This window comes from Eublepharis macularius, chromosome 1, assembly GCF_028583425.1.
Source record: "Eublepharis macularius isolate TG4126 chromosome 1, MPM_Emac_v1.0, whole genome shotgun sequence".
Classification (NCBI taxonomy): Eukaryota; Metazoa; Chordata; class Lepidosauria; order Squamata; family Eublepharidae; genus Eublepharis; species Eublepharis macularius.
Genome location: NC_072790.1, coordinates 78,355,864 through 78,427,952, shown reverse-complemented (window position 1 = coordinate 78,427,952; position 72,089 = coordinate 78,355,864).

Here is a 72,089-nt window from a genome sequence, read left to right as displayed (position 1 = left end):
AAAGAGAGACTAGAGGACCCCTCCTTTAGGCCGTAGGAATACACTGTCATAAAATGTAGCTGCCTGGCCAATGGGACCGAAATGTCACTCTTCCACATCGTGCTTTCCACTGAGAAAGTCAAGTGTTACTCTTGTGCCTCCTACTGGCTTGGGAGTAAACCTGCTCCCTGCTCTCAGGATCTCATTTTCAGGTGACAATGATATACTATAACTTGACAATGAGATCTGTATGCAGATATGGAGAGGGAAAGCGGCATACAGCTTGATCTCGTCATCAGACCTCAGCAACTAAGCACGGTTGGTACTTGAATGGGGGACCAGTATGGAAGACTCTGCAGATGAAGGCAATGGAAAACCACCTCTGCTTTTTGCTTGAAAGTCCCTTGATAGGGTCACCAAAAGTTAGTTGCAACTTGACAGCACATACGTACGTATGTACAAAGGTATGCATAGAAGGAATCGTTTCCATGGGATAGGGCATGAACATAAATCCCAAACAAAGCTGATCTCCAGAACTTTTCATTTAGAAATCAAACTGTATCACATGGCATAAGCAATTAGACTTCTGCATTTTTAGAGGAACACCTATAAACCTATCGCCAAGGATCTAAACAACAAATACATTAGTGTTTTTAAAGGTAAGTGTCATGTATGCCATGCATCCATGCCATTGTTGTGTTATATGCCATCACTGTGTTCTGACTTTTATACTGAGAATGATGTAGACAATTCTACCATTGTGGTCTACTGCATTTTACACTGCATTTTATATTATAATACTGTATCTTATGTATTTTATGAGAAGACTCCTGAAGGTGTCCAGACTGCTAATATTAATTGCCAAAGGAGCTGGCAAGCTCTCCCTTATCTCTAAGAAATGTGCGCTTTCATTTTTGTGTGGCCTTGGCTAAGAGCTTGCAGCTGGATACCAACATGTATCTGTTTCACAGGAGAGAAGACTCCACTGTGTACCTTATCTCAGACTAAACTGCTTTTTGTTCCCATGTAACTTTTTAGGCTTCTGCCAACTTTTCCCTATGAGTAAACGCCTGAACTGAAAGGATCTCTGAATAAAGTTCTTCAACCAATGCATTTGTTTGCTTGCTGTGAGGGACTTGGGGATCTTACTGCCAGGAACTGACAACCTAGGACTGACAGTAAGAGAACCTTTCTACTAGCTTGCAGTCCACTGTTTAAATACCACTCAGGCACTCACTCAACCAACCAACCAATTGTCCTTCTAAAATTGTAAGAATTAATTATGTCAGCCACATGGACAAAGATAAGGATTTAAGCAGAGCCTGGGCTCACCATAGCTTAATGCTAGAAGTGATTATCAGTGCCATGGCTTGGTCCTGGAAAGGTTGATTGGTGGGTGGGGTACAAATTTTCTCCTTGATGTATTAGTTATCTAATTGTAGATGTTTTAAAGGGAGCATTCCAAAATGTGGTTTTCCCACCTGAAATTATACAGCTCATTCTTCCATTTTAAACGATAATCGGTCCCTCTGCTTTGAGAATATAGACCGTGACTGAGTTTGAGTTGTAATATTTGCTGTCACCAAAACTTTGGAACTCTCTCCCTAGGAAGATTTGTCTGTCCCCTTATCTTGCCATCTTCTGTCAATGGATGAAGACTTTTTTTTTGTTTTCTTTCGCATCCCCTTTGTGACCCCTTTCTTCTTTCCCAAATGTTTTAATTGTTGTTTGGAGTTTGCGTTAATAGCAAAACTTACTGCATTAATTAGAGAAAGGACATTAGTTAACTTCTTGACTGAATGGAAACCGTTAATACTTTTTGCATGAAATGGATAACAAGGATTTGATGACATCTGGATTTATGGATTAAGAAACAGGAACAATAGAAAAAAGAGGGGGGTTGTGATTAACTTAGAATAAGTGGGACTCTAGAAATAATATATACTTGTGGTGGAGAAAATCGGAACTCAACTTGTAGTGTAGGTGTTTTTTTATTTTTTTTTCTTTTCATCTCAATCTTATAGATATATGTATTGTTAGTGTGTTATGTTTAGAAATGTGTGCTTTTTCTTGTTTTCTAGGTTTGTTGTTTACTGTCTTATGGTGTGTAGTTTATAGTTTAAATAAAGAAAAATTTTACATTAAAAAGAATGTTTTGTGGGTATTTTAATTCTAGTTTTAATTGCTTTAATTATGTGAGCAGTTTGGTTGGTTTCAACAGTTTTTAAGATGTAATTTTATGATGCATAGTTTAAGTTGCTAGCTGCCCTGGTACCCTTTTGAAGGCAGAAAAGAAGGGTTTAAATTTTGTAAAATAAATAAATAAATTATTTGGACTAGTCTGAGTCTGGTTAGATTCTTGGACTTTGCTCCTCTGTTCTGTATTACGTACCTGAGTAGCCACCTGGATAAAATGAGTTGATTTTCCTGTGAGAATGCCTAGCTTTCAATTCACGATGCTATTCACAGGGGTGGGATTTCCAGCTTGCATTATTAAATGCTCATTTGGAGCTGGGAAAAGTAATTATTACCTGATTTTAGGTTTAAAAAAATTAAAAAGTGGTAAGGCAAGGAAGTTGTTAAACTTTCCTTGGCTTTGCTGTTTCCACACAAGTTTAAGCTCTGACAAGCTTTGCCATTAATGAAATTGTGCATGCCATTTTTGGTGTTCAACCTAGATTATTTTTTTACAACTAATTATCCTGGAATAGTTCTTCAGATTCTCTTCATGGTTTTATCTTGAGTTCACTGAAGTAAATCATTTTTAAATTAATGATATCTTTCTGGTATTTATTTATTTATTTATTTATTTATTTATTTATTTATTTATTTATTTATTTATTTATTTATTTATTTATTTATTTATTTATAGTCTGCCTTTCTCACTGAGACTCAAGGCAGGTTACACAGTATGAGATTAGTACAATCAGTATCAAGTACATTTCAATACAGTATCAAGGACATTTCATAAACAATACCATAGGGTAAATAGATACAAGTTTAAAAGACATAGTATTAGCAAGAATCCAATACAGAGTAAAACAAAATACTGAAGCAGAACATAATCAATTATTTGTATCTTCTGTATGTGCCCTCATATGGACTACTGTAGAGGACCTTTTAAAACAAAGTTTAACAAGTGGCCTTTTTATCTCAAACATAGTGTGTGTGTGTTTGTGTGTTGTGTAACAATAGTAATGCAAAGTTGATTTAAGGGGCAGTAGTCTTTCAAATCCATGGCTCTTCAAGAGTCACTAAAGCGCTGCTTAGTTTTGCTTGCTGTTGCTTATTAGAAGAAGGAAGGTAACAAGTGGATAGCCAGAACTGACATCCGTCTGGCCTCAACCAGGGCCAGGGCTTTTTCTGCCCTGGCCCCAGCCTGGTGGAACGCTCTCCCGCTGGAGATCCGGGCCCTGCAGGGCCTGTTACAGTTTCACAGGGCCTGTAAAACGGAGATGTTCCACCAGGCCTTTGGCTGAGTGCCAGCGGGTGTCCTCCTTCCATCTAAGACCACCACTACTTCTGGGGCTGCCCTTGGCCATCTGCTATGCCCGTATACAGACTCCCAATATTTGTTTAAATAGCCTGCTCCTGGACTATTTTAATGACTTTTTAAAAATTATTATTGATGTTATGTTTTTGTGACTTTTAATGTATTTTTGAATGTTGTTAGCTACCCTGAGCCCATCTGTGGGGAGGGCGGGGTATAAATCAAACAAACAAACAAACAAACAAACAAACAAACAAACAAACAAACAAACAAACAAACAAACAAACAAACAAACAAACAAACAAACAAACAAACAAACAAATAAATAAACTGCTTACCAGCATCTCTGTAGCCTGTTAAATGACCATATTCTGTGCAATGCTTTTCTTTATGATAAGCACAGGAAGTTATAAGGAGAAACACGGATATCACACAGCTGCCTGAACAACACATGGAATGCAGAACAAGGTTTTCTTGTTCTCTATTGATGTCCATCAAGCCATTTCAGAGGGATGGGGCACATAGGATCTGTTTATTTAGTAATGAAACAATTTTTTGCAGCTATTATATATAGGGATGAAAGCCACAAATGAAAAATAGGCTACTGCTGCTTTATAACTGCGGGTGTGGGCTGCCTTCAGAGTCCAAAGGGAAAAAATAATGCTTTTCAAAGGACATCCATGGGTATGCTGAAAAGAAAACCCTATCAGAAATCACATTCCTAGCAAATAGTGTTATTCTAAGTGTCAGGCCATTTCCACATGCCCTTAAAGGGAAGGCCCATTCACAGAACGCTGGTGGCTTTCCCCCAGGAATCCAGATGTCTCAATTTGCAAAATGGTTGTGGACCATTTGGCTTCCATTTTTTTCAGTGCCTTTTCTGGGAACACACTTTCTGAGGTCACAGAAAAGGTGCTGAAAAAACAGAAGCCAAACTGCCCACAGTTGTTATACAAATGACGATGTTGCCAGCGTTCCGTGAGTGGGCTGTTCCTTTAAGGGCATGTGGAAACAGCCTAGATTTCCATAGTGTATGTATAGGAGGTGAGGGAGGGGACCCTCATGTGAACACACAGGAAGCTGCCTTATACTGATTCAGACCATCATTTCTCAAGGTCAGTGTTGTCTACTCAGACTGGCAGTGGCTCTCCAGAGACTTAGGTAGAAATCCTTCACGTCACCTCCTACTTGGTCCTTTTAATTAGATAGCACACAGATTGTCCCTGGGAACTTCTCTTCTACTGAGCCACAGCTCCTCAGAGTATCACAGAAGGTGTACATTTTCTGAACAGACTATGCAGTGATTGCCTTCCCATATGTGCAGTAGAAAGGACCAGTGCACCAATGTGCAATATGAGCACATGATAGTCCCATTCATGCCCCTCTTACTTCTCAGGAAATTGATCCTGACCACTGAAATACCAAACCAGGAATGAAAAAAAGTCTGTTCAGATGTGCCCTGATGCTTGAACAGAACTCCCACCAATGTAATCGCTTCAATTTTTGTCTCATATTGAAACAAATGATGAGCCTCTCAACATTCTGAAGCCAAATTCTGTGTGCTGAATGAAGGGCTGTCCTTGCTTATAAGGAGTTAGTTACATTTATCTATAGCTCAAGAACAGCTGAAGGTAAAGGAAGAAATTGAGAGTTTATCACTGGTGTATTTATAATGTTTCAAGGTGCAATCTACATCTCCATGACATCAGTAAAGTGTATATGTACGGAAAATGTCCGTTTCATTTCAGGTATATTTTAAAGTAATAATTTTAATGCACAATTACAGAAATCAAGTGATTGGTTGTGTTAAACCCTCATTAATGAAATACTTTCCTCAGTAGTGAACTTTGAGGAGAACCATCTTTAAACTATGGAGCTGTTTCATAAGGACTGGACGAAAATGGAAATGACAGCAAGACCTCTAAGTAGATTTTAATTGCGCTGGCATAGTATCAACAGAAGAAAAGGTCAGCCCATTATTTTCAATGATCTGAGTTGTACTTCTGTTAAAACAAAAGGAAAGAGACTGGACTTAGGAGTCTATTCACATTCTTCTGTTCATGTCCACTTAGCAATCCTAAACAGATCTACTCCGAATCCTACTGAAGGCTGCTCAATGGGCCTTAGTCCCTGGGAAATGTTCTTAGGATTGCGTGTATGTTTCCCATGTCAAGATTTATATATGACGAAAAAGTACAGGACTGCCAGTAAAACTGGAACAGGATTCTCCCTTCTAATATCACTCTTACCAGAGTAGGATATGTAGCAGGGAGGCATATAGTGTCAGGACACAGAACAAGTTTTTACTCCAAATATGGAAGGGAACATGAAAATTTGATGCATTTAGCACACAGAGAGCTGTAGGAAAGTGTGCAATTGAATGTGATGACTTATTTTATTTATTTTACAAAATTTATACCCCATCTTTCTGTCCTTATAAGGGCCACCAAGGTGGCTAACATAATAAAACTACACATAAAGCCAAACTTTGAAAATAATTTCTCTCCATTGTATCACTTCCTCCTTCAAATTATGCATGTAAATAAAAATAATTGTTCTTGATAATTTAATTTTGGAAAGCCTAACCTACCTGAAAGAGTTGTTGTAAATAGCCAGTTTGGTGTCGTGGTTAAGAGCGCAGGACTCTAATCTGGAGAGCTGGGTTTGAGTCCCTACTCCTCCACTTGAAGCCAGCTGGGTGACCTTGGGCTAGTCACAGTTCTCTGGAGCTCTCTCAGCCCCACCCACCTCACAGGATGTTTTGTTGTGGGGATAATAATGACATACTTTGTAAACCGCTCTGAGTGGGCATTTTGTCCTGAAGGGTGGTATATAAATCAAATGTTATTATAAATCGAATGTTATAAGATAAATTGGAAGAGAGGAGAACAGTGTAAGCTGCTTGTGATCCTTGGTCACACTGCTATCCACTATAAACCTCCCTGCACAGGTTTGGGGCTTCACAGGGCAGTCAATACACTACCTGTCTAGTCCTTAATTATCAGGCAGAGAACCGTATTCCATATCCAAACAGGCTCCCCTCTCTCCTCTTCCCAGGGAGTTCACCATATGGCAGCCCATTTCCTTAGTTCATCACCCTTCATCCAGCTGTTTGTCCAGGACTATAGGAGTCAGGGAACTCAGTATTTATCTTCTTTATATTATTTATTTATTTATTTTCTTCAAATTATAGTCCACCCTCCCCACACAAGTGGGCTCAGCCACCATTTAGATTAGACATATTGGCCATGGCCAAAATGGTTGGTGTGTGTATCTTTGCGTTTTACTTCCCCTGAGACACAAGACATCTAGTTTTTAAACAGAAAAAAGGAGTTAAATTTTATACAACCACAACAACTTTTTGATAACTCATATTAGAGATACATTGATTATAATATTTAAACTTTCAATTGCATTTCATTCCAGTAGTCAATATAACCAAAGTATCAGTTCTCAGAAGTAAGCTCTGTTCAGGCTGTTCCCTTCACAAACTCAGATAATCCTTCTGCTTCACTCCCTAACTCCCTAATGGATTTCAATGGTCACCAGCCCTAGCATTCTGCCAGCTCTCATTACCTGTTCCCTGCAATGGGTGGAGCTGGAACTGGTCCTATCTGTAACACTGCTTGGGGTACCCATTGGGGAGAAAGGTGGGGTGTAAATGAAGTAAATAAACAAACAAAGTCCTGAGGTCATTAGTTTCTAGAAGATTGGTGCATTGAGCACTGGGATTGGAAGAGGGGTATTTCATACAGTTGATAGAGGCCTTATAGGCTATGCATCCAACTGTTGTTCAATATAGGAAATCCAATGCTTGAACATCCCCAAGAGATAGTTTCTAGTTTCTGCTTCCCATGTTCATAGATCCAGAAGAGTTAGCCATGTTAGTCTGCAGTAGCAAAATAGCCAAGAGTCCAGTAGCACCTTTAAGACTGATGACGAGAGCTGTGCATCTGACAAAGACAGCCGTGGCTCTCGAAAGCTTATGCTACATTAAGTTGGTTAGTCTTAAAGGTGCTACCGGACTCTGCTATTTAGCCTCTGCTTGAAGACCTCCAGCAAGAGACAGCCCACTGTTCCTCTAGGCATAATGTTCAACTAAAAGCTACTTCCTGTAACTTAAGCCTATTAAGATCTAATTTGTCCCTGGAGAGCAGCTTTCAGCTGTGTAACAAAACTTCAGCTGTTTGAAGAGTGCAATCATGTCCCCTCTGTAGGCTAAACGTACTCAGTTCCTTCAATCTTTCCTTATAGGACTTGTCCTCCAGGTCCTTGACTATCTTCATTGACTTTCTCTGAACCAGGAGTAACTGGATACAGAAGTCCTCCTGAGGTTTGTCTACCAAGAAGTAGAATATAGCACATGTGCTCTGCTCGGTAATATATTGCTGGATTCTCAGCCAAATGTGTGAACTCTTTCAACTATAAATTCCTGTGTTTCAGCTGATGCTGACTTGGAGATGGGTAACTTTAATCTCTGATGATTTATTCACAGATGTGCTTCAGCATTTGATGCTACTTTCTATGGGTGAAGAGAGACATGTGCAAAATAGCCTTCACTTGCAGCAAATAGTGGGGCAAGGTGGTTCACCACAGTATTCTCACTTCTTGATGCTTTTTGAAAATTATAAACTTAAGACGTTACATGCCAAGAAAGTTATTTTGGAAGAGTGCAGAAAAGGAACTGTGGGCAGGGACAGACTACATGCTGGATTTGTTTTGCATTTTTGTGGCTTTGTGGGTGGTAGGCATATGGGCATGTGTGAGTGAGGAAAGGGGGGCAGGAGGAAATAACAACAACCCAAAAAACTCTTCCTCCTCCCTGTGAAAAGTTCAAAAATATCTCTGCATGCAATACAAGTGGGTTGTTTCTAGACACCAGACTCTTGGAGCTTCAGCTGGTTCTATTTAATGACCATTGACTTTATTCCTAAAAAGTCAGTGCACGTTTTATATTTTCATTCTCTATCAATGAGTCACTGAAATGTTTTTAGGCCTTTGGTGAAGCAAACAACAATGTACAACAGTCTGGAAGTTCTTTAGAAAAGCCGTAGGCTCAACTTGTCTGCCTGGGACTAAAGATTCTGCTGGTTTTCCACAAAAACATACACAAGTTTCTGGAAATAGTTTGATTTAAATCCTGCAAAATAATGCAGCTCTTTGTTTCTTTTATCAATATGCTTGCATCTTTCCCTTCCAATTCCCACCATTTTTTAATGACAGACTCCAGCTGAGATGTAGGCTGCTTCCACAGGGGGACTTTTCCCTGCATGGAGTGCAGGAAGCTCCCAGATTTAAGGGGAACAGTATCCACATGACGATGTGTTGTTGACTCCAAGCACATGATGTTCCTGAGATTGTGCCCTTTAATCTGGAGAAAAATAAAACCCAATATTCTCTAGTTTAACGAGGAAACCCTGGGGTGGCTGCAGGTCCAACATCTGTCTGCTCCACCCATATGCCACCATAGGGAAGGGGGAGGAGTTATGCTCATCTCAGTCCTCCCTCCCTCTTTTTAGCCCTTTGAGGGGCTTCTCCCCCTTTCCCTGTCAAGCCATGCAGCACTGCTGGTCAGCAGGCAAAGAAAAAGTGAAAGAAAAGGAAGGGTTTCTGGTTCATGGTGGAAGGAGAGAAATGCCTGACTGAGAGCCAAGCTACAAGTGACACCTGACACAGGTTGGACACTTGTCAGCTTCCCTCAAGTTTTGATGGGGAATGTAGGAGTCCTAGTTTTACAGCCTGGCTCTCCTTTACAGCTGCAAGACCAGGATGCCTACACTATGAGCTTGGCTCATAGTGACAGTTGCATCTGCATTTGAGTGGAAGGGGATGGGGGTTGAGGGACAGCAGCAGCAGCAACTGATTTGAGACCATGGGTGCATAAACACAATTCCTGCCCATTCCTTGGCCAGCTTGCTGCAGCTGTCATGTTGGGGAAGCATTTTCTCACCCAAGCCTGGAATCATCCTGAGTTTATTTCCCATAAGAAAAAGATGTGCCCAGAGAATCAACAGCCTTTCTCCAAAGATCAGCACCTCTATAAAACCCCTTTATGGACATCAAAATCCAGTCAACCATCAAGCCTGTGTCAGATTCCACAAGGCTTAAATCAGGCACAGTTCCTTTCCTACATGGACAAGCCTGAGAAAGACAAAGAAGGAGAAAGAGAGAGCAACCAGAGATGGACATATATGGCAAAAAATTAAATTAGGTCCTATGTTGCAGGCTGGAGTTCTCTTGGTCTGAAAAATGTCAAAAACTATTGTCTAAACTTTCACTCTGAGTTGCCTCTTGTTCTCCCTCTTCAGACTCAGGGACTGATAGTAAGCAACAGAAGGAAAGAATTGGACCTAAACTTAGTCATAGCCACTCTCTCTCCCCCATCTAACCTGCTCATATGGGGTGGTTATGAGGGAAAGACAGAAGATGAGAGAAACACATCCTGCCATCTAAACTCCTTGGAGGAAAGGCAGGATAAAAAGTGGTTAGGCATAATCTGAAGGGTAGGTGAAGCAGTAGAGACACCTATCCCTTTCATGTTCTGTTTTCCAGAAGTATCTGGTTAGTCCCTACTGGAAACAAGAATGCAGAGAAAAGTGGACTTTCTTCTATCTAAAAGGCCTTTATTGTATTCTAATTTTTCTGCCCTATCTAGACGGTGGACTGGTGAAACTGAGATGTAAATAAAGGGGGCTTACAAAGAAGTAGCCACCATTATACACCTTGCCCCTTCTAAAACATCTAATATAAAAATATTATGCATTGCACATAAAGATCAATGAGAACAGTGAGAAGCAGATAAGTTTAGTTTTTTCTTTAAAAAGTAATTACTATCCGAACTTGAGAAATTGGCTGTTTTGCTTAGTTAACCACCTAATTCCAAGTTTATAACATGTTTCACTTTGAGTGCAATGATTTTTGCAGTAATGAGCGTGCTCCCACTCTTGCTCGTTTGATGCTAAAGTCCTTAACAGGTCTCATAGATTATGTAATCCTTCCAACAGACTACCTCCTGAAAGCATTATAGAATGTATGCGAATTCAGGTCCAGAATGACAGGCAGATGTCTTTTTCTTAATCCTCAGTATCTGGGAGAAGTCGGCTGGCACATTTTCAGTTGAAAGTGAATTGAAATTCTCCTGCTGTGAGATTTGTATCCCCTGATTAAATGGATAAGTGCCTAAGTGTCTCTGTGAAGGACACCTTATATTTCTGATTCATGAAAAATCACTTGAATGTCATCCTACTATCCTCCCCCCCCCCACCCTTGGAATGACAAGTTTTGGCAGTTCATCTCTCAGCTAGTGAGGGTATTAATGGGCTCTCAGGGAGTTAGAAAACATCATCAGGTTTCTTGGCCACTGGCACAGTATAGAAGACGTCTTTTGTGTGCAGGGAATTGCTTGCAGCCACTTTATTGTAGTCGGTTTCCTCCAGACTGCTGTCTGGCATGTATGCGTTGGATGTTTGCACTGGTAGGAAGCCCATTTTTTTGTCTGGTGATAAAAACTAGTTTTGACTGTGATCTCTTGGATGGCTCCCAATCTCCACAGTAAGATAATAAATGCCACAGCAGATGAAAGCAAGCAAGGATTTCACCAGAAGATGTTCCTGCAATTTTATTTTATAAAAATACAACAGCATTTTGATATAATTATTTTGAGAAAGTACCATGTAATAAATAAAAGCACAAGAATGACAGTCCAACTCTTAAAGGTTTACATATGCATATATATATATATATATTTTAAAAGATAGGGAATGCCTAAATCAGAGCAGTGTTCTCACTGAATTTTCATGATGTTTTCCTTTCCAGCTTTACCTCATGAAGAGACTGATTGTGTTTAGTTCTGATGAAAAGGGGGATTCACATTGTCCTCCAAGTCTTCTCTAACAGAGGCTCAGAAGAACTGCACAATAGAATTTCTCACAGCAAAGGATATTTACTGGATAACACTTCTTGGCCATAAACAATAAGCCCAGAGAACTGTAGCTTTCCCAATGTGGTGTCCCAGGAACACATGATTTGGGAACTCTGCAAATACATCCATCTAGAGACTGAATGACCTTGAAGAGTGAAATGCAAAGGATGGCAAGGAAAGGGCAGTGATTCCGGGATTAGCGGATCTTCATTCATACCCCCTCTCTATAGGTTATCTCTTACAGCACTGTTTTTCTCATGGTGAGAAATCTTGGCACACATGATTGAGCAGCATCAGTAGCTTCTCACAGGATTGCTGTTCCCTGCTTCATTTGCTAGGGAGCAGAGTTGATCTTACTCACTATATGAAATTGAGCATGTGGCTCCAAAGGGCAGGGTGTAGCTTAATGATTTGTGTGGCCCAGCCAATAGCCCAAGGCAAAGGAATGACTATTTAAGTCAGCTCCAAATCTGGTGGTCATGCTTGTTTGCAACTACTTCCCTGCCTACCTACCTAAATTTTATAATGCAGGATTTGTTGGGAACTAGCAGGATTTTCAAAAAATCTCCTCAAAATGGAACAGGGTGGGATTTTTTAACAGCCTGTTTTTTATTAATTGTGTGGAGATGGGCCAAAATAAATAGGCCTGATCTGTTGGCTGGTTAGGTTCTACCTTGGTGGTCAGGAACAGTGCAGAATTACTACCATATAGGTAGGAAAAATTGCAAGCACCCCAAGGATTCTAAAAGTTAAGGGTGCTATTTTTCAAATCAGCCAGTCATTGGTTGTGCGGTTGGTTTGTTGGGGAGTGCTCTGTTGGTATGATCCAAAACCGTAGCTGCTTCATGGCATGTATGGAGACAAGATGAGACTTGGCACCTCTCAATACAGTCTTCTATGCTGGCTAGGTGAAATCAATGGTGAGTGAATTTTTACTTCATTTCACTCAGACTTTCACACCAATGGAGATCCAAAGCAACTGTGGCAGAATGCGCTTTAAATAAGGTTTCCTAACTGCAGCACTCAGAGAGCTGGAAGGGAAGGAGTTAACAATTGCCTGGAATGAGAAGATTGACAGGCTTCTCCCTTGTCTCTGACTGGACAGTTAGAACCAGCCTTCAGGATGACAGTTGGTTGCTGACAAGATTTTGAGTCAAGTTAAGAATGTGTGTGTGGCAGGGAAGGTCAGACAGGTTGCCCTCTGGAGTGATAGAATAAATCATTTGCCCTATCTGTAATATCATTGTCTTGAGGAAGAATTCTAGTTAAGAATTCCAGGTATAAAAGCCAGCACAAGCTGAAACCCTTTTACACAGCCATGATAGAACTGGGGGTGTGCTTTTGACAGAGTGATTAGGTAGTAAATAAATGGAGACTCCTATTCAAGCCAAGTCAAGAAGAGTTACATCTTTTTAGGTGAAGATTAAGTCCTGCCCAGTGTCTAAAAGGGGTTTGGTTCTGAGGAGGATCCAGGGTCTGTTGTGAAGGGGAAACAATTTTGAACTAACATCAGGAATCCTGAGTTGTAAAAGGGGACTCTGTGAAGAAACATTGTTGCTGTAAGCAAGCTATTAAACAAAACACCTCTCACTGTCAAGAACTAAGAATAAGAAACTAAGCTTAAAGGAAACTATTTTGCCTGTAACTTAAAGACTATTCTGTTCTATCAACAAATTTTACCTCAGCTCTTTCATTTGCTAACTGCCCTTATTCCATTCTTGCCTGTTCCATAAAGTTGTTTTTTCTTTTGAATGTTTCAAACACCCTGCTTATCAGGGTGGGACACAAAACAAACTTTAAAATCACAAATAGAGACATTACTTGGGGCTGCTGAGCCAAAGCAGGCAAACTTGATTTTGGCTGGAAAATCTGCCTCAGACTGGGGTAGTGAAGGGGAGTCTGTCATAGCAGCTTACATCATTCTTGCCTCCTTCATTATGTCCTCAGAACAACCTGTGAGGTAGGTTAGGCCGAGAATGTGGCCAAGTTCACCCAGCAAACTTCCATAGCAGAGGGGGTATTCAAATCTGGATCCTAGCCAAACACTGAAACCACAAGAATGCTTCCAAGAATGCTGGCAGCGGTGACCTTTGCAGTAACTGACAGTAAAAATTAAAAACTTAATAATATGCCAAGAAATATGCCTAGTTTACCTATTATATAATTAATCTAGTTCAACCCTTAGTTTGGTGCCTTCCACATGGATCTTTTTCTCCACCCTTTCCTCTCAAACTGCAGTGAGGGTTGTTGTTTTTTAATTCCATACAATGCTGTACGTATTCTGAACACAAAAATCATCCCCTTTGCTCCGGCTTGAAGTGGGAAACAGCAAGGTGGCTATGGTCAAACATCCAGGTGGATGCTGGATCCATAGTTAATCTGGGGAGAGAGGTGAAGCTAAGCTCCACTTTCAAAGTGGCAGAATTAAGCTCCACTCCCTCCCCATTTTAGGGTTTGAAAAAAAACTTTAACAGCTGAATGGGTTCATTATAAAACCATTTTGACCCCAGACTGAAAGCAGGTGGCCTGCAATGGTCATTGTTTATACTTCTACCCAATTCTCACTTCAAAGTAGTATTAAATAAGCAAATTCCTTCAAACTCTGACCCCCAAGAGATCAAGGATCTCTGTTTTAGGGAATATGATGTGACACCAAAATAACTGGAATCAGGGCAAATTCCTTGATGGGAGAAAGTAAAGTTCTCCCCACCACCCCCACCCAGTTAATCACAGGGCAATTTTGCACACTATTTGAAATGCCAACAGACAATACATAACTGTTTTGCTGGATTAACCAGATTAATACACAAAAGAAAATTCCCCCCTACTGAGTATAATCAATCTCTTTGCTCTTCCAAAGAGCTCAAGCATATACAAAGTTCTCTCCTAGATCTTCTCTTCCCTTTTAGATTGGGAGGCCCAAATCATCCAATGATCTTTAAGGCTAAATGAAGTTTTGAACCCAGATCTCCATCTAAAATCTATTCCACATTAGTTCTTAGTATGTAAGAAGAAGAATGTGAGATCAAGTTGCAACCCACTTATGATGACCCCATCCATGGGACACTCCAGGCAAGAGAAGAACAGAGGTGGTTTGCCATTGCCTTCCTCCACATGGCAACCCTAGTCTTCCTTGCTGGTCTCCCATCCAAATACTGACTGTAGCAAGAAGTGTATTTATATCTGTGTAAATAGCGTATCCTCTCTTTTGTATCAATTTCCCCTTTGCAAGTTAGCCTGAACACATGAAACAGGCAATATGTACGTCATTTGGATGTCCTCAGCGTGTGCTGCAGTGTAACATGTAGAGCCTGAATGTCCAGCCCTACTATAAGTCCAGCCATACCATAAAGCTGGAGAGCTTTAAGTAGAAACTCAGAATGTTAGATGGTTTGGGTTGTTTCATCAAGGGGTATGAGCATAGAGTTCTCCTGAGTAGACATGGGCACGAACCAAAAAAATTTATCGAACCAGCAGATCGTGGTTCGGTGTGGACCACGATCCCGAATTCCCGAACAGCAACGACCATCTCCTATCCCCAAACCGAACACGGACCGTGGATCATGGAAAATGCAGCAGGGCGCGCCGCTGTTCCCAGCCCATGGCTATTTATAAGCATGGGTCCCATTCAGCAACACAGGAGGTCTGTGTTTGGCCATCAGAGCTGCCTATCAGGGTTTGCAGGGATGAGATTGGGGTGCCCATGGCAACAGAACACCCCCTCCCCCCTCCCTCCCCTGGGTGTCTTCTCCCAACTTGTAATTGCTTTGCAGCTCCGTGGTTGGAAGGAAGCCCTGCTGATCAAGGAAAGCTGAGCTTCCATTTGGGTTTCCAGGGCGACCGAAGGAGGGCAGGCAGAGCTCAGGCATTCCCCTGGCTCCGTTGCCAGGGGAATAGATCGCTGGCGCCTGAGTGTTTGGATTCCTGAACCGAGCCCGAATGCCATGATCCAGGCCTCTCCCGACCGCTGGATTGTTGGCCGTGGATGATCACGATCCGCTGGGTCACGATCGCGCGATCGCCATTTTCGTGGGGTTTTGATGCTCGTAATGCGGTTCGTGCCCATCTCTACTCCTGAGCTTCAGTTTTACTCTGAACAAGAATAATATGAGAATATGAATAGGCCTACATTACAGTATATTTCAAAATTCATGTGAGAGAGGAATGAATTGGCTTCTCCACTCCCACTGAGCCTGCAGTGGATGTTCTGTGATATTATTCCCAAGAACAGCCTCTGTCCGACCCTATTCCAAGTTTAGGTATACAAGCACAACAATTTCTCTCAATTTGTAAGAATGCTGGCAAAATCATAAAGGGGATTAATGGCAGTCTTGTGTTTATCTATAGCATGTACTACTACTAACAGGAATAGCATTTAAAAAATGAAAACGGGTGAATTAAACAGAGATGGGCAGAAGAATGGGTCACCGCTGTAGCACAATGTAGTATAATGAATTTACAGAAAGCTTTTTTTTTTAAACGAAATGTTGGTGTGTGGTAGGCAACTGGATTCACCTGTTATTTTGAAAGTAACAATTTGTGTTTGGGGTTATCATCTGTTTTCCTAAATCCTTAATTGTATTTTACTGTGTAGTTTATGTGTGCCACTACAGGATTTGAACGAATTTAATTTTTGTGTTTAATTATCATCCATCTTTTGGCGTATGAAAGACTCCCTTTCTTTATGCCTTAGGCTAAAGAGACACAAGGCCCTGGCATTGTATTCTGAATTCTCCCCAAAGATTAAATAAAAGCAGCACTGGAAGCAGAAAGATGGAGAAGGTTGTTGTGGCTTTAGAAGGCTTGCAGTATAGTCCACTCCTAACCAGAGTAACACCTTCTATGTTTATTGAACACAATGAGTTTATTTTTTTTATTTTTTTTTTAATAAAGATTTTTATTGAGTAGGTTGACATACAAATTCCATACTACATAATATAACTGTAATTACCCCTTTATATATATATATATATATATATATATATATATATATATATATATATATATATATATATATATATATATATATATATATGTCCTCCCCCCTTCCCCCTCCCCCTTTTCTTTTTAGACCCCCAACAGCACTATAACCTCTTTATTTCTTATCATTGTCTCTATTTTAATATTTTTCCCTAATATTAAAGGTAAAGTTCATACATATCTCTATAAATTTTAGTAGTTATCCAAAGACCACAGTTGTCCTCTCACATTCCAGTTATTTTCCAAATAGTCCTTAAACTTTCCCCAATCCTTCAAAAATTCACTTGGATTTTGCTCTTTCAACTTTCTTGTCATTTTATCCATCTCCGCCATGTACAACAGTTTTTGAATCCAATCTTCAATTTCTGGTATCTCTTCTTGCTTCCAATAGTGCATATAATAATCTTGCTGCCACCGTCATATAGAATAGCAGTTTCCTGTCCTTTACATTGACCTTTTCCATATTCAGTCCTAACAGTAGCAGTTCAGGGCTCTTCAACAGTGTACTTTTCATAATGACATTTCTGCATAAATCCTAGACCAAAAAAGTTTGGCTTTTTCACACGTCCACCACATATGGTAAAAAGAACCTTCATGTTTTTTACATTTCCAGCATTTGTTTGACATGGCATTACTTACATTTGCTAATTTTTTCGGTGTTAAATACCACCTATACATCATCTTATACCCATTCTCTCTTAGATTTACACATGTAGATATTTTCAATGTATTTTTCCACAAATATTCCCATGCTTCCATTGTAATTTCTTTATTAAAGTTGACTGCCCATTTCACCATTTGAGTTTTAACCATATCCTCTGTATACCATTTCAATAGGAGTTTGTACATCTTAGAAATCATTTTAATTCCCCCTCCAAATAAAAGCTCTTCCAGTTCTGAGTTTTTACTTCTAAAACCTACTTTTCTTTTATCAAATTCAAATAAGTCTTTGATTTGTCGGTATTGTAACCATCCATACCTAAATGGTAACTCCTCGATATTGCAGCCATATTCAAATGATAATTCCTCATTTTTCTTTATTTTAAAAGAATCTCTGTCCATCCACAATAGTTCTTTGTATGTTATCCAATCTTCTCCCTTGTACTCAGAATGTGGATTTACAACTTCAGCCAGAACAATCCACATGGGTCTTTTCTCCCCTATAAACTTCTTGTACTTTTGCCAAACCATAAAAACATTTCTTCTCACAAAATGATGCTGAAACATACCGTCCATTTTATGCTTATCATACCATAAATATGCATGCCAGCCAAACAAATTGTTATGACCCTCCAGAGTTAACAGTTTATGATTAGATAATTTTGCCCAGTCTCTCAACCATGTTAAACATATCGCCTCATGGTACAATCTCAAATTTGGTAATTACAACCCACCCCTTTCTTTTGCATCACACAACACCTTCATCTTGACTCTCGGTTTTTTCCCCGCCCACACAAATTCTGATATTTTCCTTTGCCATTTATCAAAATGTTTTCTGTCTTTTACAATTGGGATAGTTTGCAACAAGAACATCACTCTAGGTGACACATTCATTTTAACGACTGAAATACGCCCCAACAGTGACAAATTCAGTTTATTCCACTTCAACATATCTCTTTCTAACTGTGACCACAGCTTTTCATAGTTGTTCTTAAATAAATCTATATTCTTCATTGTTAGCTCTATTCCCAGGTATTTTGTCTTTTGAGCCACTTCACAATTTGTAACATTCCTTAACTCCACCTGTTTCTTTTTCGTCATATTTTTACAGAGCAGTTTAGATTTTGTTTTGTTAATAAAGAACCGTGCCGGATCTCCAAATTCTTTTATTTTATCTAACAATAGCGGTAGTGTCTAGACTGGTTCTTCCACTATAAACATCACGTCATCTGCAAAAGCTCTGAACTTGTAGGAAAAACCTCTAAGTCTTACGCCTTTGATACTGTCGTTGAAGACAATGAGTTTAGAAGGGTGCAACTCTGTTAAGGATTGCACTCTTAGTGACTGCAATTAGGAGTTTACAAGCAGGGGACCCACAAGAATTTGCAGGGTAATCTCATTTAACTCTCCCCCACTATTTCCTATTTCCCTTCCCTGGCAGTCCCAATAGCCTCATCCCTTTTCCTGCTTCCTTCTCTTCTTCCCACCCATCAGACAACTTACATTTATCTGCACCTGCTTTCAGCTTTTCCTCCTTCCCTACCCCTGGCCTACCTGGGGAAAGTATGGTCCACTTGAGTGATGGCAGATTCTGGGCCCAGTTGTGTAGTGGGGAATCCACAAAGAATTGCAGGGGGAATCTCACATTCCCATGTATCCCCCTCCCCATACTATTTCCTCTTTCCCTTCTTTGGAAGCCCGATAGCCTCTCTGCTTTTCCTGCTTCCTTCTCTCCTTCCCACCCACCCACCTTTTATCTGCCACCCCATCTTTGTTTATATTGAAATTTATTTACTCTGACCATAATGGTGATGCAAAATAGCTGACATCATTCTCCTCTTCTCCATTTTATTCTCAATATAACTCAATTGTGTGCAAAACAAAACAAATGAGCTGGAAATACCTCTGGAATTCATTTTTCATTTCATTAAAGCAGCTTCCAGAATGGTGAACTAAATCCAGGAAACTATGTTTCTTCATAGATTTTCTGTGACAGTTCAGGTTTTCTGGAGTTAGTTTAAAAATGTTTTCCCTTCACAACATACCCTGGGTCCTCCTCAGAGCCAAACCCTCTGGTGACACTTATACTAAGAATTCTTAAATGGAATTCTTCTTCAGGATAGCAATGTTATAGTTAAAGCAAAAGTTTCCTCTTCCCTCACCCCAGAGGGGAACCTGTCTGACCTTCCTTGTCAGACTCATTCACAAACTCTCTGAACAATCCTGTCAGAAACCAACTGTCAGCCCTTCAGCCAGATTCTAACTGACCAATCAGAGAGGAGAGAGCAGCCTGTCACTCAAGCTCTCCATTCCAAGCAAGAGTTAACTCTTTACTTCCCAGTTCTCTGATTGCTGCACTTACAAAAACTGCTTTTAAGTGCAGTCCGTCACAGTGGCCTAGAGTGCCTTCTCTACCAGCTACTTCAGGTTCAGCAACTCTCCTTATATTCAGGTGATTTGACCTTACTGATCCATGCTTCTGGATGGATTATTGTAATGCACACTATATTGGGCTGCACTTGAAGCAACTTGGAAACTACAGCTGATTTGGAACGTAGCAGCCTGATAATTGTCAGGAGCTAGCTGATAAAAACATATCTTGCCCATCTTAAAACAACTACATTGGATCCCAGTTTGTTTCCAAGTCCAATTCAAGGTGCTTGTTGTGACCTATAAAGCCCTTCACGCCCTATACTAGGACCTACATAAAGGATCCATCTTCTCCCATATGTCCCTGTGTGCCAACTACAGTCTTCAGGCTGCCACATACTGGCTCTTCCTTCACCCAAAGTAGCCCACTTGGCATCAACCAGAGACCATTCCTTTTCTGTTGTAGCTTCAACTCTGTGGAATGGGATCCTTGAAGAGGAAGTGTCATCATAAGAAATCTTCAAGAAGTTACAGGAGGAGCCAGTGTCAGAGTAGGATCCAGGACACCCAGGTTCAAATGCCTACTCTGCTGTGGAAATTTGCTGGGTGACTTTAGGTCAGTCACACATTCTTAACCTAATTCACAGGGCTGTTGTGAGGATAAAAAGGAGAAGAACAATGTAAGCTACGTTGGGTCTTCATTGGAAAGAAAGACAGGGTATGAATAAAGTAAGCAAATATAAAAATAAATTAATTTTATTCACCAGGGCTTTCAATGGGGTAAAAGTTGCATGCACTGGGGGGAGTGGGAGATCTGGGGTTATTCTATTGGTTTTAAAATTTGATGTTTTGATTAACGTGTAAGACACCTTCAGCCTCAGGTGAGATATAAATATTTTAATTGATAAATAAAGGCTCTTGCCTTGGGTGCTGAGATGCCCAGTAGAAAGGAGGGTATATAAATATTTTAAATACATTTTAAATAAATAAATTTATGTTTGTAGAGTTTATGTGCGTGCTAGCAGACTCTACCCATACTTGAAAAACTGGAGCAGCATTTACTAACTACTTTTTGCTCTCAGCTCACAGACACAACAAAGAACTGAATTTTATCTTATGTTCTAATTTGGGAATTGGAAAAACCAACTTCATGTTCCCAGTTTTTCCCTCAGCATTTCCAAATAACATTAAGAGAGTGTTTAGCTGTCACTGATAAAACACCAAGGGCACTGAGCCATGTTGAAAAGTAACTATCAGGATTACTCTACTACACTAAAAAAAAAGAAGCTAACTATCAGGATTACTCTACTACACTAAAAAGTTAAACAATGTATTTATCTTGCAAGTATTTCCTGTTCTCGCCTACCATTGAACTGCCTAATTCTTCTTTAAATTTATTCAACTTACTCAGTAAATTATCTAGCATAGACAGAGATTTGAAAGTGAAATATAGGCTTTTCCATTCTATTCCCTTTTAGCCCTTAGAAATACATGGGCCTGTTTTGCATGGCTCTCCTTTAATTCATGCAGAACATGCCTTGGAAGCTTCAGACTTCTGTCCACAGAACTGTGATTCTGTGCCAGAGGAAGCCTCTGGCCATTCCCAGACGTTGTTTATGAGACCAGAGTTCAAAAGGAACTCAGCCAGTTGTCTTAGCTGTTTGTACCATTTATCTCCCTTGCCCCCTTTTGATTTTCCACTCCTTTGCGAAACACATCCTTAAGGCATCCCACAATACAAACTCAGTTTCCTGGGCTGCATCCACACACTGTTGGCTATCGTGCTAGCCTTGCACGATAATAATCAATTATAACTAGATTTTCTTGCACGGACAATCCAGATCTGGTTGCAAATGACTGCAATTGGGTAACAATATTCAACAGTGTGTGAATGAACCTCTGCTGAGCATTCTATCTCCAACCCCAATGTTACTCAAAGAATAGGTCTCCTTGCAAGTTGGGGGGAATTAGCAGTAAGGAGAAGGCAGAGAGAGGCAGGTAATTTAGGGATCTTTTGCTCCTATGTGTATGAGGATCCCTTCCTCTAGAGAACTCCTTCAATAAGCAGGCATATTTTCAATCAAAAAGGAATTTTTATTTAAAATACTACAGATCAATTGCACACAAAACGCACAGCATACATACAGAGCTAACTAGAAAAAGGAGGAAAGTTGGAAAAAGTTGCAGAGTTGGGCTTATAGTTACCAAGTCCAGAAGATAGAGGGTGTCCGAGGGACAGCATCTTCAGTGACCAGCACTTCGTAGCAAGAAGAGGGAGAAGGGGCTCAGACGTGCCATCTGAGCGGGTGCGGAAGGTCCAGAGCACACCCAAACTTCAGCACTTGGCAGGACAGTCAGATATACTGCAAAATATGCCCTAAGGCAGGATTGCAACTTTTGCTCAAAAACAATGGTTATTCCCAGGGTGGGACAAAGGATTGGGAAGCTGTCTCCAAGGTGGGACAATGAATTAGGAAGCACAAGGTAACCTATAGAACAGATCAAGACTTTATTGGTATGTGACTGTTGACCAAGGTTTTGAGATTTTCTTCCCTTTTGGTATTTCTACTTTTCTTGTACGGTTCAGAATTTTATGGCATCATAAATCTGTCTCAAATCATTTCTGGTCCCAGGCACTTGGTTAGGCATTATCTGGGTCTGGTGTTCTCTTCTGGGCAGGCAGACGGTAATCTGGTATTTAAAAGGAATATTACTACTTGGCAGGATTTAACTGGGATTCTGAATCACTACAAGAATGAACTGACTAAAATCTCCAACCTCTTTTTTCTGATGGCATAGCAGACAGTTCTGCTGAAGCCCCAGTCAAATTCTTCAGTGCCTTAGTTGCTCTGGTTTGGACAGATGGACAGGAGTGTTGGTTTATCTGCTGGATCGTCTGGATCTGATTGATGGACAAGATTGCACTGAGGCACCCATGTCCTGCTCAGTACAGCCCAGTCCTAGGTGAGGAAAATGTTTTTCACCATATTACGGCCATTTCCACGTTGAATAATGCACTTTCAATGCACTTTCGCAATCCTTTTGAAGTGGATTTTTTGTTCCACACATGGAAAATCACTTTCAAATGTTCAATAAAGAGTATTGAAAGTGGATTATCCAATGTGTGTGGAAGCAGCCTACAACTGCTCAAAGCCACCATGAAGTTTTTCTCTGTGTTGCAGGACTTATATTGCAATCCTAAGTAGAGTTTCTCCAGTCTAAGCCCATTGAAAGAAATGGGCTTAGACTGAAATAACTCTTCTTAGGATTTCACTGTTAGTATACCTAAGCTGCAGTGGGCACTAAAGGAGACTTCCACAACACTTTGGTATCCATTTTCCAAGCATTTTTCAGATAAAATCAATCATATTCACTGTAAGGTGAAGGCCACTTTATTTAATACATAGAGATTGGACCGTCACCCAGGTTCCTGCTTGTCTGATTTTATTACATTATTTTCAGTTTGTTCAATCTAAGCATATGGACACAATCCTTGGAGAGATAGGAATGATCACTGCCCTTCCTTGACCTTCACCCTTAAAACAGGGCAAGGTGAACCTGGTTTATCCCCTTAGACATGAACTTGGTTTAGAAGAAGGGGATTAGGCAAGGTTATAAATGCATCTCTTATGACAGGATCCTCAGCTGGTTGAATGTGACTATGGTGACACCATTCCTGAAGAAATCTGTCCCATATTCCATTCCTGAGAATAATGACCAAATGTGTGTACCTTAATAGCTTCAGACATTCCTGAACGATGATGATTCTTTCCGATCTGTTTTCCACTTGGGCTTTCTTAAGTGTTTTGTTGCACTGGTGGAGAATCTATGCTGGGAGATGGACATACGCAATGCACCCCTGTTGATTCCTCTGGATATAATTGATTGTAATATATATCTGCAATATAATTGATCGTAGATACTTTCTGATTCACCTGCCACTGGGTATTATTAGCATTGTTTTGGGGTGGATTTATTACATTCCAGAGGGTATATCTCAGAAGATGATACTGAGGCTTTACTCTTCTACCCCATGACTTTTACATGTGGGTTGCCACAGGGTTCTGTCTTGTTCCCCTACTTCATTTAAATATCACCATGCAACCACTGGAAGAAATCATGCAGAGATTTCAGCTTTATTATTGTCAGCATGTTCATCAAAGCCTGAGGAGGCAATGGAATGAAGTCCATAAGGGTACAATCATGAGCTATTAATATTGATGCTACCTAATTTAGTGGAAGAAGTATTGCATCCATATATTACCTAGCCCATTCTAATAAGGTTATGTGCAGTCTTGCTGATTCTTTGATGAGGATTTAGAAACCATAATTCATCAATTAGCAGAATAGACTCTGGCTATTGTCCTCCATCTGAGAAGCAGATACTATCTGTAGAAGTTGTCAGAGATAGGAATTGGATTACCTTGGGACATCCTGACAGATCATATGGACTCTTTTTAGTAACAAAACCACTATCAGCATAACTGATGGTTAGCAAAGACCTATACATTTTCTGATACATTTTTGACGTATGAAACATTTTTGTCTAATGATTATAAACCCACATTTGTGCCTTATATGGGAATCTATCATGGTCTCATTGCTTTGTAATGCAGAAAATACCTATATATCTACTCTATGATAGAAATGAAATCTTCTCATTCATCAATAAAGAAATGCACTTTGAACCACAGTTTGCAGCGTACATAGACTTTATGATGCTGCTATCCAAAACTGTTTTGGGAAAGGTTAAAAGATGAAGGGAGTCTCATATTCTTAACAGGAACTTACATAATCACCAAGTAATTGCTAAGAAAATGTTAGGTTTTTAAAAATGGAAAACTGTGATTTTCTGGTTTTGAAATAGAAATTAAGAGCATTTGGATGTGATTTTTATATATTTTAAGTCACAGACTTGAGTGGGATAAGGAAGGATGCAGTTTTGTATAAAAATTCAAATCCTAGGCTTGCTAATGACATGATCATGTGCTTTCCACACTTGATTGTAAGACTAGGACCACACTACAGTATTTAAGAGAGTTGAAAGCAGGATGACGCAGTGGTAAGATTGCTTGAAACTTTTGAAATTATGAAAAAGAGTGCCACCACAAAATGACTGCCATGAGGAGGCAGTCAGAAAATGTTAGAAAATATATACAGTCAGAAAATATATACTTCATACCTTTTCATAAATCAGTTCGACAGTTTAAAAAGGTCAGTTTTGTATCTTCACTCTGATTTGGGTAACACCTGTGTCAGAAGACACTGAAAGCCAACATTTTGAGGCCAAACCAGTGATAGCCTCAGGCCCATCTCTTTAATGAATTATGAGCTTGCTTCAGTCCATTAGTGATTCTGTTTCTCCCAGAAACATTCTAATATCCATATAGACAACTTTATTCAATGCGGCTTCCACTTTTCTTGATGAACGAGCTCAGAGGAGGGGCTTTGGCTAGCAGATGGGCTATGGCTCAATGGTAGAGCATCTGCTTGGCATGAAGAAAGTCCCAGGTTCAATCTCTGAAATATCCAGTTAAAAGGATCAGATTAGGGTGATCTAGGAGACCTCTGCCTAAGATCTGGGAGAGCTGTTGCCAGTCTGAGTAGACAATACTGACCTTGATCAAACAATGGCCTGACTCAGTTTATGACAGTTGCATGTGTTCATGTGTGTTTAGTTCAGATGTAATGCAGAATCATGCTTTGCTGTCTCAGGATTCTTCTTCCCCTCAACATTGCTCCTACGATTCCTTGTTACAGAAAACCATTGTTTGCTAACAAAGAGGAGGGAGTGACTGTAGCTAGATCAAAAGAATATGTCCATTTCTTTCTAATTTTAAGGTCATCTTCCAAAATGACACAAAGGCCTATCTAGCTATCAACCTGAACAGGTTTTAATTCATTTGTTCATTAGAAATATTAACATCTAACATATCCTACAAATTTGGTACTCAAGGCAACTTACAATTTTACAAAACAGTTAAAACACACTTGTATTTTAAATAGCAACAGTAAAATGGTTAACAGAAACTTTAAAAGCCATCATTATAATCAGCAGCACAAAATAAACAGTTTAGAAGATCAAAAAATAAAACACTTGAAGCAGAATAAACAAGGTAGCAACACTACTACCACAGCAAAAATAACAGCAATCAGGGAACGAAATAACATGCTTTAACCTAGTGCCAAAAATATCATAAGACTATGCAGATGAATGGCTGCAAGGAAGACATTCATTAACTGAGGTGCTTCTCCTGTAGCTACCTGTTTAACTTAAAAGATGGAGCAGGGAGTCCAAAGACAACCTTAGATGACTAAACAGCACTAAGAGGAGTGACATTCCTTTTAAGTTTGACCAGTACCCCCTAACTGCTTTTAAACTTTGGTTTTCGAGATCTGCATTCACATAAGGTTAATGGCTTATTATTATTATTATTATTATTATTAAATTATTTTATTATTAAATTTATATTTTTCTCTCCCCACAAGCAGGCTCAGAGCAGATCACAATATATAAAATATACAATAATAAAATTAGCAGCATAAAATATAAAATCAGCAAATAACACAATACTAAAAACAGCCATGCATGTATTGCATAGCCCATTCAGCTCAAACAAACCCATGGGATAGGGTGGCCGGTTACAGATGGATACAGAGTTGGGGGGGGGATGCACATGCCTCCCATGGCAAGAGGCCAGTTTAGACCTCACACCCACCTAAATCACCATATACCTGACAGAACATCTCTGTCTTGCAGGCCCAACGGAAAGATAACAAATCCAAATGACCCTGGGTAGCTGCAGATAGAGAGTTCAACCAGGTTTGTGCCAAGGCCAAGAAAGCCCAGTCCCTGGTTGAGGTGAGGAGAACCTCCTTGGGGGCAGGGAAGAGTAGATGTTTGTCTGCTGAACAAACTAGCCTCTGGAGAACATATGGTCAGAGGTGGTCCTGCAGGTATGCTGATCCCAGTCTGCTAAGGCCCTTAAAGATTAAAACCAAAACCTTGAACCTGATTTGGAATTCCACTGGGAACCAGTGCAGCTGGTGCAGAACTGGTGTTATATGTGAGCAGAACAAAGTCCTGGTCAGGATGCTGCTGCATTCTGGACCAGTTGCAGCTTCTGGAACAGACCCAAGGGCAGTCCAGCATAGAGTGAGTTACAGTAGTCCAACCTGGAGGTGACCATTGCATGGATCACTGCAGCTAGGTCGTCATTCGAGAGGTAGGGAACAAGTTCCCTGGCCTGGTGAAGATAAAAGAACACAGACCCAGTGACTGCCATGATCTGGGCCTCCAGTGTCAGGGAGGCATCCAGGGTCACACCCAGACTCCTCACCACTGGCACAGGCTCCAGCAGCATCCCATTAAGGGTCAGGAGGTGGATCCCAGAACCTGTCAGTCCACAACCTAGATGCAGAATCTCTATCTTCATGGGATTCAATTTCAGTCAGCTCTGTTGTAACCAACCAGTAACAGCCTCCAAAACACTGGCCAGAATGTCCAGGGTGGAGTCTGTCCGTCCATCCATCAACAGATAAAATTGGGTGTCATCAGCATATTGATGACAGCCTAATCTGAAACTCTGCACCAGCTGGACAAGGGGGCACATGTAGATATTAAATAACATTGGGGACAGTATCGCCCCCTGAGGAATGTCACACACTACTAGGTGGTGTGGCAACAACTGCTCCCCCAATGCGACCCTTTGTCCCTGACTGTGGAGAAAGGAGACCAGCCACTGCAAGATCTTGAATTGGCCCGAGGCAGTATGGGGCACATATATGACTATGCTGAGTCCAGTAATGTTTACACTATCTGGGAGCATTTCCTAGTTCATTTCCCAGTCCTTTTAAGTAGGACTAAATCTGGAACTTCCTGCTTGCCAAGCAAACTCTCCAGTACTATGCAATGATACTATGCAAAGTCACCATTGCGTAAATATAGGAGAAAATCCAGTTTGGATACACACATTAAACCAACTCCAGTTTTTCAACTAGAATGTTGCAAGTGGGACAATAGAATGTTGCAGCAGATTGGTTGGTTAGAATGCTATTTTATAACCCTTTGTGCAATTGCATGACCCTCCCAGATGCAGAAGAAAGCTGCCTGCCTAGAGGTGGTATAGCACAATGACTTAAGAGCATGTGCTGTGAGCAGCAAGGCTGCTGAGTCAGAACTTATTTTGTGACTTTTAAGTAAGTACCAATCTCTCAATACCAGTCCTCCATCTAAGTATAATCACCAGGTTGTTGTAAGAATTTCAGCAAGAAAATGAACATTGAAAAGACTATAAAAATGCTGAATGTTGCTATTTATTGTTGTCTGTGGTACATGTCTATTTAAATCCGTCTGTGGTTTGTCTCGATGTACTGACTAGCTTTCTATGGAAATACACTTTCTGTATTTTAAGCATATGCACGATCATCTTTGCTGTATCAGAGTTAGGGGAAACCATTCTTCCTCTTTACAGTTGGCATAGTATTCATTAATAGGTTCTTGTGGCAGTCAAGAACAGGGCAAGCCTAAGCGGAGTAATGCTCTTCTATGTAAGGTGACCAGATGTCTTCTTTTTAGAGGACATGCCCTCTTTTTTGATGTCTGAGCTCTTTTTTTAAAAGAATTGATGAACTCTTTTTCGTGGAGAGGCTGAGCCTCTTTCACCCTAGAATCCCCCAATGGAGAGAAGCTTTAGTTTTGTCACCAGTGCCACTTCCTAGCATGTATTTTGAAGGGGACTTCCTATTTCATTATTGTGTATCAAGATTTTCTTAGGTCTGCAGACTGCCTTAATCCATGTACTCCTTCCCATAGCAATGGCACCAAGTCCCTGCTCCACCACCAGGAAGTGCAGGTGCAATCCATGCCATTTTCTTTTTAACATTTTATTTCTATTAAAAGGTTAGAATTTAGAGCCCAGGGAGTAAAGTTGCTCCTATAATACCAATGGCAAGAGCCACGCCCCATGACTCTGGCCTGCAGTGGGCAAGAGAAGGCCTAGAGCTTGACTGGGGGAACTGCAGTCCTACAGTTCTCCAGTGATGTCATCACACCACCAAGGAGTGTGCAAAGGTAAGTCCTCCCCACCTCTCCCTGGGATCTGCTGTTAGGCCAAATTCCATATGGCAACCCTATGGCCCTGCACTACTTCTTTAAATGAACATTTTGGACTTGCTGTTCTCTTTATGTTACTGTGGACATTATTTGTTAAGTCTTGTTTTTGTTCAGAGTGCCCTTTCTGAAGGGTATGGAAGATCTTGTCTCTGCAAATGTTGCTATTTTCACAGCCATTATGATTCAGTTATACCTATAGTTGTGAAGTTGAGTTTATGATAAATGTTTGTAACCTTGAAAAACTAAAATACTTTGAGTCTTTTCTTTTCAAGCAATTTCATAAATGATTGCCAAGCCACAAGGGTGCTGCCATTTATTTACTTCCTCTCCCCACCCTAGGGATCCCATTCCCCCAGTGGGGAATGCTTGGTAGGAGAGAAGGGCGCTGGACCGGCCTCCTGGGCTTGCTCCCAGGGGCAGCGTGACAACATCACTCTCAGGAGTGATGTCATTGTGCTGCCCCAAACACATGTGCTTTGCAGCTGGCCAATTTGGGCCCTAAATGGGCCAAATTGGGCACATTTGAGACCCAAATCGGCCTGTTGTGAAGTGCATGCGTGCTCCTGCACCCGCACAATGACATCATCTGTAAGTGACATCATCATGCTGGCACTGGGCCGCTTGCACAAAGTGAAGCATGCTGCAGCCACAAACAAGGTAAGCACCAGGTCCCCATTCTCCTGCCAGGACAGTAAGGGGTCCTGGCAACCCTACCCCACCCCTCCAACTCTCCAACTGGAAAAGATCATTTTGGAGAGGGATCTATGTAGCCATGAGTTTTTCTGGATGGCACAGGGGGGCTGGGCATTCCCGGTGTTGCTTTTGTTAGCCATGTAAAAACACTGGATAATGACTGGAAATAGTTATCATGTTTTTAGAAGCCTAGCAAAAAATATGTTCAAGCAAGGTGGTCAGGCAACCAAATCTGATACAGTGTTTGGGTTCCCTACTTGAAGCTTCTACCTGTATATCTGTCTGGAAAAGCCTTGCTTTCTGTTCTGAATGCTTTGTGTCCATATGTGTCCATGTAATCATCTTGAATCTCTGATCCAAGTTAAGTTTCTTGATTATTCCAAGACTGTGCAAACTCAGTGTCTCTGGTGAGCTCTGGGTTCTGGCTAAGAGCTCTCTCCCTTGGAGTGTGATTGAATTTGCATGGGAGGTTTTTCATTGCATTTGCTGCTTTCTGTTGTTGGTGGTAAGAAACCTCGTGTGCTGGAGAGAAGCCTTTTGGAACATCCAGACCAGCAAGGCAGAAGGTGAAGCAGCTTGCATTTTTTCTTCTTGACCAGGAATGTGCCAAAAAGAAAGTGTAAATTTAGCCATGAAATAAAAGTTCCTTGCTTCAGTGCTGGCAGAAATGAAAAAGAAGCAAAATGCATCACATGCGTTTCATGTCTGTGGCAAATGAAGAAAGTCTTGATATGAAAGCATGTGTCAACAGTGACAAACACAAGAAAAAATCCAGAGCTGTCTTAATAGTCCAAAGGTCAGTGAGTTCTTTATCAAACAAAATTCAAAGACAGAAGACTGAGTTATAGCAACTGAAGGAGCATTATCATTCATGCTATAACAATACCTACCATATAGGTCTATGGGCTGCACTTCAAAATTAAATCAAGTGATATATTCTGATTCAGATATAGCGAAAAACCTTTCCTGTACAAGAATGCGGCACTTACCCGGCAGGCTGGAGGCCATTCAGCCGGGTGCCGTTATTGCCGCCCTGGAAGGAGTGAGGCAACACCGGCCCCGCCCTCCTTCCAGGAATGGGTTGCTGGGAGGGGCAGAGCAGAGGAAAGGACGTGCTCTGCCCGGCCCAGCCGCAGTCGCGGCCAGTTGCTTGGAGAGGGTAGACGCGTCCACCCTGAGCGAGCAACGGTTGCGGCTGCTCTCGGGGTGGCAGCGGACCGGCGGACCGGCGGACCGGCGGAGAGGTGGCGGCGGCGTTCCGGAAGCGGCGGATTTAGCCGGCGGAGTCGGCCGCACAGCGCCGTGGCATCGGGAGCGGGGGAGGCTTGCCGCGAGTGCAGCGCGGCGCGTTAAGCGCGGCCGTGTCTGCGGGGGCGAGGCCTTTCGGCGCGGCGGCCTTGTGGGGCCTGCGGCCGTTCGGGGTAGTGGGGTGGCAGCCCCCGGGAGCGGGGGAGGTTACCTGGGCCCCTTTTAGGCCGGGCAAGCGGGCTCTGTCGGCGTTTTTGCGCCTCGTCGCTCGGACCTTTGCCCGGTGGGGTTTGAGCGTGTGCGGCGGTGGCGCAGCCTTGGGCGGGAAACGGAGGCGCTGGGGATTAGGCCCTGTGTGCGGCTGCGGCCTGGTGGGGTGGCGGGCACTTCTGCGCTGTGTGTGCCCCCCCATAACCCTGTTGGGTGGTAGGTAGTTGCTCCCAAGTCGCCCTTCGCTTGGCTGGTGGGGGCATTTGGTGCTTACGGGCACGGCGTGGCCACCTCCTGGGGCTCTCAGCCGGACTGGGGCTTCTGTAGGCCCACTGGGCGTTTCGTTTTCCCTCTTCTTGGGCGGCCATTTTCTGGTGGCACTCGGGTGGGCGGCCATTTTGTGGCTGGCCCCTTTTGCCTGCTGCATTTCATTGGGCCTTTCTTGCTTGCTTTAGGTGGTGGTGGAGAGGGCATAACATGCCACCAAGGAAAGGTAGGGGACCCCCTAAGGGGAAGCAGCCAGCGGCTAAGCAAGCAGCCAAAAGGCCTTGCCCAGTCGTGTCTTCATCAGAGGAGGAAGAAGGGGCTGACCAGCAGGATATTCTGAAGCGCCTGCGCGCTTTGGAGCAGGCGAGAGGGTCTGTAGGTGTGTCATCACAGGAGGCTGATGTGGTGAGGCCTGTACGGAAGGCGTCCAGGAACGCAGTTAATAGAGATATTTTACGGCGTTTATCTCTTTTGGAAGGGGCAGCTGGAGGAGCGGCTGGCGGAGGCAGCAGCACGAGCGGCGCTGAGCCCACGGAACCTCAGGAGACGACCGGCGAAGGGGAGCAAGCACGGCAGGAGGATTCTTCCCCTATAGCGGTCGCTGTGGAACCCGTGAAGGCTGGAGGTAAGGACAGCACACCACAATCAGCTAGTCCTTGGCTTTGGGGGCCCTGGGCCCAGGCAGTGGCAGCCCCTCTGCCTGCTCTTCCACAGGGAGCTTACACACCTTTTGGGGGGCAGGTAGGGGGTGGTGGTCAGGCATCCGGGACAGTAGCTGGTGTGGGGTTGTCACCGCAACAGGCAACACCCGGGCTCGCATCTTGGGGAACCGGAGCTGCTCTCCCCTTCCCCAGCCCGTACTTGGGATGGCCTGGGTATTCAGGAGCCCAGTGGGGGCTTTATCCTCACCTGGCGTTGGCATACGGACAGGTCCCCTTCAACGCTGTTCCATTTGGGGACACGGCATTGCCGTTGGGCGAACATTTGACTCAGGCAACTAAGGACAAGATATTGAAAGGGGAGTTTGTGGACCTCTTTTCTCTGCTCTTTAGGGAGCTGGAGAAAAAGAGTAAGGACGAAATGGATGACAGGGACAAGGAGAGGCTCAAGAGGAGGAAGGTTGATAGGACGTGGAATAATTGGCTGCCCGGTTTTTTAATCTATGCCGGGGTCATTGTTAGGGCTCAACCTAGCCGGGCTATCCAGCTATTTCAATACCTTGACATTATATTCAAGGGCTACACGGGCTTCTCGGGTGCTGCATGGATGCAGTACGACGAGGAGTTCCGTATGCGGGCTGCTATGAACCCGAATATACCGTGGGATCAGGTTCACCAGGAACTATGGTTGCAGGTTATGTCCCCGGCTAAGCCGAGCGTGATGGACAGGTCAGATAGTGGGCACGTCGTGCATAGGTCTGCGCAGGCCACAAGCTCCCACGTTGCTGCGGGTCAGCCGGTTCAACCCCGGCTCCTGTGTTGGGAGTTTGCATACAAGGGTTCCTGTATGCAGAAGCCTTGTCGATTTAGGCACGAGTGTCCCTCCTGTGGTGGTTCCCACCCGTACAATTCATGCCCCAAGGGTAAGCCGGGATGGGGTGGGAAGAAACCAGGAGGTGGCGGTACGGGGGGGTCAGCACCCCCCTGGAAAAGGGCCCCAGCCCAGTAAAGTTGAGGGTCCTTAGGCGGCTTTTGGAAAGTTATCCTGAGCGGGAGGATGCAGTTTATTTGCTCCAAGGTTTTCAGAAAGGGTTTCGGATTCCGTTTCAGGGCGTTAGGGCGCCTTTTATGTCTGACAATTTACGTTCTGTTTTGGGGAAAGAGGACATAGTCAGGAAGAAGATTGACAAGGAGTGTGCTGAGGGTAGAGTGCTGGGGCCATTTTCTGCCCCTCCGACCCCCAACTTCAGGGTATCTCCTCTGGGGGTTGTGCCTAAGAAGGCGCAAGGGGAATTTCGCTTGATTCATCACCTGTCATTTCCTAGAGGGGAATCGGTGAATGATGCCATTCCCGAGCAGTTATGCTCAGTCCGGTACACCTCTTTCGACCAAGCAGTCAGGGTGGTCCGTAGGTGTGGGGTGGGGGCTGAGATGGCGAAATGCGACATCAAGTCGGCCTTTCGTCTTCTGCCAGTTCACCCCAATGATTTTGAGCTTCTCGGCTTTGCCTTTAATGGGGAATTTTACATGGATAGAGCATTGCCCATGGGCTGCTCCATTTCGTGTGCGGCCTTCGAGCGTTTTAGTTCTTTCCTTGAATGGGAGGTGCGGCGTAGGGCCTCTCGCGATACGGCTCATTATTTGGATGATTTTTTGTTCGCTGGGCCGGCGGGGTCTGGGCAGTGCGCTCAGCTTATGGCCATTTTCATGGCCTTAGCAGAGGAGTTGGGTGTGCCATTGGCGCATGAGAAGACGGAGGGTCCTTCTCAGGTGCTGACTTTCTTGGGGATAGAATTGGACACTGTCCAACAGTCTTTTAGGTTGCCGGCAGATAAAGTGGATGAGCTTAGGTCCAGGGTGGTTAGGATGCGCTCTCAGCATAAGGCATCCCTGGTTGAGCTACAGCAGCTTGTGGGTTACCTTAATTTCACCTGCAAAGCTATTGCTCCTGGCAGGGCTTTTCTGCGTCGGCTATGCAACGCTATGGCGGGTCTGAGGGCACCTCATCATCGGTTGCGGGTGTCTGGGGGTATGCGTGCAGACCTAGCAGTGTGGGAATCCTTTCTTGCCGAGTTTAATGGGGTTTCTTTGTGGCGAGAGGTTCTCTTGCTTGAGGCGGAGCTTCAGGTGACGTCGGACGCATCAGGATCCACTGGCTTCGGAATTTATTTCCGGAAACATTGGTGTGCGGAGCAGTGGCCAAAAGATTGGCGGGCATCCGCATTAGTTAGGGACCTCACCTTTTTGGAATTCTTCCCGCTTTTGGTGGCGGTTCACCTGTGGGGGCGGGAATTGGAGAATCACAGGGTACATTTTTGGTGTGATAACCAGGCAGTAGTTCAAGTGGTCAATGCGTTAACATCCAAGTCCCCCATGGTAATGAGGTTGGTGAGGGAATTTACTCTGTTGTGCCTCCGTGGGAACATTTTATTCAGAGCCAGGCATGTTCCTGGAGTGGATAACTGTAGGGCAGACGCCTTGTCTCGCCTACAGATGGAGCGTTTTTGGAACCTTGCTCCGGAGGCCGATCGGCTCCCGGCTCGGATGCCACCAGAGCTGTGGCAGCTTGGGAGGCCGAAGTTTGTCGGGCTATTCAAGCAGCCATCGCACCCAGCACACGGAGAGCTTATCAGCGAGCGGTAGGCCAGTTAAGGGAGTTCAGGACGGCCGAGGGCTTGGCTGATAGATGGCCGGTACCGGTTGAACATTTGCTACGATTCTGTATCTGGCAAAGAGGTAGGGGGTTGGCGGTGCGATCCATCAGGGGGCAGTTGGCAGCGCTAGCATTTGTCAGCAAAGCCCGGGGGTTGCCTGAGGCCACGGGTGTCTTCTGGGTTAGGAAGATGCTGGAAGGCTGGGCCAGGGAATGCCCTAAAGGAGTGGATATGCGGGAGCCCATTTCCCCGGCAGTCCTTAAAGGGCTGAAGGTGGCATGGAAAGAGGTTTGTTCGTCGCCGTATGAAGCGACACTTTTCCATGCGGCAGCTTTAACTGCCTTCTTTGGGGCCCTCCGGGTTAGCGAGCTGGTAGCTCAGTCAGGAAGGGATGCCTCGGGTCGTGCTTTGATGGCTGGGGACTTGAAGTTTGAGGGAAAGGCCGTTGCCCTTACGATTCGTTGGTCTAAAACTGACCAACAGAGGAAGGGGGCAGTGGTGCGGTTGGGTCCCTGCGCTGACGCGGAATTGTGCCCTGTTAGGGCATTGAGCAGGTATTGGAAGGTGAGGGGAGATGGCGAGGGGTTGCTCTTCTCTCACCAGAGCGGTGCTCCGCTTACGCGTTTTCAGTTCTGGGCAGTGACGAAGCGAGCCTTGAGCAAGTTGGGGTTGAATGGGGTGAATTTTGGTACACAATCGTTCAGGATTGGGGCTGCATCCACTGCTGCAGCCATGGGATACACGGGGCAGGCAATACAGCGGGTGGGCAGGTGGAAATCGGCTGCTTACCGTTCCTACGTACGTCCTCTTTCACGTGTTGAACGTTGTTAATTGATTGTTTCTTAGGTTATGGAGCGCGCGGTGCTCGGCAACGTATCCTGATCTGCGGCCACAGTTATGTTTTTTGGGCTGCCCACCAAGCGAGAAGGACAGCTGTGGGGACACAGCTTGGATTGAGCGAGAAGGCTGTGCTGGAATGGCAGGGTCGCCGTGGCCTCCGGTGGTCAGGATTCTTGCCCTTGCTGTTTGGATCGGGGCATGACCCCCCCCCATATCCTCGTTATTCATTTGGGTGGCAACGACTTGAGGACGCTCCAGGGCAAGGCGTTGTCTGCTCAGGCGCAAGCTGATTTGCGCCTTATTTCTGAGCGATGGCCGGGAGTGCTGATTATATGGTCAGCCATGGTACCTCGTTTGGTTTGGAGGGAAGCTGGTTCCCGACAAGCTATCGAGAGAGAGAGGATGAAGGCCAATCGTGCCATGCAAAAGGCTTTGGAAGGAGGGCTAGGAGTGTATTTGCCTCATCCTCGGATACGGGCCGGGGTGCCGGGCCTTTACAGAGGCGATGGAGTGTACCTCTCTGAAGTGGGCAACCAAATATTTTTGGATGACTTGCGGCAAGGGCTACAGTTGGCCCTAGGTTATCAGTGGGGCGCCAAGGCCTAAGCAGAGGCTTGGCCTCGGCGTTGGCAGGTTTTGGGGTAGTTAGGGGGCGGGACGGTGAGCACCCTTGGCGCTTCCCCTTTAGTGGGAAGAGGGGCCTGCCTAAAGGGCTGGTACTGCTTTGACGGCTGCCAGTTGCAGGGGCAGGCTGCCTTTGGAAACCCCAGCTTGCGAGTCCTTACCTCACTGCTATACGGCTGAGGTGTTAGGAGCTTGAGAAGGGGGTGACCACGTTGCCTGGCCGGCCGGGTCCGCACCATCCAACGGATGGGTCGCACCCGGGGCTTCGGGGCTCGCCCAGACAGGTCAGGGCGGTGGTCCATGAGGATCCCGTGGCCTGACCTGTACCGCTTTAGGCCCTTGCCGCTGTGTGTAATTAATGTTAATGTATATAGTTAATAAAGTGGCCCTTAGATCCAACTTGGTGTCTGCCTCTTTATTCCAACTAGGGTGGCAATGAAGCCATTGTCAATAGAGTGCTTGCTCCACATTGTTGCATTCAAAAGAGAATGGTGGAAAACCACAATAGAAGGCTAAGTACCGGCAATAATGAACACTGATAGCAATAAACAATTACATTTGCATCTACAAACAACATTATATTCAGTCAAAAGTCATGATAACACAGTAAAAGGAAGTCAAGTAAATAAGGCTAGTATACACTCAAGAGTTTAATAAACAAGTTAAACACACATTCATTGTGAGCAATTAACATAAGCAAAAGTTAAATGATGGACTGGAGCGCTGTGTTACTGTAAGTGCAGCAGGACTGAGAACAACTGTACCCCAGCAAATTTAAACAGGGGCAATGCCCAAATCAACAGAAAAGTTTTTCAGTCCAGAGATCCAAGAGAATGGTGCCCAGAAGACATGAAATATGTCACCCCGCCCGACATTCAGGGCCAGCAGGTTCCTGATGTTTCCAACAGTCTTCCTCAGGGACGGATGAATTTCACAAAGCTGATGAGAACATATAGCATTAATATGTGAACAAACATGCTACATCTGTATGAAGTCAAAGTAAAATACACTCACACCAGTAAAAATATCTACAGTAGCACCAAAAAGTTAAAGGTCCATAGTAGCAATAAGTCAGATCCAAAGTAGCAATCAAGCGCACCTGATGTACACGCCCAAAGTATTTAAGGGTGCCGCCTGATAAACCATTTAAAGGGACATGCCAAAAAATCCAATATGAGTATATCATAAGTAACAGGAAAGGTCCATTTCGTTGTTAAGACCCCTAGGTTTTAATGATGATAGGGTATGGATCCAACGGACCTCCTGTTGTAACAGTATCCTTTGCAGATTGTTGACAGGGACATCTTGGCCAGAAAATAAAACAGTAAATACAAAGTCGTCCTCCTTATGGTGATAATGAGAGAAGTGTTCAACTAAAGGAGCCTCAAGAATGCCCGTGCGTATGCGGGACATATGCTCCAAGATCTGAATTCTGAGCTGTCTGGTAGTACTTCCAACATAAAAAGATCACATCTGCAAATAATTAAATAACGCTCCCCCCCCCCATGGATTGACAGGTGGTAAAATGTCTAGGACGGATCCTGATATTACAATTTGGGAGAGAGATGTCATTCCCTGTCAATGCACGAGGGCAAAGACTACACCTCCCACATCTGAAATGTCCCCTGGGCAACGTAAGCAAGGGATGAGAGGGGGCAAAAGCTGAGTGTGTCAGGAGATCCTTAAGATTTTTAGTCCTCTTAAAACAGATAGACAGGGGAAACTCACAACCCTCAATTTCCCTAAGTAAGGGCCAATGTTTCAAAATGACCCGTCTAATGGAGTGAGCAAGTGGAGTAAAGTCCAGAGCCCAGTGGATCCGTTTAGAGGGAACAATCACCCTATGTTTAAAAAGGTCACTTCTCTCTACAAGATCAGCACGGCTCTTCGCCTGCAATAAGGTGTGCTTGGGGTAACCACAGTTGTAAAAAGATTGGATCATTGCACTGGCCTCGCTGTCATAATCCTACCATGCAGTGGCATTGCGCTTTAAGCGCAGAAGTTGCCCATAAGGAATATTGATCTTTAATGAACGCGAATGAAACGACTCGAAGTCAAGGTAGGAATTGCGATCAGTAGTCTTTTTAAAAGGTTTGACACCCAAGGATGTATGAGAACATTTGTAAATGGTTACATCCAGGAAATCAATATTTTGGCAATCAGATTTATGTGTGAATTGGATGTTGACATCCAAGGTGTTCATCCATGTACAAAAATCCTCTAAACAAATAGTCCTATCCAAAATCATGAATAAATCATCAATAAACCACAATAAAAAAGAATGGAGTCAAAGAAAGGGTTAACTGCCTGGTTGTAAATAGAAGCATTCTCGAGATGCAGCATGTATTAATTTGCAACACTGGGGGCAGTGGCGTACCCCATTACTACTCCCTTCACCTGGTAAAAGAAACAGTCAGCAAAACAAAAATATTTTTTCTCCACTACCAAATCAAATAATTGGAGCAAAAACTCCGTGGGGGGTAAGAGAATAGGGCGTGATCTGAGTGTTAGTTCCACACGAAAACTATGATACACTATTTTCATAAAATTCATGGTATTAAATCAAAATTGATACAGCTGAATAGCACACCAAATGAAAAATTGGAAACAATAGTAGACTGTGTTACACAAGCATTAAAAGACCATGGCCTCCTTACAAAATTTGTTGCATTCTCTGGTGATAAATGGACACTTCAACCACTCTGAAAGATACAATGTCTTCCATGGCTTGAAGCATGAATTAAAGAGAGAAGATGGCACACCCAGCTGCATGTGAAACATGCTTAGGCTGGGTGCCACTTTTGCCTCACTGCACGGATGGAGAGACCAGCCTTACATTCCTGGGCATCCAGGCTTTGGGAGGTGGGGCCTGGCCCTGTAAAGGGCGGCTCCGCCTCTATAGGGCTCAGTCAGCTTTGAAAGCTCGGCCCACCCACCACTCCCTATGGCAGTACAGGATTAGCTGGTTGCTGGTTACCAGGGCCAGGTAGGAATTTTTTCTCCTTTTCCCAAATTGGCACAGGGAAGTGGTGTTTTTCGCCTACCTTGTACTGTTTTGTAGGTGTGGTATTTGGAGTGGTGGAACTGTAACCTAGGTCCCTGGCAGGTTAGATTTGGGTAGACAGAACGGGCCGGTGAGCACCCAGTGGCACCTCCCCATTGGTGGGGAATAGGGGTCTGTCAGGGATTGGCTGGTGGGCTGTACGGCTGCCAGCTGAGAGGGCAGACTGCCTGTGGGACCCCCTGTACAAGTCCTTCCCTCGGGCTTCACGGCTGGGGTGTATGGAGCTTTAAGGGGGGAACCATTCGCCTGGCCGGCCGGGTTACAGCCATTCACATGGATGGCTCGCACCTGGGGCAGGGGGTGCTCGCCCAAGCAGGTCGAGGAGTTGGTCCAATTGACCCCTTGTCTTGACCTGTAGTACCGCTAGTTATACCCTTGCCGTTATTAAGTTTAATGTTGGTCAATAAATGGCCCAAATTTATACCCAAGCCTTGTGTCTGTCTCTTCATTCCGAATGGGGGGGCAATTAGACGGCATTAGTTGTCCAGCACACATACTTTCAAAAGTGCCACAACCAGTGCTTTTTTTCTAAAAAAATGTTTAGGGGTACTCTCAGTTTGACTCAAGAAAATCGCCATTTTAGAGTTCAAATTGGAAAAAATAAATGCAGTAAATGGACAAAATTACCAAGAACATGCATTACCTCATATTACACAGCTCACAATAACTTCACAGATTAAACACTCGCTTCCATCTGAGACTCAGGAAACACCGTGAAAGGAAATGACATCAGAAGACTGTCAGTGATGAGAATTATGGGTATCAATACCCAAGCCCCTCTATAGTGACACGTGCGCACAACCAAAGAGTTTCAGTATAGACAAACTCTTTGCACTCTTTGCGCAAAACGTACACAAATACAAAAATCGGTTGCCGCCATCGGGGGTAGTAACAAGACTAACCGATCACAGTGCTAGATTCCAACTACCAGAGCTCCAAGTGGCTTAGAGAAGACTTGTTTGTATTTGTCTGCACCCTAATGATCACCGATTATGCCAGCGATCTCAGTTGCGTGTTCAATGCTCAAAGACGTTCCATTTTTTGTAAGACGAACAGTGCTCCTAGTGAGTTTAAATATAACTAAACATCTTTGTTGCCAACATTTAGGGGTATGCGTACCCCTGCGTACCCCCAGAAAAAAAGCACTGGCCACAACACAGACTGCCATTCTGAGTTGCTTAAAATAGCAGAATTTTTCTTTCGCATTCCAGGACATAATGTGAATGTCGAGCGAATATTTTATATAATGAATGCCCAGTGGACAGATATAATCAACAAGTTTACTACTGAAACAATAAAAGGTGTTCTCTTACTGCAATATAACCTACATGACTATTCATGCCTTCAGTTCTTCAAATACCTATTTGAAAACCAGCTAAAATCTTCCAACCGGTATTCAGGTGCCACTTCATCATAAGTATGCAGGTACTGGTATTGTAAGCATAGAAGTGCTTAGTGATAGGCAAATTAGTATTTGTGCGTTTGGTTTTTGCTTACGGTGTCATTTCTTTCCTGCTTTAGTGAAAACTTGTCCTTTCAGTAAAAATGAGCAGCGATGTACATTAATGTATAATAAATAGTTTTCCGTGTAGGTGTGGTTGAGAGGGGGAGAGGGGGAGAGAAAACCTAAGACCATCCACAGTGGCTGGGTGATTTCTGCAGCCCTGTTTCATTTGCAAGCAAGAAATTTTTAATTGTCTGGGCATCCAGTGAGAAAAAAATTCATGTTAGTGAACAATGTCCTCTTTTTCCCCTCACAGATTCTGGTCACCCTACTTCTAAGACCATTGACAAGGTTTAGGATTGCATTAGAAATTATATCTTCTTATATCAGGGAAGTTTTAATTTTTTTTTTAAAAAAACCCTGAGCTCCCCCCCCCTTCTAAAAAATCAGATCAACACTTAATCAGATAAAAATTCAAGATACTTGGAGGAAGAAAAAGGAAGTTCACCTGAAGCATGGAGAATGAGGAAATTAGCTTTGGATTTGCAGAAAATATTCATGAGATTTAAGGAGAGAAGCCAAGCCACAATGGTCCCTTTTTTGCAATATATCTGCACACACCCCTGATTTTCAGTAATCCAGTGTACTGTAAATCAATAGCTTAGATTTCTTTAAAAAGAATTACTCAGAATTACACAGATTCATGGAAGACTATCTTTGAATGGCTACTAGCTATGATAGTTACAGGGAATTTCTGTAATCACAGGCAATATAGTCTAGGGAGCTGACACAAGTGACGAAGTGCAGGAATGGCTGTGACCATCATGTCTTGCTTGCAAGCTTCTAAGAGGCATCTGTCACACACGGCATATTGGACAATGTGGACTTTTTGGTCTGATCCAGCAAGGCAATTTTTATGTTGATGTGCTGTTACGCAAAGTAAGAGGATTGTCTCAGAAACCATTGCATTTCAAATGCAATGAACACACTTATTCAGGTGTCTGTGAATTTTTCTTCCATCCCACTGCACAATATGATAGTGCTGCTGTCTACAAGATGTGCTGCAGATATCTCTACTTGTCTATCCATTCATCCGTGGCCATTGCAGAGTTACAATTATGGTATGGTATCCAAGAGCCAAGAGTATTTTAAAGCTGCTTATGTGGTTGGCTTGACAGGAAACTTCATGTGATAAGTGCCCCATGTACACTCAGAAATGTGGTTTATTTTGTCTCAGTAAATGTCAGCATAATTGAAATTGCAGTGATCAATGTCCAGAGCTTTTACAACTCTTCTTTAAACACATAAGTGCTTCCTGTTCTTCCTTCTAATCCTGCCCTGGAGATCTATAACCATTTCCTATTATTGCTGCTTTTTCACCATTCTTTCTCTCATCTCAGTCCAAATTGCCTCAGCTGTAGTAAGCAGGCTGTATTTATACAAAGCCTTTCTCTTCCAAGAGTGTGTGTTGACTGCCCCCTCTCTCTATTCCTTTTCTAAGGCTTCTACTTCAATGTATAGGCAGTAAGATATATTAAAAGTATGACTTCTTGCAGACTTCTACTAAAAAAAAAACCCCACTCCCTATGCTGCTTTCCCATTCATGAGAGAACAACCATTGGAATCTGCATCTTTGTCCTGAGGGTGAAAAGCAGCTTGGGGAAAAGGTCAATTCTGAGGAGGAAAAATGCTCAATGGGAAAAGATTAAACACCTTCCGTTCAAACTTGCAGCCTCTTACAACGTCTTTTTTTAAAAATCACAAGTCTGTTATCTGCTTCATTAATATCCAACAGATACATTTTAATCTACATATGGAGAACTAGCAAATCTGCATATTGAAATTTCTGCTTCCATGTTGGAGAACTACCGCAGTGAAAGAATCTGGCCATCACTCAATAGAGAGAGTAGCTCTATGTTGCAACCTGTTTTGCTCTTTTAGCCACAAGGAGAACATGAGCCACATGAGCTAGAACAAACTTGAACAACTCTACACATAAGTAGAATAGCTAGTATATCACTTTTATGAATGCCGGAGCACAGTTGTATTATCATACTATTTTTAAGAAGTTGCAATTTTAAGCTACAAATGCAAAAACATCAGTGTTCCCCCCCACCCCAGAAATTCTAATATGTACAGTGCGGCCCTAAGAAGAGTTACTCGAGTCCAGTCTAAGCCTAGGGCTTAGACTGGAGTAACTTTTCTTAGGATTGCACTGGTAGAGAAGGAAATCAAGAAAGCTTTTTTAAAAAAACTCCAACAATACTCAACTTGGTATGCTTTTAAAAATGCCTCCTAGTTTCCAAACCTTGAGTACTTCTGCAATCCCATTTCAAATGTAATCTCTGCACAAAATTAAAATGAAAAATGGAATGACTTTCAGTTAGTGGGATTGTTTTTAGAAATTAACTAGTTAAATGACAACTGAAGGTTCTCCTTCAAAAATCTATAGTTTCTACACACAGCAAAGTGTGTTGAATAGGAGTTTGGGGGCAGTGAATGAAAAAGTTACAGTAGCTTATTGTGTATGTGGCGTGGGGAACACTTCTTTTTAAAATAAAAGGAATGTTGTAGCTTTAAGAGAAAACCTCCTGGCTGTTACAGCTGTGACGTGAGTTCTCTGTGTGCAAAAAGCTATGTCTGTCTTTCTGTGTTTGTTCATTCTGCCTTTTTCATGCTTTATTTGGAGACCAAAGAAGACATAGTTTTTATTTTTATTTTTTATTTATGTCATTTATAGCCTGCCTTTCTTACTGAGACTCAAGGTGGATTACACAGTGTGAGATTAGTACAGTCAATATCAAGGATATTTCCATAAACAATGCCATAAAATAAATAAACGCAAGTTTACAAAGACATAGCATTTGCAAGAATCCAATACAGAGTTGAAAAAATGCTGAAACAGAACATAACCAATTATAGGGCTGACATTAGACAACATGAATCAAAGGTAGTTGTTGGGGGTTTTCCGGGCTGTATTGCCGTGGTCTTGGCATTGTAGTTCCTGACGTTTCGCCAGCAGCTGTGGCTGGCATCTTCAGAGGTGTAGCACCAAAAGACAGAGATCTCTCAGTGTCACAGTGTGGAAAAGATGTAGGTCATTTGTATCTACTCAGGAGGGGTGGGGTTGAGCTGAGTCATTCTGTAAGAGTTTCCCAGGGTGTGGAATGCTAATGGCGGGAGGCTTCATTGTATCCTGAGGAGGTTCTTTTGCATATGGATTGGTGCTTGATGTGCTAATCTTCTCTGCAGGGCTATTGTCGGGTGTGGAGTGTTTTGTTGGCCTGGTGTTTTTCAGAACTGGAGCCCATGCTCTGTTCATTCTTAAGGTTTCTTCTTTCCTGTTGAAGTTTTGCTTATGCTTGTGAATTTCAATGGCTTCCCTGTGCAGTCTGACAAAGTAGTTGGAAGTGTTGTCCAGTATTTTGGTGTCCTGGAATAAGATACTGTGCCCTGTTTGAGTTAGGCTATGTTCAGCCACTGCTGATTTTTCAGGCTGTCCAAGTCTGCAGTGTCTTTCATGTTCTTTTATTCTTGTCTGGATGCTACGCTTTGTGGTCCCGATGTAAACTTGTCCACAGCTGCAGGGTATACGGTATACTCCTGCAGAGGTGAGGGGGTCTCTGCTGTCTTTTGCTGATCGTAGCATCTGTTGTATTTTTCGGGTGGGTCTGAATACTGCTTGAAGGTTATGCTTTTCCATAAGCTTTCCCATCTGATCAGTAATTCCTTTGATATATGGCAAAAACACTTTTCCTGTAGGTGACTGTTTTTCCTTGGTTGTTTGATTCATCCTGGGTTTGATTGCTCTTCGGATTTCATTTCTGGAGTAGCCATTTGCCTGAAGTGCGTGGTTTAGATGATTAATTTCCTCATTGAGAAAGCGCGGCTCACATATCCGTCTTGCACGATCCACTGATGTTTTCATTATGCCTCTTTTCTGTCGGGGGTGGTGATTGGAGTTTTTGTGTAAGTACCGATCAGTGTGAGTTGGTTTCCTGTAGACCTTGTGACCTAACTGAAAGTTTGCTTTGCGGATGACCAAGGTATCCAGGAATGAGAGTTTTCCCTCACTTTCTTTCTCCATTGTGAATTGTATGTTCAGGTGGATGTTGTTGAGATGATTCAAAAACTCCCTCAATTCTTCCTCCCCATGGCTCCAAATGATGAATGTATCATCCACAAACCGGAACCATACACTGGGTTTGTGGGGTGCTGATTCTAGAGCTGTTTTTTCAAAATGTTCCATGTAGAAGTTTGCTATAACTGGGCTGAGTGGGCTCCCCATGGCCACCCCATCCATCTGTTCATAGAATTCGTTGTCCCATTGGAAGTAACTGGTTGTCAGACAATGATGGAATAAGGCTGTTACATCCTCTGGGAAAATCTGATTAATCAGTGCAATAGTGTCTTTTACTGGAACCTTGGACAACCAGTTACTTCCAATGGGACAACGAATTCTATGAACAGATGGATGGGGTGGCCATGGGGAGCCCACTCAGCCCAGTTATAGCAAACTTCTACATGGAACATTTTGAAAAAACAGCTCTAGAATCAGCACCCCACAAACCCAGTGTATGGTTCCGGTTTGTGGATGATACATTCATCATTTGGAGCCATGGGGAGGAAGAATTGAGGGAGTTTTTGAATCATCTCAACAACATCCACCTGAACATACAATTCACAATGGAGAAAGAAAGTGAGGGAAAACTCTCATTCCTGGATACCTTGGTCATCCGCAAAGCAAACTTTCAGTTAGGTCACAAGGTCTACAGGAAACCAACTCACACTGATCGGTACTTACACAAAAACTCCAATCACCACCCCCGACAGAAAAGAGGCATAATGAAAACATTAGTGGATCGTGGAAGACGGATATGTGAGCCGCGCTTTCTCAATGAGGAAATTAATCATCTAAACCACGCACTTCAGGCAAATGGCTACTCCAGAAATGAAATCCGAAGAGCAATCAAACCCAGGATGAATCAAACAACCAAGGAAAAACAGTCACCTACAGGAAAAGTGTTTTTGCCATATATCAAAGGAATTACTGATCAGATGGGAAAGCTTATGGAAAAGCATAACCTTCAAGCAGTATTCAGACCCACCCGAAAAATACAACAGATGCTACGATCAGCAAAAGACAGCAGAGACCCCCTCACCTCTGCAGGAGTATACCGTATACCCTGCAGCTGTGGACAAGTTTACATCGGGACCACAAAGCGTAGCATCCAGACAAGAATAAAAGAACATGAAAGACACTGCAGACTTGGACAGCCTGAAAAATCAGCAGTGGCTGAACATAGCCTAACTCAAACAGGGCACAGTATCTTATTCCAGGACACCAAAATACTGGACAACACTTCCAACTACTTTGTCAGACTGCACAGGGAAGCCATTGAAATTCACAAGCATAAGCAAAACTTCAACAGGAAAGAAGAAACCTTAAGAATGAACAGAGCATGGGCTCCAGTTCTGAAAAACACCAGGCCAACAAAACACTCCACACCCGACAATAGCCCTGCAGAGAAGATTAGCACATCAAGCACCAATCCATATGCAAAAGAACCTCCTCAGGATACAATGAAGCCTCCCGCCATTAGCATTCCACACCCTGGGAAACTCTTACAGAATGACTCAGCTCAACCCCACCCCTCCTGAGTAGATACAAATGACCTACATCTTTTCCACACTGTGACACTGAGAGATCTCTGTCTTTTGGTGCTACACCTCTGAAGATGCCAGCCACAGCTGCTGGCGAAACGTCAGGAACTACAATGCCAAGACCACGGCAATACAGCCCGGAAAACCCCCAACAACCATCGTTCTCCAGCCGTGAAAGCCTTCGACAATACAATCACAGGTAGCTCATAGGAGCACATATTTAAAACTACAGATAGTATATAAGGAAACATAGTGGTGAATTCTATGGTCACTAACTCATTAGTGAAGCATCTGAGACCCCCTCCGTACAATACTTCCTGATGCTTGTGCTGTGGAATTTATCTATAACAGCAAGTAGTGCAAAGCTCCAGAGTACTTCTCTTGCTATAGTTACAAAATATAAGATGAAGTCTTCTAAAAATTACCTCTCCCTGTTAACATTTAAGGGGTCAGGGATGACACATGACATGATATTTAGAGCCCAGTACTAGGCAGGCCACTTGTATTTCTTCATGGGTGATGACTTTCCTTGTGAAGTTCTCCATGGGAAATTAGGTCCAATATGTCTTAGCAATAGATATGAAATCTGGATTAGATTTAGAAAAAGATGGAGAGAAAATTGGTGGAAGGAACATTAATGGTTTGAGATATGCAGATGGCACCATGTTACTGGTAGAAAATTGTGAAGACTCAAAATGGCTACTGAAGAAGGTTAAAGAAGGAAGTGCCAAAGCAGGATTACAGCTGAACATCAAGAAAACAAAAGTAATGACTACTGAGGAATTAAATAATTTTAAGACTGACAATGAAGAAACTGAAATTGTGTTAAGAATTTTCTATTCCTTGGCATAATCATCAACTAAAAGGGAAAGTGCAACCAAGAAATCAGAAGACTGAGACTTGGAACAGCAGCCATAAGGGAACTAGAAAAGATACTTAAGGATAAGGACGTCTGTTTGGTGACCAAGATCAAGATAAATTGTGGTATTCTCCATTAATATGAATGGATGTGAAAGTTGGACAGTGAAGAAAGCTGACAGGAAGAAAATTGTTTCACATGAAATATGTTGCTGGAGGAAAGTTTTGCATACACTGCAGATGGCCAAAAGGACAAATAAGTGGGTTCTTGATCAAATCAAGCCTGAATTCTCCATAGAAAGTAAAATGACAAAACTGAGGCCATTTCCTCACATCCTTATTTTAGCAGGACAGTATTGCTATTATGCTGCTTTACTCACATTAGTACCCACGTCCTTGTAATCCAGCCATGCAAATCTCATCATCCTCCCATTATTGTTACGCTTACTCTGAGAATGTAGATTTCCTGCTTTTTCTGCTTTGAAACGTGTATTTATTGCTATTTTTGGCATGCATGAGAATGCTTAGAAATGCTTCTCCAGAGAATGCCCACTCAGCCACTCCTCCTTTCTCGGTTGATGCTTCCTCAGAACTGGCAGCTAGAGGCAAAACACACATATCCTCCCTCCTTTTAACAATGTCTCTGGTGATTTTAACGGATACCAAGGGAGTGACAAACATAGAGCTTGCAATTTGTAGTACAAAAAAATGTCCCTCCATCGAATCGCAAGCAAACAGGGCAGAGGTGGGTGGGAGGGAAGCAGCTGGGGCAGACAGCCTTTGTATAGCTCCACCACTCAGCAACAGGGCAGAGGTGGGTGGGAGGGAAGCAGCTGGGGCAGACAGCCTTTGTATAGCTCCACCACTCAGCAACAGGGAGTTACAGGGCAAGCCTGGCTTCCCCAGGCACTGAGGGTAGAGGGAGAAAGACAAGAAACAGCTGCCAAACTAACCAGTGGTGGGAGAGTAGAGGGAAGGGGAGCCCATGATGAGAAATTCAAATGAAATTTGTGGGCAAAATAACAGCCTATCATAGGCTTCCTTTGGGCAGAGCTGGTTCCAAGCTTACATATTGAAACAGTGATATAATGCAAATCTGAATATGGGTTTAAAATAAAACCCTAGAAATGGGCATGAATCTGCTTTCGTCAGCTGCGCTGCGAACTTATCCACCACCCATTATAGCACTTTTTTCTGTGGCATGTGAACTTCTGAAAGCACAACTCAGTTGGGAAAGTCAAGACATTTGACCTGGCATGTGAATGCTGCATCATGAAAACAGGATTGGAAATGGTGCAATACAAGCACAAAAATTAGGCAGTGAGGAAACGGCTGGAGTCAATTGTACTTTGGTCACATCATGTGAAGACAAGACTCTCTGGAAAAGTCAATAATGATAGGAAGGGTGGAAGGCAGTAAGAAAACAGGAAGACCTCAAATGAGATGGCTTGACTCAAAAAAGGAAGCCATGGCCTCTAGTCTGAGCAAGTCTGGTAATGAGAGGATGTTTTAGAGATGTTTTAGAGATCTTTCACACACAGGGTCACCATAAGTCAGAAGCAACTTGATGGAATATAACACACACGTCTCAGGAAATATCTTTGTAGCCTTAAGTCTGCCAATTATGATACTCCTACCATTTGCCAAAGCTTGAAGATATTGGGTTGTGCTGTAGTGCTCACACAGAAAATCCAAGACAGCTGGGTACAATAGGTGCCATAGTTTCCAAGATACTAAACTGTTCTTGATGCATTGCATGTGCATGGTAGCAGAGGTCATACCACAGCCAGAATTCTTCTTGCAATATCTTCTGCCTTTGATAAGTTCTTATCAGATTCCCCCTGTTATAGGTCAGAGACTGGGGTTGGTATGCCCTCCAGTGTCCCTGTCAGACTGGCCTGTGATAAATCATTAGTTAATGGACAGGAGGGGGTTCTGAGTACCTAGACCCTCTCTCTCCTAAGCCATTCACCTCTCCCCAAACTTCCAGGATGTTGGCTGGCCCTTCCTCCCTGGGCCAGCGGCTCCCTTTCAAAGGGATACATCTTTGGTCCATGTGGGCCTAAGGAGGCCAGCGTGGATGCGACTTGTCCCTCTCCACAAGCTGCCTCTCAGCATGGCCAGCCTTGGAGCCCCACCCTTTGCTTAGGGTTGCCAGCTTCAGGTTGGGAAATTCTTGGAGATTTTGGGGGTGGAGCCTAGAGAGTGTGGAGTTTGGGGAGGGGCCTCAGCAGGATATATTGCTATAGAATCTACCCTCCAAAGAAGCCATTTTCTCCAGGGGAACTGGTTTCTGTGGCCTGAAGATCAGTTGTAATTCTGGGAAATCTCCAGCAACTAATTCAGCTCACGTGTAATTATTTCCCCCAACCCAACAAGACCATTTACTCCCCTAAGTAGGTCTTCCTGCCTAGCTAAGGGGAAATCACAATGCCTCCAACATCAGTGGTTCTTGCCTATAGAGACACATTATCCTCCCTGCCCTGTCAGCTGCGGCCATGGGCTTGACTGCCAGGAGGCTCTGTCTGCTGTTTGATGCCTGGTCCCGAACTGTCATTTCTATAGCAAATAGGCAGATGCAGAGCACTTTGGCCAAAGTACAGAGGCAGGGGACATGAGCATGGTCCCTTTTTAGACTACATGGCCTGGTGTGCAAGCAGCAGGAGGTAACAGTGCTTGTCCATCCTCTCATGCAATACACCCCTTTCAGTACTTACTGTGAGGGAGATAGTGGTGGGTTCCTGGCAGTGGGTCCCTTACAGTGGTCAAGCCACTGGAGCAGCAAAAGGCCCTTCATTTTATAGATGTTGTGAGTGACACAGTAAGTTTTATCAGCAGGCAAAATCTCAGAAATTAAATATCTAAAAGCAAGTGTTTCTAAGAAAGGAAGTGCTAACCAACTTGACCATACGGATAAGAAAACGGCATGAGTATATGGATAAGAACTTAGGGGTACTTTGCAAATCCTTGAGGGCATACTCAGTAATGGGGTTTCTGGCACCTTGTTGAAAACATGCAGAATCAGGAATGAACTAATAAGAACCAATGTTCCTCTGACTTTGTTTTTAATTTCTGAGTAGTCATTGCCTGTCCCACTGGATTAACTGTGGAGTTCTCCCTGGGTTTGGTTTCCGGGTAGATTTGAGTCCAAGCATTTTGTTTTTCAGAAACAAGACCATGGAATTTCTCCTTGCTTGGATTTTAATGTGGGTATCTTGGGCCACTGGCAGGACATGGTACCAAGTGTATCTCTGCATGTATACCAATGCCATTGATTTGGTTCTGATTATAGAAGCAAGGCCGGCATGGGCAAAGTTAGTGGATTTCAAAGATGTAATAGGAACAAATTGTCAATTGTCTAATAATTCTGGCTCTGAACAGTTTTGAAAACAATCGGAGGGATTCAGTAGGAAAGGACTGTTAGCAAAGAGCCCGTAATACTATATATGTTTTTATTGGCTTTCCCCCTTTCCTCCAAGGGTTATGTGCTTGGGCTATCTTCTCCCTTTATCCCCCTTGCAAGGTATGCTAGGCTGAGAGAGGGGTGAGTGGGAGAGAGAACGGCTGAAGGCCATCCCAGCAAGTTCCATGGCTGAACAGAGATTTGAGCCTGGCTTTTCCTTAATACAGTATTCTAGCCATTACACTACCCTGGCTGTATAGTCATTCTCTCCTAAGATCTTTTCAATCTTGTCTTCTCCCATCCCTCTTCTAATGCCATCAACTGGCTTATTCTGATGCTGCAATGGACCTGGTACTGTGATATCACAAAAGATCTGTGCAATCTGTAGCTATATTGTTTTGCAGGTCACATAAGAGATCTTGGACTCTGAATGGCAAAGCTCAATAGAAACCTGTTAAATCACACCACACAAGTATTTCCAGCATGTTTCTAGAAATACAAGGTGTCTTTCAGAATTATGAATGACATTTTATTTGTGCAAATTAGTTGAGTGGTATCAAGGCCTTGTAATAAGAAAGCACAGATAACACTCACTGATTATAAAGTAGATTATAAATACAGTGAAGTTCATTGCAATTGCATAATTTTGGAACAATATGTGACTTATGGTGCATAGACTTTATTATGTGAGTAAACACATTAGTTTAATGGGATTATTTGCATACCAGATGCTATATAAGTAGGATTTAACAGATTTCAGCCTAGGAACAGTCTTTGGATGGTTACAGGGTACAGAGAGCTCTGACTGGAAAATGGACCAGATGGTTAGCATGATCCTTGTTGCTCAAAACAATTAAGTTGAACAAAGATCCAAGTTAATTAACTGAATATCTAATTTAATGTTCATGGCTGAAAAGGGGGGTGGGAAGCAAGGGTATTCAGACAGTACACTATGCACCAGGTTAATGTTCCCTTTAATGCATCAGAAACTTGCTTAATCTCTTTTTGTAAATCATCATTTTGGAAATTATATATCATACGAACACAATGGGTCAAAAAGGAATTTTTGAAAATGGGCAGCAACATTTTCCAAGAGACTCATGAATATGGCAATGCTTGGAAGATCCAGTGTGTTTCAGGAGTGTGATAGAGTTGCTTCTCATAGAATGAATGAAAGATTTGGGACTGAAGAGCAAGGACCATACCTGTGACTGAAAATATTATAATGAAAAGAACATATGGCTGGCAAGGATATTCACTCCAACAAGATGTATGCAGGTCATTTGAAACAAGGGAATGACTTGTCGAGCTCATCTCAAATCTTTACTATATATTACATTCACATGTCTGTAAGGGTAGCCCAACAATCCTTTTATAACAGCAAAATACATCTTGGAAGGAGGCATCTGGGGTCAGAGAAGCAACAAGGAGTGGGCAACATGTCACTGGAACACTATGGAAGTGGAGAAGTCTCTTAGGAGCCAAAATAACAACAGAAACAGGTTAAACAGCTTCTCTTCTGTGGTTCTCCAGTTTGAAACAATCTTCAGGTTTTGGTTACTAAATTTTCATGTAATATATGTTTGGGCTCTTTTACATTGTACCATCATTTTGTCATAGGATATTAGAAGATTCTGGTACATGATACGTAGAAACATTGATCTGGAACAGATCCCAAGAGTTATGTAAGCCTGTACTGAAAAAAGGGTTTGGGGCGATCTGATGAGTAGACTGCAGATACTTACAATGCAATCCTGCGAACAGTTACTCCAGTCTAAGCCCACTGAAGTCAATGGGCTTAGACTGGAGTAACTCTCCACAGGATTGCGCTGTTAGATAGACCTTAGGTCAGACCAGACTAGCAGATAACAGATGTGTACATAGGTTTGTATTAATCTGCATGTTTAGCAAAGGCTCATGGGGCATGTGTTTGAAAGGGCCACCATGACTATGAGAGGTGGTATAAAGCTAGCTGAAAAGTCTGAGAGAGGGAGAGGAGTGCTGAAGGCAGAACTCTCTCAGAGGTAAAGCTTATTTCCAAGCTTTGGATCCAAATCAGACACAGAGTTGAAACTGCTAGCTTGAGAAGACTGAACGCTTATCCCTGGGAGATCAGCAGCGGCTAGGAACAGCTGAAGAAGCTGGGAAAAGAGTAGGCATTGCTGACAGCTGAACTATTCATTGACTGCCTGAGATCAGCACCCAAGTACAGAGCTACCCCACTTTGTTTTTCCAGGAGGAAAGGGAAACTCCTCCTAGGGCAACGAACATGCTCAAGGATTCATACAGCATCTTCATAAAAAGAGTTCCACCTGTTGCAAAGCCTTCTGGATATTCGGGACTTTGTTCCAGGCATAGACTCAGGACAAACCCACAGTCGTGTCTGTGCCCTCCACAAAGTGGATTGTGACTAGGACTCTGCTCTGGGGACACTGGTTAGTGAACCAGTATTGATAATTTTGGGAACGTTTTCACAATTGTGTTCTATTTAAATAAACTGGATTTACATTTTGAATTTGTGAACATTAATCTGGAAATTGAACCTGGGCCTCAGGACTCTGGGGGTTACAGTTAGCTAGTCCATTCCCCTGCACAATGCAGGAAATTTACAGCTACTCCCCCCCATCACTCCCCATTGATCCCCACTCTATGCCCAGAGGAAGGCAAAAAACCTCCAGGATCCCTGGCCAATCTGGCCTGGAGGAAAATTCCTTCCTGACCCTAAATGGTGATCAGCATTACTCTCAGCATATAAGAAAGGGCCACAAGAACCTAGCACTAGCTCGCCCCTTCTTGAATTTTGATTCTGTCTTCTACAGTATTTGCTATCCCTCCCAATTTAGTATAATGGCCGAATCCACACTACCTATTTGTTTCCGAGGCTTTTTCGCAATTGGCGCGCTATTCATGCAGATACTCACATGCTTTCCCATTCCGAGTTTCCCCGCCATCACCGCGCCACTATTGCACCTTCCCTCCAAACCACGTGATTTTCACGGAAATCCATTTTCTCCCCTTTTTTTTCACAGTGCATAAAGGTCGGTATACTGGTAAACCAACCGTAGTGAGCAGCGGTTTGCGCAGGAAGAAACAGTCTGGCACAAGGTTAAGTGACACTTTACTCAGTGGCGTGTGGAGAACTGATTGCGCCATGAAGACGCACCAGAAGGGTGGATGTGAGGATGCACAGCCTGGTAGCGGAATGAAGGCGATTGCCACGACAGCGCATGATAAGCAGAAGATGAGTGAGTGTGGATTTGCCCAATCTCTAAGCAAGTAAAAATGGGGAGGACAAGGGTCATAAGTTTGAATCAGTGAAAATGGCAGCAATTAAATCTGTTCAGTGAATTATAGTAAAGAATTACTATAGATTAGCCATCAGCCTAAGTGACCTGCTTTGGAATGACAGTGAATACTGTTGAGGAATCATGGAATCCTATCACAAAATCAGAAAGGGAGGGGGGTAATAATTTCCTCTGTGCAGGCAATCCAGAGTGACAGAAAATTGTCCAACCTCTGCTTGAAGTCATTCAGTGAAAAAGCCCCACCTACTGTAATTAGTTCCATTTTTAATGTTCTTTTTGTTGGAGAAGTGACAGCCTGCTAAGAGTCTAGTTACTGTAAATACTTCTGAAAAAGTAGTTTAGTCCACTTTTACCCGAGGGGGAGCTGTGGAGCATTCTCTAATGTTGAAGGTTAATGAATATTTTCTCTTGCAGTTCAACCTACTACTTGTTGTTTTTCTCTCTCCTGTGTATCAGTATATATTAGTGCTTGTGCTCTGTGGGCGTCTCTGTTGCATTTAATGGCCTGAAGTTAATTATTGTCATTTGCAAAAATCCTGTTGCAGTAAATTCATTGAAAACAAAGTGTGGATTGGATTATTTCCTGAATTCTGCCAACACTTTTGCCATTACAAAGTTTCTCCTAATTATATAATTACAGGAATTACACAAAATTTAATTAGTACAAAGCTAAGCAACATATTATATTTGCTAAATACACCCCCCCCTCTCTAAATATATATTCCTATTTTCCCTATCATAATTTTTACAGGCTTTTTCTACATGATTTTATTGTCTTATACAGAGCTTCCATGATGGCATTCCATATTAAAGTTTGCTGTTGCTGGAGGCTTGCTGTACCTCTAAATCAAGGAGTAATTTCATTATGCAATCGTATCCCTTGCTTTACTCAAAATGGGGATAGGATTTAAAATGATTAGAGATCATGGAGGGAAAAAACTACTTTAATGCACCTCAGATGGTAACATTGGTACCACCTAAGGTCAGGATGTTGCTGAGGTTTAACTTTACCTAAGGCATGCACAGACAATGCAGATGCAAGTTGACAGAGGATGCAGTTAGGAACTGATGAAGACCTGACGTCAATGAACTAATGTCATGGCTTTCTGACCTTTTGAGTTGCTGGTTATCTTGATGTTCCCAATTATCATCGGTCTGTTTCTGAGAAATAAGACAAATTCAGCTTATTATTGTGGTTTAGCATTCTCTAAATTTGTGGCTTTGCCTGATAAGACTGGCAACTGGACCCATATTCAGTTTGTTGCTCTTTAACTTACATAGCCACTCTCTCTTAGAGGAAAAGAAAACAACTTTATTGGTTATAAATAAATTGTCTTTCTTGACCAAGCTAAATAGAATCTTGTTTGGTCTTTTACAGTGCAATCCTATGCAGAGTTTCACTCTTCTAAGCCTTGTTGACTTCAATGGATTTAGATGGGGGTAGCACTGTTTAGGATCACACTATTACATTAAGATGGAAATATTTTCTATTTTTAACTTACCCCATAGTTTTTATTTTCTATAAATATAATATTTTTAAAAATGCTACTCTTATGTTTGCTAATTTTACTATTGTAACTCTTTATCGCTTCTTTAGTTTACTTTTACATCCATATATCTTTTCTTTTTCTTGATGCATTTAAAGTTAGAGTTTGACTGTAAGAGCTTTACAGTGCAATCCTATGCAGAGTTACACCTTTTAAAGTTCACTGAAATCAATGGATTTAGAGGAGTATAATTCTGCTTAGGATAACATCGGTATTACAATGTCAACCAGTTTTATTTTGAAGTGTGTAATCTATTTTAGAAAAAAACGCTGCTTTTTACATGTTGATTTTGTTGCTTTTATACTTGGAAATTTGGCTCTTACCTGTGCTGCCCTCTGAGTTACTTTTCTGATGGCATTTCTGGTTCCTGTGCTGCTAGACCAACTCAGCCTGACCTGTATTGTAGTCTGTCAAAAAGGCAAGGGCTGCTAGTTGGATGGGGAAGAGCTGTGTGATTGATGACCCATGAGTTTGGATAACGTCAGCATTACCCGAGCTGTACAAAATATGGAAAAGGATCCTTCACATGGTTAGAGTAATTTTTAAAGGACCTTCCATTTTTTTTGTCAGACTTGGCAGATGGGTCATTTCAGCCTGGGAAAGTGTGTGTATGGGTGGGTGGGGGGGGCATACTTGGAATGTAGAGCAGGCCACTATCGGCTACGGATGCAACTGAATTTCTCAGCCTCATCATTTTAACTTTTTAAGTCCGTTTAGATTTTTCTTTCTGCAAATGGATCCAGTGAGTCATTTTTGAAAATTTCATGGTGAATTATTTCTGTTAAATTTATTTCCTACTCAGTTGCACATACATTAATTAGAAAACAAGAACTCAGCACAAGGATATTGTTTTTGATAGCATCTCTCTGGCCAATATAGCATGTTCCATGGCTGAGACACAATTTGTCAGCATCCCCAGAACAAATCACCTTTCCACTATTCTTCTTTTCCACCCTGTAACAGTGTGCTATGTAAATAGGCAAAGAGAACTGTACTGGAAAGCTCTGTATCCCCTGACTGGAAACTTGACTGGGAAGCTGTATTCACTGGGTTTTTTTAAAGAAGTTATGCCTCTGGGATTCTCTGCATCCAGTAGTATTCAGTTCTACAGCTTAATTATTCAAGACATGAATCAGAAATGCTCCCACCTCCTAATTTCTCTTTATCCTTTGAACAGAGTGTATTTTTGAGTTTCAAAACTGTTCTTCTTCATTGACTCCATTAACTTTTGTATAAGATATTTATCTTACAATAGGTTTTTTAATGCTTAGAATTCTGATATGCTTGCCCCAGAAAGAAGGTATATTAACAAAATCACTTCTGAATATTTCATTTAATGCAAGATATAGCAAAGCTGAAGCAAACTGGGCAATTTATTTGCTGAGTGTCATTTTTTATTCAGGAAACATTCTAGTGCAATAGCATTTGTTGTCTTCCATTACTACAGTGGAAAGTATCACACTATTCATTAATAGACAGATAGTCTGTGTGAGGTTAAAGGCACTTGGCAAATGTTAAATTTCATTGGGAGATGGGCCAAAGACAATCAAATGTCATGGAGTGGAAATGCTAAGATTCACAACATCCGGTCTTGGATATATTTGGAACTGTTTGTATCTTGTAATTCTGTAGGACTACTGGAAAAGTGCCATTGAAATCAATGGGCTTAGAAGATTTTAACTCTTTTTAGGATTGCACTGAAGTGAGATTTGAACAGCACCTCTTAGCTTATTTCCTTAGCTACTGTATTGACACTGTGTGGACAATGATTAAATAAATTCTTGAAGCCAAAGAGAAAGTTGATTATTAGTGGTTTGGGGCTGAAGCTTTTTAATCAGCTGCAAAACCCCAATTAACTGTGCAAATCAAGAAGTGGCATGGTTGCTAGGTTCCCCCAAGTCAAAACGGAGGGGGGGGAGATAAGGGATGACAGGCACTTTCCTATGCACATATCTCCCCGGTCCCCCAGTAATTACATCATTTCCAGCAAGTGATGGGTCATGCTAGGGGCCAATTCTTTAAAAATCATCACCAAACAGCATTTTTGCTATGTGTGGGGCCATTTTTTTTTAAAAAAAAATATGACCCAGGCACAACCTGTTGCTTCTTGGTCATGCCAGAAATGACATAATATCTGGGGGATGCAGGTGCCCATGCACCCATTTTACCTGCATGCCTGCCATCTTGTCTCTTCCTTTCCCAATGCCTTCCCCCCCCCACCAGCCAGGTGAGCAGCAACAGGAGGCAGGAATCCCTTGCCCCAGTGGAGGATGGCTACTGTAAAATGTGGGCTCAATCTAAACTGCTGCTAACAGAGTGAAACTAGTATAACAGGACTTGCCCATTTTCCTACTCCTACTGCAGTCCACTGATCCCTCCAAAATTATTTTTCTGTGGGTTAAGCAACCATCCCACTCAGTAAGTGTAAGCAGTTGCATTGAGTAGAGGAAATTGGTCTAAATCACATTCCCCTCTTCCACCAACAGAAGGGCCATTTTTTCGGCATACCATTTGTATTTGTAGTAATGTATCTCATAATAGCTACATGATATTATCAAAATATATTTAACAGCTACCCTTATTTAAGCAAAACTTTTGTTTCTCTGGCATGTATACCTGGAAGATCGGAACTTTTAGCTGTTTACACATCAATAGGTTGTAAGTAGAGATGGGCACGAGTTGGGAAAAAACCGAACCATGCGGTTCATGGTTCCTTGCATTTCATGAACCATGAACCACGAACTTTCTCGAGCCTGCCCTGGTTCACTAACTGGTTCGTTTGGTTCGTGAAAACATCACATCCAGGTCAGCAAATTGTCACTTCCGGGTCAGCAGAAGGTCACTTCTGGGCCAGCAGAAGGTCTGCAGTAAGTCCATCCCCTGTTGCCTAGGAAACTGATTGATCAGTGCCAGGCTGTCTGCAGTGACAAACCAAAAAAACAAACCAAACGGACCAGCCTAAAGTTCATGGTGGTTTATCAGAGATGGACTGTGACAAAGTGCTGGTTCGTGAACCATGGAGTGGCCTGGTTTGTCAAAAACTTTGGTTCGTATTTCGGTTCATGCCTATCTCTAGTTGTAAGTGCAACTAACTCTTCAATTGCATTGGTGTGGTAACCTAAGGGTTAATCATTTGATTATCAGGAGATAGACCAGACAATTTGAGTTGGGGTTACTAAACTTGCTTTCTGCCAGAAGGATGTGTCTGGATGGTTTCAAATACTCCTTGTAAGGTAGGCCCAGCTTACAACAATTGATTTTAAAAGGAAATTAGTTCAATGTAAGTTTTTCTTCAAATGTTCTTCTGTATCAAATGAATGATCACATAAAGGAAAATGTGATTGTGTAAAACTGTTAGGGCTTTTGTGGTATGTCAAAGACTAACAGATTTATTGTGGCTAAACATTCATGAGCTAGAGCCCACTTCGTATGATTCAGCATATTCCACACCGGTGATATTTAATCAGTGGTTCAGGAGCCATGTGTGGTCTTTGACACTTTTCAGTACCGTTCATTAATGTGGCACTCACACTTTCATGAAAGTGGGCAATGGGAACAGTGGTTAGCTGTTGGTTTCCACCTTGGAACAGCTGCTGCTGAAGGAACAGAAAGCTGTGAGCCTCCCTGAAGAACAGGCCTCATACTAAGAATGGAAGTAAATGTAGTTCTTTTGGTTCATGGTAATTGTGAATGTGACTCTCTGTGGGTCTCTGTGACCCACAGAGTGACTACCACTGTACCACATGGAGAGAGATGCAAGAGATACAGTGTGTGACATTTGTCCATTTTTTGCACCTATAGTTGAATATTCCTTTCCTGTTAGAAACTGTCTGTGTGATTTGTCTGAAATGTTGAAAAGTCAGTAGTCATATAATTTCTTAGGTGTCTTAATTCTTGTCTTCCATTTCCAAAGAGCAAAGGACTATCTTCAAATTTTTATCAAGTTTTAGCTATATAGAACAACACAAATTCAAAAAGACTGGATCCTGAGCCTAAATGAATTCATTAATATTTTCATACTATTCTGTCTTAAAAGAATGAACACACGGTGAATAAACTTCGCACTGTCCGAAATGACCAAAGCATGTTTGGGACTCCTGGGTCACTAGCTGGCCAATTTATGCAACTGAGGGGTTAAGCTAGTATGTGTATCAGCCATCTCCTTGTTTGTAAGCAACCAAATATTAACCTTGCAGTGATTTGGATGGACCATAGGGAGGAGTTGCCATGAGAATAAATTAACTGAACGCAGATATAAACAAGTGTTAGCTGTAAGAAATGGAGGATCAGTGCAGATGTTCTTTCAAAGCTGTGGCTGCAGACAAAAATGACTTCTGTTGACTGAGGGGTTCCGTGTGGCCACAAGAATATTTGAATCCCTCTTCCCTCATGGGTATACTGGATATAGGGTTGCCAGGTCCCTCTAGCCTCCCACCAGGTGGTTTGGGACCTGGCACTTACCTGTCTCAGCTCCCGTTTAAATCTTCGTGCACACGTGCTCTGGTGACAGCGTGATGACGTCACTTCTGGAAGTGACATCACCACGCCATGTGTGTGGTGGCATAACTTTTGTAAGTGCTGTTGTTATGCTGGTCACAGGAGTGCTCCTGTGCTCCACATGGCTCCGATTCAATTTGGGGCCCAAATTGGCCTCAAATGGAGCACAGGGATGCTTCCAGGGCTGGTGCAATGACATCACTTATGGAAATGAAGTCACCACACCTGGTGGGATTGCACGCATGCCACACACTCTTGAAGTGCCTGCCGGTTGCGGGCAAGCTCCAGGAGTTTGCCCCCTCCTGCCAATCGCTGGCAGATGAGGGGCAAATCCCTGGGAGTTTGCCTGCCACTGGTGGGCACTTGGGAACCCAAGCTTGATAACAAGGAACTACCATGCCAACAGCACTGTCTTGCTGGGGGGGGCAGGGGCTGTGTTTCTTCTTCCCTTTGCTAAACCAGGACAAGTTTTGTTCATTAGTATGTACAAATTCAACAATCTGCTTCTTTCGCATTACGTTTTGCATTACATTACATGTACAAGTTGTGTCTCTGAAAAAGGTGGACTGTAAATAACGTGCATGGAAATGGAAAAGGGGTGATTTTTAATTTAAGTACAACAGGAACCCGTTTTGAAATATGTAAATTATTCATGTAACATGCTAAGAAAGAACAGCTGAAATACCCAGTTCTTTGAGAAATGTGCTTCCCAAGACAAAGCACCTTGTCTTCTGAGATCAAGACTGGCAGTTTTTTAAGCCTTCTAATCCTCAGAGTGGTGCCCTACTTGACAGAGTAGAGTAGAGGTGGGTTGCCTTGTGTTGCCTTTTTGGCATTCTGATAACTTATCTACAACTATCTATCACAAGAAGGTGACCATAGTCTTTTCTGAACCTGAACTAAATTTTAAAAATTCTATTGATTCCAGAATTTTGCCACTCGTTAGCAATTTGAGGGCTAAACTAGACGTTATGGGGGGATCCACACATGTTTATCCTTCTGTCTTCCTATCATGTGAAAAGCAGAGAAAAATATTTCACAGAAAATGGAGTGCATGGCTGAGGAGTGCTGAACAGTGCCCCCTCTTCCTTTCTTTACTGCACTCCATTACTGACATATTTTTCTTCCAGTCTGGATCACTGCTGAAATCAGAGCTGAGATGGAGAGAAATGTCCAAGCAATGGAGTATTGTGAGATAACTAAGAGGCAGTGGCTCCTTACTCACATGTTTTACATGTGAATAGGCCATGGTGTAGACAAGTGCATAAAGACACAATGACCTCCCACCGTACCAAGTTTGGCCCCCAGTGTCACACTTGATATTCCCTGTGTGCATGGATATGCAAGTATGTGTGTATCTGAAGACAGGACTGTATTGACAAATGTATATAAGCTTATTTATTCACACTTCACATTTAAGACAGCCCATTTTTAATTTTGTATCAAGTAAGGTCTTTGCAGGAGAAAAAAATGCCATCTATCTGTAATTCAGCTGTTCAGGGAATGCTCTCATTACTTGCCTTGTTTCTTCCAGGCTACATTAAGGTATCCTCTGTACTTTCTTTTAGAGTCATTTAAACTTCACTGTGAACTATCCTTTCTTGTTAAGTTGCCTGTACTCTTTATTACAATATGACATGTTGAATTAATGCTCATAGGCACATCTACCAGAAAGCACATCTTTCAGTACTTTTGGATCAGTGTAAACTTATTCCAAGTTGGAACTAGGAGTGCGCATTATGAAATTCCTGACCTGAAAATATACACAAAAATTGTTGTTTTGAGTTGTTACAATGATATTCTGGAAGACAAACACAAATCCAGGGTTTTTTGGAATTATGAACCCTCCTCCCTGAAAAATCCATTCTGTTTTTCGTATCTGGGTGTTTATCCTCCCCCTCCTCCTCCTCATCAGTATCAGTCTTTTTTTCTTTGACTCTCCAAATTTAGAGGAAGTATCATGTCTGTGTAAATTTGGTGCCATTATCTTTATAAATACCTGCCTCAAACCCAATATCTTGTTCCCTATTATAAATAATTATTCTGGAATTCCAGAATCTGAAAAACTACACAGATTTGAATTGCAAATCAGTAACATCCTACCCGCCCCACCCCCAAATCCTAGATCTTAAATTATAATAATTATTTTTCTCAGCACACACCTCTAGTTGGAACTTTAAATAGAAAAGGATGAGCATTTCATACAATAGATCATGGATGAAAGAGGATCTGCCTGACCTAGGTTTTTAGACTGACATTCATTGAGTGGGTCAGTGTGCCAGCCTATGGTCTGTCCATTAATAGTTATGTGCCAGTAGTAGAGATGGGCACGGACCAAAATACGAACAAACGTTCATCACAAACGTGGCCGATTCGTGGTTCACGAAACTGCGGTTCATCAAAGCCCATTTCTGATGAACTGCCACGAACTTTGTATTGCAAAAATGTGTTTCGTGGGGCCATGTTTTTCACAAAATCCACAACTTTTGAGGCCAATCCATTCAATTTGTGAATGCTTCATGATGCGAAACAGGCTGGTGCTGATCCATCGATTCCCTAGGCAACATAGGCCCAGAATGTCTGCAGACCTTTTGTTACCATTGAAACCCCAATCTTAGCCCACATAACCTTGATAGGCAGGTGCCAACCTGAGAGCTTCCATTCTGTTCTATGAGAGCAACGAGCAGAGGGGAAGATGGACCTTCTGTAGCCATGGGAACACCAATCTCATCCCTCCAAACCCTGTTAGGCAAATTTGTCTGCCAACCAGAGAGCTCCTGTTCTGCTATATGTGAGCATTTCTTATATAAGGCACAGCTCTCTGCTTTGTGTTTTCAGTACTAGTAGATAGATGGAGAGGGAGGAGCTGTTGCTAGGATTCAGAATGAGAGAGAGTAGATTTAGGAGCTTTTGGCTGTATTTAAAAGAGGCTGAAAAGACTCTTTGCTGCTGCTTCAAAAGAGACTGAAAAGACTCTCTGCTCTTTTCCTTGCTGGGAAGGTTGTTGGATGAGGGTGCCTTTGAAGTCTCCTTGTGAGTTTGGCATCTCTGGGTATGAACGGGGCCATTCTAAGGCCCTGGGATCTGATGAATCATGAATCGTTTCATGAAACGGGACAATTTCATGAAAGTTCATGGTTTGTGGAACGTGATGAACCATGAAACTCAGAGTTCATTTTTTCCCATTTCGTGCCCATCTCTAGTTATGGCTTAAACACAACATGTAGTTCCATGCCTCTTTCTTTACTTTTACTTAAACATGGTGCATAGGGAAAAATGGATGAACCTGTAAGATTGACAGCAGTATTTAACTGATGTCTTTCTTGAAGAAATGTGTATTGTTATAGAAGATACTACTCATTTCATTTATTATACATTATATTTTAGAAATGTCTCAATGATCAACATAGTTTTGGAAAAATTCAGAACAGCACAGCTTGATCTCTTCTTTTCACTTCGAGATGTGGATTTTCCCCAAACCTTTTCATGCTTCGGTAAATTCGAAGGAGAAAAAGCGAATCTTTTTGGGGTGCATACCCCTAGTCATTATTTTTGTCTTTTTGATGTTCAGCTGTAATCCTGATTTTGAGTTTTCTCCTTTAACCTTCATCAGTGGTTATTTGAAGAAGTCACTATTTTCTGCCAGTAATGTGCTGTCATCTGCATATTTCAAATTGTTAATGTTCCTTCAACAAATTTTCATTCCACCTTCATGTAAATCTAATCTGTCTTTCCTTATGATATGTGCTACGTATAGGTTGAACGGGAAATATATGTATAGGAAATAATATACATTTTTGTCTGACACTTGCCTTTACCTGTCTATTACCAACCTATTACCAGCCTGCTATGAGTCACATTTATTTTTATCTTCAGTACTAACTATGACAATATGGTCATATGACAGACATAAATATATTTTAAATTTCTTAGTACCCAGAGTACTTATCACTCTGATTTAAAGATCAAGCTTACACCATCACAGAATTAAATGGCAGCTGCAAATATTTTAAGACAATCCAAGGAAAATTTTCTATTTAAATAAATGTTAATAAATGTCATGGACTGTGCCACAGTATCAAATCCTATGATGGAATGAAACTCTTATTTATATTGCTTCCTTCACATGCTTGGAGCAGGCTCCTGAAGATGCAGCATATAAATTTTCCAAGTAAATTTCTAAAATTTCCTCTCCTTTCTCTTTACAAATATTGTTTTAATTTCAAAATGACACATCCTAGTTTACGTCAAGTTAATTAAAAACAGCATTTGCACAGAATCTGGTACTAAACCCCCCCCCCTGGCTATTAGAAGATTTAAGAATAGCTGATGGTCATTCTTTTCCTTTAAGAAATTTTGAAAATGTCTCTTTACAATATTGAAGCAATTAAAATTATTGTTGGATTCCTTTACTAATACCGCATGGCTTTTTTAAAAAAAGTCTTTTTGCAAATACCATCATGTAGAACAGTAAACAAGGAAACTGAATCCAAATAGTTGAGAAGGAAATATTGGCATTTAGGGATAAGACAGCAAGAGAGGACTCTTCTGTGAGTGTGCAGGGCCTTCTAGGGTTTGAAAGGATGTGCCACATCATGAATCTCACTTGGAGATGTCCTCTGAGCAGTAAATGTTTATGATGCCAGGAACACTATATTCCCATTATTTTTAGTTGCCTTCAGCAGGATCAAACTACATTAACTGAGTGGTCAACTGAGTTGTCTCATTCTTCATTAAGATCACTGGTTCATTCTGGAAGATTCTCTGTTCAGAACATTTAATCTCACTGTTTTCCTAACCATCATTTTAGCCAATACATACTTTAAAAAATCTAGCTCTAACTTTGAGTTCTGCTTTTATGCTCTGTGAAGTCATGGATCACTTGTAACATCTGATCTACAGACAGAGGTGCAGTTAGTTAAATTTAGACTCTGAAGGTCTTTGGGGACCTCTTTAAATGATAATATAAATACTTCAAAGGCAAAGCTATAACTTGCTTTGCCTACTCCCCCTCCTCCCGTGAGCCTCTGGCCCTGACCACAAGCTATAGGCTGGTTCCCAAGCAAACTAACTGAAATGCCTGTACCAGCTTCTTCATCCTTTGAGATGTGCCCTGTTTTTTCACATGGTGAAATGTTTAAATATCACCTACTGGTTTCTAATGAATTCTTTGATTGGGATCTTGATGATTAGTAGGAGAGACAGTCCTCAGGGCCACTACCAAATGTAAATTAAGGTATGTGGCAAAAAACTGCTCACTATTTCACTTGTAAGTAAGAAGCAGTATGGACCTTGTGTTTGTTCAAGTGCTGTTTCAAAGGGTTCTCTGAAGACAGGTTCTCCTATCTTGTATCTGAGTGTACTAAATGTATGTGTTCTGGTAATTTCTAAAGCTCTTATGGATGAACAATGGCAACTTGTTATGAATAATGGTAATTTGTTATGACCAGAAAGCAGGGCCGTATTTAGGGGGGCAGGGGGGGGTCACTTGCCCCGGGCGCCACGAAAGAGAGGGGGTGGGCACAGATGCTGGCAGGGAACGTGGGGAGCTGGCAGTGGCAGTATGGGTGGCTACATGCACACGAGGGCTCAGAGGCTGCCCACGCTGCCCTGGTCGCCTGCAGCGCTGACAGGGAAGCCGGCTTACTGGGCGCTGAGCTGACCATCCTGCAGCAGCTACTGGCTGGGAGCACACAGAGCTGACAGCGGCAGTGTGGGTGGCTGCGCAGGAGTGCTGGGAGGCCACCCATGCCACTGTAGGGGGCGGCTGGCTCACTAGGCACTGCTGAGCTGGCCCTCCTGCAGTGGCTGCTGGCTGGGAGCGCGTGGAGCTGGCAACTTTTCGGAGGGAGTGGCCATGTGAACTCTCTGTGAGGGATCAGTCAAACTGTTTGGTTCTTTCCCAAACAAGTGCTCCCTGGACTGCCAAGCAAAGCAGTGCTGGAGTGGGATCATTAGAGATGTTCATGGAGTGGCGTAGGAGTGGACTATAATGTAGTGTGCTATTCTAGTAGAGTTTTATGCACACAGCATTATAACAAAACATACAGCAATGGTTTCCTTTCATGTTGCGGGCAGACAACACTTTAAAATGCCACCTGTCAGCTTTCAGTAACCTTCCAGTTTGTACTTTTGATCTTACCTTGGATCCTGATAGGCAATGCTTTTTCCAGCTAAGTCTGCTGCAATGATCTATTCAAAATCAGTAAATGTGCTTAAAAAAAACCAAAAAAACCTGGCTTGCAGTATTAATTCCACTTCCTTAATAAATCACTCACAAAAGTAATTTAGTTAGCTGTTCACAATTTAATACCTGAGGCAATGTATAGTGCGTGCGGTAGATATCCCTCCTTTGAGCTTTGATGAAATTACTCAACCACAAGGTTGCTTAAAATGACTTCACATTCCATTGTGAACTGGCTTCCTCCACTAAAAAAAGGCTCTAATCTTTGCTTTTGGTCTGTCTCGTCTCATCTGTTTTCCAGCTTTTGAGTCTATACCCATCACTACAGTTTTAGAGTGCTTTCACTTGTGTCCATGATTAATTGTTAACATAACTCCAGCACAGCTGGAATCTGATCCTCCAAGCATTGCTATTGCAAAATTCATGATTGCTTTAGGTGGGGTTTCTATGGCAAGAGTTCTCGGTGAGCTAAGATCTTTTCTCACCAGCTGCCTGTCTTCTTGTTTGTCTATGTTTACAGTAGAAGTAACATGGTAAGGTACAGCAAAATATGCGTACTAATGTGGCCTATTGATCATCAGTGAAAGATGTCATATATTTTGCCTGTCCTTGACACCAACACCCAAAAGATAGTGCTTTGATCATATAACATTGGAAATGCAGTCCTAAGGAAAGTCAACCCTTCTAAGCCCTTTGGCTTAGTGCTGTTTAGGATTGCACTGTGAATTGCTTCAGATTTACAGCTGGGTCAATATTTCAAACTTTTTTATGCAGTGATGAACCCAACAATTGAATTACATGAGTAGTATACTTCTATGCATCTTATTATGGGGTAGTAAGCCATGCTATGCTATGCTTATGAGGTAGTATGCTATTATGGGGTAATATGCTACATGCAGTAGTATGCTATATGCGGTTATGAAAATTAGCCTAGACGGCTTTAAAAAGAACTTGACAAATTTGTAATAAACCAGTCTACCAATATAAATTAGTCATGGTGACCAAATGGAACTTTCTTTTGGTAGCAGTGCACCTCTGAATGTTGTGCTGAGAGATTTATCTAATTGTTCTATTTTCAGAAGCAATTGGGAACACATGTTGAACTAAATGGACAATTCGTCAGATTATCCACTACAGCTACTGCTATCTTTTTATTACAATAATGCAGATACAGAGATCTGGTATCTACCACATTGGAAGTGGTCTTAAAGGCAGTCTTTATTTCTTTAAAATAGCATATATCAGGGATTTCCCATCCTCTTCCATGAAAAGTGAAACAGTGTATGCAGTGGAAAATACATATGCATGCATGATTTATTTCAGTAAGAAAGCAACTCTTATGAATGTAGGTTTGTGAACTCTGGCAATTGTGTAAACACCATTACTACGGATCCATAGTCACGGAACCACAGAAAAATCTCATTACAGATACATCAATCCCAAAAAAATTAAATTGGTATGAAGATATTTCAGAACATCTGGGTTTTTGGAGGAGGGGGTTGAGGTACAAATAATTGTTCATCTGATAGCTTTTGCTTGGCAATACAATAAAATCATCTCATGACTTTTCCCAGTATTGCAGGATATGCTAATGCTATGTCTTTTAAACTTGTATCTGTTTACCTTATGGTATTGTATTGAAATGTACTTGATACTGATTATATTAACCTCATACTGTGTAATCCGCCTTGAGTCTCAGTGAGAAAGGTGGACTATAAATAACGTAAATAAATAAAATAAATTAAAAAATATATAGTGACACATAAATTACCTTTCATGCTTTGGCATGCTCTCTTATTTATTGTTGACTATTGATCACAGAACTGAGGGTTTGGATCCAGATTAGTGTTTCCATGGAAGAAAGCTGTGATAGACAGGACTTATTCCAGCTCCACCCCTTCTGAGAGATAGCCTATGGGAGTGGGTGGAATGCTGGGCCAATGAGAGTTAGAGTCTGTTGGAAGGGAAAAGGAGGCTCTTGGGAGCTACTGGGAGGAGAAGGGTTTTGCTGCTGCTGAGGGAAGGTAGAAGAGAGAGATAGCTAATTACGAACCTGTTCTGATACTTTGAAATATCCTGGGGGAGGGGCTTTGGTTTAAAATCTATCCACTCCTACATTCCTTATGGTAAATAAAGTTTATTTTTGTTTTGTTTAGCCCTGGATGGCCTGAAATTGTTAGCTGAGGGGAAATAAGACATACACACACAAACTCTCTGGTCACAACCAATAGGACTAGTGAATTAAATGGTGGCAGCGTATATTGAGGGAAAGTAACTTCTGAGTTCCCTTTTTCCCAGTAGCCCTGGGCTGTATCTGGGTGAGAGGAGGTACATATGGGGAAGTGACTGCCTGTCTGGTGGAGCCTCTGGAAGAGAAGAGAGGGGATCATGTGAAGATTCGTGTCAGGGCTCTCTGACTGCTGTAGTGGAAGCTAGACAGGCGGTGGCATGTAGTGGTGGACTCCTGGTCTTTCCTGTCTAGGTGGCCCCAAGCCTGTGAAGAAAGAAGTTTGGATGGGTGGCAAAGGATGTGAAAAGCTGGTGTGTGAGAGGGGGTCTACCCATCCCTATTATAAAAGCATTTCTGTCCACAGATTGACCTTCCTGCCTCCCCCTTTTTTACAACACAAAATGTCCCCTTAAATCGTGTACTTCCAAATCCTGTCCCCAGGCACAGGGTTTTCGGGGACATTTTAGGTTGCCACAGGAGAGAGTAGGGGAGACAATCACGCTCTATGGGCAGAAATTCTTGTACCTACAGAAATACTAGTGTGGATCCAAGCCTGGATTCTGAATTAGATTGTGGTCATGGGCATGAGGGGGCAAAGACAGCTGAAAAGACCCCAATTGATAGAACTCTTTGAGTCTTGAAGCAGTACACCGAGTAGCTTGTTTTCATTTCACTGTAGAAACTGCACCATCTGTCTCTCAGCTTTCCATCACTGTTAAATTTGATCAGCAAATAAAGAAATACAAAGTTAACTGCATGGCACTTATTAAAATAATCATAATTTCATTACAAATCTGTCAAATCTGACATGTACAGAATTTTATTATTATCTGATAAGACTGACTGACATATCAAAACCAGATATAAAAAATTTATTTTGAGATCTTAGTGAATTGTGAGAGACACTTGTTTAGACTGCCACAGTCTTATTTCCTCACAATGTTCAAATTAAAAACAGCCCATTTTTATTTTGTATCATGTAATGACTTTGCAGGGGGAAAATGGACAGCTATTCCATCTCCCTTAATTCAGTTCCTCAGGGAATATTCACTTTACTGTATAATTGGATTGCCTTGCTTCTTCTAGGCTTCATACAACATTAAGGTATCTGTGATTCTCTTTTAGAGTCATTTAAGCTTCAATGTGAACCATAATTTCTTGTCAGATTGCCTGTACTCAGTATTGCAAGAAAAAAAGCCAATAGCTTTTTCTATAGTTTTGTGAGGAAAAATCCATCGACAAGGTGAGTTGAGATTTTGCCAATCTCTTTTTAAAATTGTCAGATTATTAAAGTTTAATTTGAGCTGAAATATAATACAGCCTAACTCCCAAATAATCACATTTGCGTATCCTACTTCCTGCAAAGAAAGGCATACATGGGTTTGTCTTATTTTGTCCTCTCTATAACTGTCAGTTTATGGAATTCCAGTTACTCTGATTTCATCTCCCACCCCTTGCTGCAAGAAATCCAAGGTCTCTTGATTCAAAAGGTTCTTTATTGAAAGACTATATTCATAGTACAGGTGTCCATAATTAATCCAAAGTCATGAAAGCTTCTGGCTGACCATGAAGCTTTGTTGAGAATGACGTATTAGTTACAAATTACAATATATCAAAACCTCCTTTCACCCCCCCATTGCCCGTATACAGTTGAAGCCTGGGAAGGCGAGGGAAACTCCTCCAAGGTCGATGTCTAGTCCTGGTAGATAAGGCCTTCCTGGGAACACAGCTGGCTCTCTGTGAACCTGTAGGCAAATAACATTGGAAAACTACAGCATGAGAAAGCATCAGAAAACAATATGACGTTACTGTGGATAGCAGGCCTGACATTTTGCCCCCCTTAAGGCCCCCCTCACCCTTTCTGGGTATTTTTTGTGAAACGTGGCTAAAAGTTTGGGAGCATTTACATGGGAGGACTCTCTGAAACTATCATCAAAATCTTTCCACTTGATAAGGTAAAATACTTTGTTATGTTTCTTCTTGGAGTCCAAAATCTCCTCCACCTCATAATGTATTTGTCCATCTATAAGGGTAGGGTGGGGCACCGCCTTTTCAGGATTCCACTCATCTGGTGGGGGGTGCCTTTTTGAGTAGACTGAAGTGGAATGTGGAGTGCATTTGGCGTAGATTTCTTGGTAATTCCAATTCTACTGTCACGTCATTAATTACTCGTTTGACTGGAAAAGGTCCCATGTATTTTAATCCTAGTTTCTTGCTGGGTTGTTTGCTCCTAAAGTGTTTTGTGGAAACATAAACTTTATCTCCTGGTTGCAATTTCCACTGCTCCGCACGATGGCAATCTGCGTACTTTTTGTAATCCTCTTTGGCTTTGTTCAAAGTTTGCTGTATCACAGTCCATTGTTTTGCCAGGGATGACCACCATTCCCCCAAGTCTCCTGGTTTCTTCGATTCTGGGTCACTTTCAAAGGGGATGGCTTGCCCTTCATATCCGTGTACAACTTTAAAAGGGGACTCCCCTGTAGAACTGTTATTGTACGCATATTCGGCATAAGGAATAAAATTTATCCAATTGTCCTGTTGGTAATTAATATAACATCTGAGGAATTGCTCCAGGACTTGATTTATTCTTTCCATTTGTCCATCGGTCTTGGGATGGTAGGCGGAGCCTATTCCCTGCTCGATGCCTGCTACTTGTAGAAGCTCCCACCAGAAGTTGGCAACGAATTGTACGCCCCTGTCAGAAATTACCTTGGTGGGAAAAGAATGAAATCTTACTATGTTTTTCATGAACAAGCTAGCCAACTTCTTAGCTGTGGGGATGGCAGTACAGGGGATGAAATGAGCTTGTTTAGAAAATAGATCCACCACCACTAGGACACAAGTACAACGTTTGGAGGGAGGTAAATCCATTATAAAGTCCATAGAAATCACCTCCCAAGGTCTGGATGGGGTTTCCAGTGGTTGCAATAATTCAGTGGTTGCTTTCCCCTCCTTGTTTTGGCCATTATGCAAGTAGGACATGAGGATTCGTATTGGGATACATCTCGTCTCATATTTGGCCACCAGAATTGTCTTTGAACCAAGTGGAGGGTTTTTAGATAGCCAAAATGTCCGGCAAGTTTGGCATCGTGGCATTGCTGAAGTACTTCTTTCCTTAAACTACAGGGAATGTAAAGTTTAGAGCCTTTGAGCCATTCTCCCGCCTCCGTTTTTGTGAGTTCATCTTTGGGTGCTTCCTCCCCCTCTTTTTCCACCTCGCTTTTCACTTTTGCTCTCCACCCACTGGGATCAGGTTGCTTTCCCATTTGTGCTCTGGTTGCGTGGCTACGCGTAGTCACCGCTCCTCCCAATTGGGTGGGTGAGAAGACGGTGTCTATGACCTCCTCCCTCTGGCTATCATGTTGGGGCATGCTCAAAAGGGCGTCCGCTAAGAAGTTAGATTTGCCAGGCAAGTAATTCAGCGTGAAATTGAACTTAGAGAAAAATTCTGCCCATCGAAGCTGTTTAGCATTGAGTCGACGAGGGGTGCGTAGCGCCTCTATGTTTGTGTGATCTGTCCACACTTCGAAGGGGTGTTGAGTCCCTTCTAACCACTGTCTCCAGGTGGAAAGAGCTAACTTTACAGCAAAGGCTTCCTTTTCCCATACGTTCCAATTTCTTTCTGTGTCCGTGAATTTTCGTGACAGATAGGCACATGGACGCAATTTTTTATCATTGCCCTGCTGCATTAGCACCCCGCCTATGGCCGTGTTGCTGGCATCCACCTGTACAACGAATTTTTGATTTTCATCAGGGCGTTGTAACACCGGCTCAGAGGTGAACTTGCGTTTCAAGCCTTCAAAGGCTTGTTGACAGTCAGGGGTCCAATTTAACTTTGCCTGTGGCTTATTTGCCTGGTCTCCCCTTCCCTTGGTTTTTAGTAGGTCCGTTAAGGGCAAGGTGATTTGGGCAAAGTTTTCTATGAATGGCCTGCAGAAGTTAGCAAACCCCAAGAAGGATTGTAACTGTTTTCTGGTGGTAGGACCCCTCCAATCATTGACCGCTTGGATCTTGACCGGGTCCATTTGTAATCCCTTGCCGGATATACAATAGCCTAAGTAGTCCAATTCATCCTTGTGAAACTCACATTTGGACATTTTTACGGGCAATTTGTGCTGCATTAAGGCTTTTAATACTTTCCAGACTAACTCCACACGGGAAGCTTTATCTTCTGAATAAATTA